The sequence below is a fragment of the Macaca fascicularis genome, chromosome 13, assembly GCF_037993035.2.
Source record: "Macaca fascicularis isolate 582-1 chromosome 13, T2T-MFA8v1.1".
Taxonomy (NCBI): domain Eukaryota; kingdom Metazoa; phylum Chordata; class Mammalia; order Primates; family Cercopithecidae; genus Macaca; species Macaca fascicularis.
In genome coordinates, this window is record NC_088387.1 from 109,737,602 (window position 1) to 109,809,690 (window position 72,089).

Genomic DNA, 72,089 nt, shown 5'->3' on the forward strand with positions numbered 1-72,089 from the left:
CAGACAAGCAAATAAGTAAGTGCATTAATATCATTAGAACCCAAGATTTTGCTGGTAAGAAAAATAAAATAAAAATATCAAATAAACTAAACTAAGGAAAGCCTGCCAGGTAAAATTTGAATTAGATACGTCAGAATGATCTCATGGCTTAAATATGCAAATATTTTCTTGCTTTTCTACTGAAAGGGCCTAGAGTTGATGATGACACAGAAGCAGTGAACACACATGGCTCTCAGATCTTGATTCCCAAATGCTAGGGAGTCGGGCTTCTCTAAGAAATGGCTGATTCCAGATATGAGACAGGGAAAGGCTCAATAAATCTGCAACATTAGGTGGCAAAAAGCAGAACAGTGTTGAAAGCCTAGGGGACCATGAATAAAGGATACAGCAGGGTGTCATGTGTATTTCAAAATATTATGAAGAATGCCTCCTCTTGTTTGCTTGTAATCATTGGTATGTCACCCCAAATGAAATAGATACTCCACTAAGCATATGGCCACCTCACCTAGGAAGACAAAAACATGGTGAGCATGAGAACATTAGAGAATAATAATGTGACTCTCAATAATTTAACCCAAATGATGTCACTCCGTGATGTAACTGAACTAATAGAAAATGAGATGTACCATAACTCCCGGGTCCCACACTAACATAAGACTCCTCAGAACTGCCATACGCCCTGCCAGCCGGCTACATCCCCCCAGCCAGTGTCATTGAACACCCTTGTACTCTCTTTCTTGTGACTCTCCTGGAAACGTTAGAATATTCACAGGCAGAGGACAACTCATGATGGGCAAGGCAGACAGAAAAGTACTGAACAATTAAGGGTTCAGGTCATAGTTCCCTTTCCCACCTTTTGATTTTGCTTAGCCCCTTAGCTTTTTAAGGAGATAATGCTTGAATTTGTAAATACTAAAAAAAGTGTCATTTGTATGATTTCTTGCTTGTGTTTTGGCACTCTATAGCTCAAAGAACTACATTTTCGCTGTGACTTGAGTAACTTGAAATTAAAACTAAAATCAGAAATTTGAGTGAAACACAGGAGCCACTTTACAAAGCTCTTATTGTCTAAATCTGCCATAATTTGACACAGACTAATTTTGGAAGTGGATTATAACATGTTGAATTTTAAAAAACTGTGTGTCCGTATTATTATGTAGAAAACAGGGATAAAAAGGAGAAAAATGGAAAAAGAAAGTCAGCTCATAAGTTATATTAGTCAGAGTTCACTAGAGAAACAGAACCAGCAGGAAATACATACATATACAATATTTATAAAAATATATATTATACATATATTATCAATTTATAAATATATTACATATGTTTATAAATATATCATATAATATATTTATATATCCTATATTCAGGTTTATAATATATATTTATAAATATATCATATAATATATTTATATATCCTATATTCAGGTTTATAATATATATTAAAAATATTTATATATTATATGTATATACATATATATGTATATATACATATATGTGTATATTATATATGTATATATTATATTATATATTATATACATATATTATATTATTATATTATATAATATACATATAATATATAATTATATATAATATATATTATATATTATATAGAATACATATATATTATATAATATACTATATTATATATTTGTAAATATATATTTTCTACTTCATATATACACACACGATATACGTGATATATGAAGAGGTTTTTATAAGTTATTTGCTCATGATATTGTGGAGGCTGATTAGGCACACAATGTGCCCTCTGGAAGCTGGAGACCCAGGAAAGCCAATGGTGTAGTTCACATGCCTGAGATTCAGAAAGCTGATGGTACAGATTCCAGTTCCAGTTTGGGTCTGGAAACCTGAGAACTAAGAGCACTGAGGGCAGGAGAGGGTTAATGTCCCAACTCATGTAGTCAGATGGAATGAATTTAACCTTCCTCTTTCTTTCCTTTTTGCTCTATTCAGGCCCTGAGTGGGTTGGGTAATGTCCACTCACATTGGGAGGAGGCCTGCTTCATTTGGTCCACTGGCTCATCTCCTCCTGAAACACCCTCACGGACACACCCAGATACAATGTTCAATCAGCTATCTGGGCATTCCATGGCCAAGTCAAGGTTGACACATAAAATTAGCCATCACATAAATGTAGAATAATAGGAAAAAAAATCACTATTTTGCAACCCCTAAAATAATAATTAATTCAGGCAAGTATCATTGGTAGATACTAAAGTCATTCATAAAAAGTTGCTGGGAAATACAATAATCACATGATCTTGAAGTTTCATCTCATATATTAATTAGTAATTATAAAAGGGAAAATGTACTTCTACAATGAAAGTGCCAGGCTATCACCACTTAAGTGATCAAATCTAGTATTACCAATAAATATTACCAATAATAGCAGACAACATCTACCTCTTATGTTGAAATAAAATTATGTAACACTATCTTTGTAGTATCATTTCCAAATTCTGCACATAGAAAATACCTTTTAAATATCCATAATGAGGAACATTCTGTAAAAAAATAAAAAAAATGACTGAGACTCTAACATTTTTAATGCCGTTTAAAATATTTCGATGATTCAAAAAGCTTAACAGTTAATGCAATGTACAGAATTTGTTTGGATCCTGAATCAAGGGGACAAAAGCAGTTACACAAGGAAGGTATTTTGGGGACAGTTGAAGATGTTTTAATATAGACTGTATTGTGACGTAAGGATTGAATTTTTGTTAGTTTTTATCATATGTGTTAGTGACGTTATGTCATTTATGAAACACCTGTTAAAGTACTTGGAGATAAAGTATCATCACTTTCTTCTTCTTTTTTCTTTTTTTTTTTTGTTAGTATCATCACTTTCAAATTCTTCCCCCAAAAAAGTAGATAAACAGATAAACAAATGACACAGAATTTTATCAACTGATAAAATAAGTAAAGAGCACATAGGTATTTATTATTGGATCCCAGCACCACATCTTTGTATGTTGTTTATGATGCTTGGGTTGAAACTCAGGGAACCTTATTTCTCCTTAGCCAGCAGTCCCCACATTAGGCTCCCACGCTAGGGTGGTAGGAGAGACTGAAGGCTGCGAGAGAGATAAGCAATGTGAAGCTTTCTGTCTACTTGCTGTTCCTGCGGCATCCCCCCAGCAATTCTTGAGCCTAATAGGCAGTTGTTTCCCAGTAGCACTTGGTTCCAGTTTCCTTTCTCAGACAGTCAAAGAACGGGACTCATTGCCATCTTCCAGCCTGCCTTTGCCCCATCTTCACAAGGAGCCTCCTCCAAGCCCCCAGCATGTTAGCTTCAGCTGGGCAGCACCTGCTCTGCCTTTTGAAGTTTGGCTATAAACTCTGTGGACCCCTTTTCCTTGCATCTAGGTTTTAGTCCTCCAGTGTCTGTTGAACAAATCTCCTATGCTGAATTCTTTCTGCTAAAATAATGAGTGTACCTCTGTTTTCCCGATCAGACTCTCATGGGCACAATTGAACCAAGCTTTCAATTTATCTGAAAATTTGAAGTTTCAACACATAAAAATGTTGAGAAGAATTGACCATGGTTTGGGATACTTAAAAAATAAAACAAATAAATTAAAATTCACCTATATAACAACCGTCCATTGTCAGCGATTTTGTGAACTCTAGAGAAAATGTGGAAGTTTCAAAAATTTTGGAAGCACAAAAGTATACATAATTTTTCAAAAAGAGAAAAGGTAGAATCAGCCAATTCTAGACAAGTGTTCAGAAGCCAACATTATTTAGGGCTCTTTCACTAAATTGCCACAGTAATGTTGATCATCAGCAATGTTAGCAGCAATAGGTGTGCATAAGATTGTTTTCCCTGAAAACTTCAATAGCTGCATGTTCCAGAGAGTAATATCCTAGACCATTTTCTCTCTAGTAAATTCTATCAGTTGCTGACATTCTTCCTTCCTTGGCTGTGGTCCATCATGAGCAAAGAATACTTCCCCATCCCATTCATGCGGGCTTGTCCAGATAACTAGTTTTGCAAATAGAATATGGGAGAAAATGGCACGATATCTGCGATGAGCTGTGGCTTTAACAGACACTGAACATTCCCTCTCACTTATTCTGAGCATCTCCTGTCCACTATAGAAAATGTGTGTCCTGGATACCCCGTGGACCTATAATGAGAGACATTTGGATCAGAAATAAACCCGAACCACAACTTGAAGCAGAGTCACCTAAGAAAACTTGACTCTTGAGCAAGAACAATATTATTGCAAGGATACTGGCTATAATAAAATCTTTAAAATGTGACATTATTTTGAAACTTTTTGGAAACCAACTAGGAAACCACAATAGGAGACTGAATTTTAAAAATGAAAACCTATGTAATATGCTGGGAAAATTTTGGTAAATCTGTCACCTGAAGCAACATAGATAGCAAGAAAAAATACATAAGAAACAGATTTGGGCAAGGAGGTTCTGAGGCAGAATGTAGATAGCGTGAATTGGTTCTTTCCAGCTGCATTTGACTGTGTGCTTTGAGAAAGAGATGAGCTCAGTAATGAACTAATTAGTTTGCAAGCAGAAATGCAAAAGAATGTGGGGTTATCCAAAATACTGGAGTTTAAAGAGGTTGAAAATGAAACTTCTTTTATCCTCTACAGTAAAGTTAAAAATTAAGAAAACCTTGAGTTAGAAAGGCCACTAAGCCTCAGTCTCAGGGCAAGCTCCAAACCAGAGTGTGGCTGTCATACCACTTATCCAGATCCCTAAGAGCAATATACTCATGTAACAAACCTGCACTTGGACCCTATGTATCTAAAATAAAAACCGAAGTTATTAAAACAAGGCTGTGAAAAGATAAGCTGTAAAAATATCCCTAAGAGGATTAAGGTAGTGCCAGGCAGATTCTTTCAGTGGGATAAGATGTTTCCTAGAAAGAAGACTAAGGGTGTGGCCTCAAATAACTTTAATTATACTCACAATAGAGATGAGTATATGGAGTAAAAGCTGTATCTCAAAAAGATTTGTGTATGTGGTTTTTGTTAGATGAAGTTGATTAAAATCAATAACATACAAGCATTCTGAAGAAAACCTAGCCACCACAGCACAATAACTTAACTGAGAAAAAACAAATAAACCAACAAAAACAAACAAACAAACAAAAAAAGCCCACTGAATCATCCAGAGAAATACAACACATTCATAAGGTACAATCAGGATTGTACCATTTTCAGTATCAAACTGAGTTAAAAAGGCTCTCCTTTGAGAAAACATATAAATAAAGTCTATTCTATATAATAATATGGTCCCTGAATCACAGAAAAGCTATTTTCCTACAGAAATTTTTCTTTCCAGATAATTAAAGAACCTCAAGGTTAATAACTTAAGTCAAAAAGGGGTCTATACCATATATTATACTCTAGTCCAGACTAGCTTGTCGTTTTGCTAAAGGATTCTATTCTCAGTGTTGTAGTCTCTAACACCAAGGCCAACAGAATCCAGGTGGTCTCAAAGATGCAATGCAATTGCCATTCATGACCATGATTTCCATTATCTTCTAGTAGTTACTCATGACTATAGGTCAAGAAAGTTTTTACAGCCATCTGAATGATATGCCCAGAACAATTCCTTGTTCATCAGTTCACTCCAAGACTGTTCTTGCCCTCTACTTGAACTCCTCTAAGAAGCACTGTGTTCGGACTCTTGTCACTAGACCAGCTCTCTAGCATGACTTGAATCCCATATCCATGGGCTTAAGCCCAAGCTGTAGCTTTTTCCTAAATCTGCATCAAAATTTTCTGTAACCTCAAGATGACATATAAGCTTCTACATGCATTGGGAGGTCAGGTCATCACTCTGTGATTCTCCCTGTGAGAATCTGCATCAAGACAAACTGTAAGGGATCAACTTTGAGAAAGTGCATAAGTAAAGACTAAGTTTTACTACTAATATAGACCCTCAATAAAAACGTAGCCATCAAAGAACAGCCCATGCCACCCAGATACAGCTAAGATGGCACATAGAGCCAAAGTTCCACACTAGTCCAGAAGAGATACGATTGTTTTGGCCACACTGGTTCAAATCCATCATAAAGAGGTTGATATCCGAACCCTCTGGTTGGCCGTTGCTACCTCACTGGGTATAGACAGGACTCTACCTGGAGGTCAACTCAGAAAGCAGATCCAACAATTTAACAAATTCAATAATTTAAAACAAAATGGTTATATAGACAACATTTTACGATAAAAAGAAGGTGTTCAGATATTACTTTAGATTAACATTTCCCAAGACGTGTACAATAGAATTCCATGAGACATTTAAAAAATCTTTTTAGGAGGAAGTTATCATCTCCAGCATTTGCAAACACATGAAGCCCTGCTCCCTCTACCTACTGTTTTCTATGAGCATCTTAAAGAGCTGTGTTCTAAATAACACTCCGTTAGGAAATACCTATGCTAAGTAAGCCACACCAGATAATTTGGGTCAAGACTTTTATACCCAGTGAGGACAGGACATGATAATGTTTTTCCCTGCCAGAGTCTGCCTTATTAAGGCTTAGGTGTGTAGTGGTGGAAATAAAGCTTCCCTTTCACCCATCGAAGTTTCACTGAAAAATCAACTCATAAGAGGCAGAATAGTCAGAGAAATGACATACAATTTATTAACGTGTACACAGGGAGAATCACAGAGTGATTACGTGACCCCCCAATGGATGGAGAAGCTTGTATGTCATCGTGAGGTTACAGAAAGAATAAAGGCCGAGAGTAGCCTAAAACAACTTATGGTGGTAAATCAGGTGATTGTCAAGAGAGGCTGTGGGAGAGAGAAGAGAAGGCTTGGCTAACAAAGGTGGTCTTCTTATATAAATGAAACGTCACAGGTAGCAGTTGTCAGAGAGAATAGATGGAATATGTTTCTTTCAGTCCTTGAGAGGTGTCAGACTCTCAACTAATCTTTCCTAGATCTGGACAAGGGAAGGCCTGACAGTGTCAATGCAGATTCTCTACAGATGCAAATCTCTCCCACGAAAGACAGCTTTGCAAGCCTACTTCTGCTTGCTGGCTGTCTGAACAGCCAACTCAAAATATGTCAAAAACATATATTTTGCAGTAAAATAATTCTATTTCCTTCAGTGCATTTTTCAGGGGTGGGAGAGGCTAACACCTTTGCCCTCCATGCCCCTACCACCCCACACGCAGTACACCCCAGTGATGCTCTCCATGGTCTTTTGTACAGCACTTGGCTCAGAGTAAAGGCTCCAAGAATTTCTGCTGAACTGGATTAAAAGGATTTTAAGCTTAAAATTACTCTTAGGTAAAGAAATAAAAAATCACTTCTTGGGAATTTATGATATACTTGGAAAAGTAAATATAGCATTTAATAATCAAGATAATTTTAATCTAAAGGAAAAAAATAAAAGGCAGGATGAATCTTTCTTGTTATGAATCTCTATGAGACTGAAAACAGTAAAGGTAGAAGGATTCAGAGACCGTGAAAATTGTATCATTTCCGTGCATCTCTCTGTGAATGCCACCTGAATATTGAGTGAACACAGCTTCTAGATTCCAAAACCTTATTCCAGCTCAGTCGTGTGAGTCCAGGCTAGATGGGAAGGTTGCACCATTTCTGAATACAAATGGGATTTGCTTTTTTTTTTCTGATATTTCTTTTTAGGCTGTATATATTTGGAAGAGAACTTGTGATATTTTGGTAGAGAAACATTTATTCCAATATCAGTTCTCGTCTTGTCACTTATCAAAGTCAAACCATGGTTGTGGATGAGAGGGGAAAATAATACAGTCACAAGATGATATTCTCCAAACGTTTATTGAGTACCTACTATGTGTCAGAAATGCTCCAGAGCTGTGATAAATGAATGCATAAGATAAAGCTCCTTATACCATTGAGCTCACACTCTAGTGGAGAAGACAAATATACACCCAGTTGACATCTTCATTCAAGAAATCAGATTGAATACCAATTGTGGATCGGGAAATATGCTAAACAACGAGGAATAAGAACATATCAATATCTAATAAAGCAATGTCTACCTCTGATAAACTTAGTGTATACTTGGAGGAAAACGCGTGAGTAATTCACTGCATTGCAATTGGTAAGTGCTTATAATATAGTTGCTAACTCTGTCTAGAGATTTAGAAACATTTTCACTCAAGGGTATTATTTTTTCTGGTTTTTGAAGAGGAAGGATGAATCCATTTGGCAAAGAAGAAAAAGACCCCCCAAAAAGCAACAAAAGCAGATAAGAGCAACCCTTAACATTGTATTTTTAGGGGGACTGTGGAGCCCCTCCGGGTGCACTCAGTCCATTCTAGAGAGAGGGGGTAACTGACTTCCATAGGAGACCAGAGTCCACTCATCAGACAGCTGCAGGGACTGATCCTTTTGTGCAACTGACTGATGTACTCGGCCATCTTCTAAGGTAAGCAGCCCATGCAGTCACCTATCCTGTGCCGTTCTTGTGTCCCCACGCTGGGCTTTCAGCCTCTAACATTCCTCACACTTCTCATTTTCAAGCCATTCCACTGTATCCCAGTGAGTCTCTGCTCTCTGCTACACAGGGTGCCTTCCCCTTCCGCCTCTCCAACATGCTCTCCATTTCATGTCTTCACTCACAAACTTCTCAAATGGGAGCGACTTATAAATACAACTGCATCCAAAGGTAGCTCAGGGTCAGGATCTGGGATCCATCTGGCCTCTGTTCTCCAATGGTCCTTTTGGTCCTCTGTGGAAACATCTCTTCTCTTTTAATCATCCCACATTTGGTTAATAATAATAATGATTAATAGTTACTGAGAGATTATGGCTCTGATTTTAAGTGCTTCAAATGTTATAAATGTGTCATCATTATAAGTATTTCCTTTTCTTCATGAAGTGCTAGACAAGGTCTTCCACTAAGACCAAGGTGGAGGTGGAAGGTCAGAAGCTTGAGCACAGAAGAGGTATGAAAAAGCATTGGACAGTGGGAAAGCAGCTTGTTAAAAATATAACAAGATTTCCAGATACAGGCATGTGAAGCTAAGCAACTGTTTTTATCTAAGGATGGAGCTTTGCCAAGCAAGCATTAAACAAAGGAAGGAGAGACTGTTCAGAGAGTTGGGGTATTTATAAGACAGTGTCTTTAATGCTGGTTCACAAAACACACTGTTTGAGATTGTCAGGCTAGAATCACTTTGTTAGATGTAGGAACTCTGAAAGGTGGGATATTTAAGCAAATGACCTGGAATTATTGAAGTTGTGGTCAGGGAGGGTATGAATCTGCAGTATTGGATGTTTTGCAGTCTGGTGTTCTCAAGATCTGGCACTTCTTCCCTGGGACTAGAAAGCAACAATGGGGATGTTCTAAACCAGGGCTTTATGACTTAAAATACAATATTTTATTGTCTATTTATATACATATATATATTAGAAATTACATTAAACAACTATTTTCTGTGGTCACCAATGGTATTCTTGCGGCTACCTCAAATTCAGCCTTTAACATTTTGAAGTCACTTGCCTATAGTACCTGCATAATTAGGCATAATTAACTTCCTCCTTCCTGAAATGCTTTCTTCATTTGGATTCTGGGACCCACACCTGCCTCTGTCTACTTCGTTTTGCATCCTGAGTGTGCCCACCTGTGCTTTTCCCTGTGTCATGGGACTACTTTTGTTAGTTTACTCATCCCTGCAGATACTTTCACCCACTTTCAGGATTTTAAATATCAGATGCATTTTTCCAAACTCTAATTACAGCCCTGAACTTCATCCTGAGTTCCAAATGTGAGTGAAATTCTCTACTTTTTGCCAACTAGATACTATGGAGACAGCTCAAAATTCAAATTTCCATACCTGACCTGGATCATTCTATCCACAAACTTGCTTCTATTCTCATGTTCCTCAATTCAGTAAAACATTCATACTAAGGTGTGGAGGTTTTGAAACATGTCTTCGAGGGTTTTTTGTTTTGGTTTGGTTTTTTTGACATTACTTCCGTAGAGAGAAGTACTGTTCATGTTCCTTCCTCATAAATTTTGGAGGGATTGTGATGGCTTCAGTCAATATTGTACTGCCGAACTTCCCCTATGAGATCTTTGAGACTGGATCATAAAAGCTAATACAACTTCCACCTGAAGTTGCACTTGCAACCCTGAGCCACCAAATAAAAGGCCACCTACAGTGAGGCCGCTATGTTGCAAGGAAGCAAAATCACATGGGGGATACAGGTAGACTCTGGAGTTTTCAGTTTTCATCTTTACTTTCTCCCCACCCGTCTGCCAGACACATAAATAAGATTAGTTAATTCCAGCTCACATCATTGAGTTACCCTCGGCTTTCAGTTCTTCCAAGCAGAAGCCTCATACAGACATCACAGACCAGAAACATGCCATCCTTGACACGCCCTTCTGAATCATTGGCCTTGAGAATTGCAGTGAATAATAGAATAGGCATAGTAGAATGGTTGTTATTTTAAAGTTTTAGGTGGTTTGTTGTGCATCAATACTTACTGGAACAGACTTTGGCACTTGGAAGTAATTGTGGTTACAGCTACAACAAAATCCCGAAAGATGCAGCAGTGGCTGTAGGACCAGGCAATGTGTGGGACTAAGGGTTCAAGAAAAGGCTGGGAGTCCAGGGAGGCAATTTTGTCAATACCTTCAACCACAGTGTCATGGAAATCAGAAAATATACTTAATGAATTGAGAGATTTACCTAAGATGATTTCAAAGCAGATTGTTAAAACTTCCAATGGCTTCTTTTAGCTGTGTATGATAAGACAAAAATAGAAAGAGATGAGCTAAAAATGAATCTTTCAGGTTTCAGAAAAAATAATTAAAGGAAATAGAAAAGATCCAGAATTTTCTGCGTTCAAAAATAAAGCTATTATTTTCCTAGTTTCTCCCAGAATGATATTCTCAAAGTAAGGAAGGGCCTAGACCAAAGGTCAAATTGAGGGTGACGCCAACAGGGTAAAGGCAAACCACGTATGTGATTATAAAACCTTTTTGACAAGATCTCAGCAAGATTTAAATTGGTGCTTATAGACTCTTAAGGAGTCTTAAGAAGATCTGAAGATGTCTTTCTATCTTTCTGCATGCCTTATAAGCCCTCTCAGTAAAGCACTTATGAATTATAAGACTGTTGCCTCAAGGCAGCCCAAGTCAAAGAAGAGCTTATTGAAATACCATTTGTGTGACTTTTGCCTAAATGGAGAGTATTATAAACTGATACATAGGAACTTTAAAATATTTGCAAAAGAATTGTATGAGCTTGAGCTGACGGAGACAGAAACAGTATGAAATGAAGAGACTTATTGATCCACAACCTTATATGGGGAGGAATCAGGTTGAGACAAAAAAGTCATCTCTTTTGTTCATAAGTTTTTAGCTCAAGAAGATTCATACTGGAGAGACTGTACTTTAAAGACCCATCTGCACCTATATTTAATTTAGATGATGAGACCCTAGATTTTTTATTTGATTCTATAATGGAGTGAGAAATTTAGAGGAGGAGCTAGGTGTATGTCACATGTGAGAGAGATGTAAATCAGATTTCAAACTTCAGTAGTTTTAAAACATGGCTTAAGAAACCTTCACACTCTGTATTGAGTGATCGGGTCCATGCACCTTTTCCTTTGCACCAGTAGAGCATGTCTATCATAATGTTGGATTATTTACAATTTTAGATCACAGAAGGTACAGCTTCTACCGTGCTCACTAGCTCATTTGTACTTGGAGCCCTGAGTCACCATGGAAGAAGTACAAACACCTCAAGTCTGCCATATTATAAGGGATTTAAACCATATGGGGAGACAATATTGATAGTCCAAATCATTAGTTCTTTCCATCCAGCTGCCAGAAATGTGAGTGAATGAGGTTTTAGTTAATTCCAGTCCCTCAGTCTTTAAGTTACCCCCATCTTTCAAGTTTTTGATGAATCCCCAGAGGTCATGGAGTTGAGAAAAACCATCTCTGTGGTGGTTGCCATTTCTGAATTCCTGACCAACAGAAATCATGAGTATAATTAAGTTTGGTGTGGTTTGCTATACAACAATGAAAATCAGAACACCAAATCAGATTCCTGGAGGTTATCCTTAACACATTCCTTCTTATGTGCACACCTGTATCTCAATTAATGTCAAGTATCAATTTTCTACTTCTAAAGTATCTGTTGATTTTATCCTTACCCGAATTAACCCTCCCATCAACCAGCTTTCTCTCTGACATAAGAAATGATCCGTCTATTCTACTTATTATTCTTCAACTAAAGTGATGTTTCTAAAGTAGAAATATAATTATCATTTTCTCCAGTCGTTTGGACTCTCCCACCACCTAGCCCTTTTCAATACAACATGGTTCACAGGGACCCTCATGAGATGAACCTCATTATTCTGTTTAGGTTTGGCCCTCAGCTCTCATATTATGCTCCATACTCTTCTTAGCTATAAAGAGCTCCTTTAATTTTCTCAAACACATCCTCCTTTTTCTCTCACTGCTAGGCCTCTTAATTGGCTATTCTCTTTGTTTTACATTCAGTGGTGCCCATTCTACTGCCGAACTCTTAGTTATTCATCAGTTCTCAGCACAGATATCACCTTGTCCATAGCCTCTAGCCTTATTCCCATCCTTTTAGTTGTCTATGCATTGTTTGACTTTCCTACTAGTCTGTAAACTCCTAGAAAGTAGGAACTTCCTTTTTCAAGTGAATAAAGAAATGAAACAGAAGTTGATAACATGTGTCCCCTAAACTCAGGGAGACATCTTTCCTCCAGAGGAAAGAGGGACAAGAATAAATTTTAAATGGATGTAATTTAGAGAAAGATAGAATAATTTCTGTCTGGAGAAACAAAAATAGCCTTTTACAAATAGTTGTTTTCAAAGTGGGCCTTGGTGAATAACAATTAACAAAACTAAAGCCAAAAAAATCTTCTATATTCCCAAGAAATCTGGTGATTTTATGTGAATGTCTATAGAAATAAAATCTATTTATACCTACCCCAAGCTACTCCATCAAATTATAACCCATTTTCCCTTCAGAAATAAAACCTCTCTGAAATATTTTGAAATATTGAAAACAATCTGTAGGTGCTTACAAATAGAGATGATTTGCACGTGCTTACAAATGGGTATCTATCTTTGATATCTAGGCCATCCTTTTTCTGAAATGCTTAATGATGGTAGAGTTGTACCCAACCAAGGTCACAAGGGCCTGGTCTCCTCCTATCCTAGTGGGTGCAGTTTTAAGGAAATGCTGAAGGGCATTCTCATCATGGCAACAGAAATCACAACCAGTAATCATCACAGAGTTTGAAGAGCCCTCAAAAAGATAAGCTACAGGTTTAATTTTTAATTGGAGCTTGTTAGAGCCAAGGCAAATATATCTAAAAGGGTTGGGAGCCCTTTTATAGGGGAATTCTGTGTTGATTATAGAATATGCCTCCTCCTAGGCAGACATTATGCATTTCATCATGGTTTGGGTTTTACAGGGTTTCCTGTCATCCACTTATTCAAATAATTTCAAATAAGGCTTTTTGCCAAGAGTATCTTGAATAATACTTTCTTGAGAACAATTGTGAATGAAGTATCTGTTTCAGAATTCTAAGTGCCCCTGATGGCATTGTCCATTCTGGATATTCTTATTGTTTGTTTTGGCTTGGGCAGTAATCGTAAGCATGTAATGTCACTGGTATAAAACCAAAAGAGTAATGAGAATTAGGAAAGTTCATATGATGAAGTATTTTTATGTTACATCCATCATTTATCTATCCATTTAGTCCCTCATTTATTCAAAGTATTTGTTAAGCTTCAAACATGTATTATCAGGCAAATAATAGTACTTATCTCAGGATTATTGTGAAGATTTTAAGTTAATATTTGTAAAGCATTTAGAGCAATTGCATTAGTCAGGGCTTTCCAGAGGGACAGAACTAATAGGATAGATGTATATATGAAAGGGAGTCTATTAAGGAGAAGTGACTCACATGATCACAAGGTAAAGTCTCATGATAGGCCATCTGCAAGCTGAGGAACAAGGAAACCAATAAAGGCTCAGTCTGAGTCCGAGTCCCAAAGCCTCAAAAATAGGGAAGCTGATTTTCCAGCCTTCAGTCTGTGGCTGAAGGCCTGAGAGGCCCTGGCAAACTACTGATGTAAGTCCAAAAGACAAAGGCCAAAGAACCAAGAGTTTAATGTTCAAGGGCAGGAAGCATCCAGCACAGGAGAAAGATGAAAGGGGGAAGACTCAACAAGCCAGCTTAACCCACCTTCTTCTGCCTGCTTTGTTAGAGCCACTCTAGCAGCAGATTGGATGGTGCCTACCCACGCTGAGGGTGGGTCTTTCTCTCCCAGTCCACTGACTCAAATGTTATCTCCTCTAACAACACCCTCACAGACACACTCAGAAACAAGACTTTGCATCGTTCAGTTCTGGAGGCCAGTAGTGCAAAATCAAGGCGTCTATAAGGTTGATTCCTTCTTGGGGCCTCGGAGGGAAAATCCACTCCATGATTCTCTCCTAGCTTCTGGTGACAGCTGGTAATCCTTGATGTTCCTTGGCTTGTGACAGCATCACTCCAATCTCTACCTTTGTTGTCACATGGTATTCGCTCTCTACATCCTTGTGTTTCTGCTTTCTCTTCCTATAAGGACACCAGTCACTGGAGCAGGGCCCACCTGATTCTAGCATGACTTCATCCCAACCAACATCTGCAGATTTCCAAGTAAGGTCATATCCCTAGGTTCCTGTTGGACATGAGTTCTGGGGAGACACTAGTCAACACAGCACACCATCTATGTCCCCAAAGTTTATTGCACAGAGGATTGTAAGAAAAGATACTACAGATCCTAAGTGTTTTTAAAATATGTACAATGAGCTCATTCTCTTGCATTATGATGATTTCTAGTTTGTGCCCTGTATTCTTGAGCATATTATCTGATGACACATTGTCTCCCATGAAGTGAGAAGAGCTTTGCCCTGAGAAGGAGTCTGAAAGCATCCACTAGGCAGGTGGAAGCTCAGGCTTATGTCTGAGTCTCAACCTAGCTCTCACCCTGAGTGGGTTAGAGATTTACACTGGCCTGTGCCAGCCCAGAACTGAGTGGACTGTGGATCCCACGTGACGAAGAGACCACACTTGATAAACTATATTGTCAGGTTTCACACAATTCCATCTGATTTTGTTGAATATGTTGTTTTTATCTCAGGCATGCTTTAGAAAATTTCAACTGCACACATGTTTAATACGTCAGCCAGGGCAGAGCAGCAAACATCTGAGACCAGATCAGTGGTAGCAGCAGTAAATTCTCATGGATTCCCAGGACAAAGGAAAATGTTTGGAAGAAGAGCCACAGTTTGAACATCTAGCTACTTCTGCTTCCAAACAGTTTCTTTCCCCCAGTGAAAACTTTGAAATTTATGAATTTTCAAGTTTTTATTAATTAAGGCTACAATTTTCATATGAAACATACACTCTTTAAGTTGATGTTTGTTTGATTTAATTGGGATAAAATCAGTCCTGTGAGCAATGTGTGTCATTGACGAAGCTGCTTACACCTCTAGATTTCAGCTTCTCCAAATACAAAACAAATACTATTATCTGACACTTGCCAGCAGGACTGAGTCAGAATGCATTAAACCAAGGCTTTAAAATAAACTCTGGATTTTTCAAAGGGAAGGTAAGGGCCAGGCCTCTTACTTACCTGGTAAATGTGAAAGAGCATGATCTCTTAAAAAGTCTACAGACCTGCAGTTGATATCGCCGTCCTTCTCATCTACAAAATAAAGTACAAATCATACTCTATCCACCACAAGGAGTCTCTTCTGAAAGTCTGGATACTAATTTTTAGTGAATATTAATGAGAAGATCTGGAGTTGGAACTATTGATATTCATATTTGGAAACGTGAAGACCTTTCCACTAACTTTCTGCTGACTCCATTGAAATTGTCCCATAAGTGACCAACCTGGGCAGGAACCACAACTTTCCCAAGGGCCTCAATGCAAGGGCATCCTTGGTTAAAACTCAATAAAGAGGAGGCTCTAACAGCACTTTTAGAGGTTTCTTCTTATAGAAAATGTGACTTTCCTTGAGTGTGCATTTAAATTAAATTAGAAGAAAATAGGCCTATTACTCTGAGACATTTTTATTTAAAGCATTTTCATCCAAAAAGTGATGGCGTGAAGCTATATTGGGACTATGTATTTCAGCATTACTCAGGAAAATATAAAGCAGTTTTACCTTATGGTATGAGGATACTGAAAATTGGTTTCATGCTATAATATGAAGGAAGAACATTGGGCTGAACAATAAAATTTGTTTTTGTTTTTGTTTTTGTTTTTTTGAGATGGAGTCTTACTCTGTCACCCAGGCTATAGTGCAGTAGCACGATCTCAGCTCACGGTAACCTCTGCCTCCCAGATTCAAGCGATTCTCCTGCCTCAGCCTCACGAGTAGCTGGGATTATAGACACATGCCACCACACCCAACTGATTTTTCTATTTTTAGTAGAGACAGGGTTTCACCAGATCTCGAACTCCTGACCTCAAGAATCCGCATTCCTCCGCCTCCCAAAGTGCTGGGATTACAGGCATGAGCTACCATGCCCAGTCTGAACAATATGAGACCAGGATTGTGCCTGTTTCATCCATCACTTCCTGGATGTAACTTTTGCCACTGGGGGGGGCATGCTTTTTCATCTGCAAATGAAGGGGTTGAACTACAGGCTCTAGAAGTTTGTTTCAAATTTAAAATTAAATTATATATTTCTAATTTATTTTAGCTTAGTCACTACTCTATAAATGATAACATGCGTACTTAATGTTTGACATTCTAACTAGAATTATTATTTTACCACTTCAAATGTAAGGTAGCATCCTTGCCACAGTATATAAGCCTGGGGTTTGCTTGGGGAGAGAGAGAAAAAATACAACAGAAGATTCCCCACACTCTCTTTCAGTTACGGCTCCCCTTCCCATTCCTCAAACCAGGAACAGTGTTTTTCCTAGGACTCTTTCTGGCTACACCATTGGACAGTTCTAATATTTGAGCCAACTTTAAATCTAAACTGTGAGTGTGCTCCCTCTACCTTAACCAGAATGAGAACCTTTCAGGAAGTCTTATTGCCCATTACTATGCAATACTCCTTCCTAAAAACAGTCACTTTCAAATAATTTGGCTGAGCTTCTCCTCAGTCCTTCTGTTAAGAGTTCCCGAATGGAAGGCGTGCAGGTGAACAAGATAATGTTCAGCTGCTCTCAGAGATTGCCTTCTGCCTTTTGCCGCTCCGATTGGCCAATACCCTCTAAAACACAAACAGTTAAAGGGAAGTCCCAGGATGCCAAGCTAGCTAATGGCAAGAGATCATGATCCTTTTAGCTTTTTTGAGCTTGCCCTTTACCTTCAGTGCTTTTCCACAAATACCCTGATGCACTTTTCATACTTTGGCAACATTCAACCAATATTTTACACTCAACTAACTAAAATGACATCGGGAATACCAAATATCGCATGCCATTTTCCATCTTTTAAATGATCTACACACCTGGACCTGATATAAGGAGATGCTAGATTTAATAGAGGCATTTACCAAGTTTACTGGAATATAGTAGAGAGGCATTTCCTTTTGCCTGAGAGGGTGGGAGAGAGAGAGCAGTGACTCTGCTCTGGAGATGCTTTCAGATGGATGCTGAGGGATTTTAAAAAAAAATGCAAACAGAAACATCTCTGTAAAATCAAGTGATTTTTATAACCTGAAACGGAGCTAGATTGATAAGATCTAAATGAGGCAGGGTGAGAAAATGCAATCCTTTCCACTCTGTGTTATAAAATAACTCTAAATTTAAAAAGCATTGCCATTGCCAAGTATTGCATTGCTCTAAAATTCATGCCCATAGAATATTCAAAAGCATTAAGTTCTACTTTTCAAAAAGCATTTGTTTATTGATCAGATAATTACATAAGTTTGAAGTGCCAAGCAGGTATAAATAAGCAGGAAGGACCTGATGTGTTATTCATCACTAAGTCTCAGGGACTTAATTATTAATGCTCACTGTAGTTGTGAAAAATAACTCGCAAGGAGATTTGCACATATCTGTATCTACCTGCTAGGTTTCTTTCTATTCCTTGAGAAGTCTTCAGTTGGCACAGAATCTTTGGGCATATAAAAATATTCAGTCTTGGCCTTGAAGATAAGTCCCAGCCCATTAAATGTTTACCTGCACATAGAATGGCGGCAGGTGAGACGACGACCAGGAGCCAGGAAATATTTCAGGCACAGTTGACCTGTACACAAATGTACCCTGGACTGCACAATTGATAGAAAATGACAACTACATTAAAATGGCCATTTTTGTGACTCAGAAAAATGACTTTTTTTGTTATAGCAATATATACACACACACACGTATATTACAAAAAATGACTTTTTTGTCACAGCAATATATACAGCTATATTTTTTTGAGTCACAAAAATGGCCACTTTAATATAGTTGTCACTTTCTATCACGGTACATGCCTGGGCATATACCTACATACATATATATACACACACGTATACATATATACACACACACACACACATATATATGTATACATCCATGCATGTACCTTGAGATGTAGTCAGTGTGGTGGAGTTGCAGAGTACAAGCTGGAGAACCACACGGTCAACTTCAGATGTCAGCTCCCCCAACAACCAACTCCTTAATCTCCCCATCCCTCCTTCTTTCACATTTGTAAAATATGGCTAATTAGAGTACCCGGTTCCCGAGGTCATTATGAGGATTAAGGAAGTGAATATATAAAAAGCATTTAGCACCTGACACATAGAAAGTGCTAAACATGTTCATTATTCCTATCATATACTTAATAATCATATGGAAAGTTTTTATTTTTAAGTTACCATTAATTGAGTGCCTCTTGGTTTTAGGAACAATACCATGCACTGGACTGTTTTTGCTCATGTGTGGTAGAAACATGAGTTTCAAAGAGGTAAAGTAACATGTTGAAAGTTATAAAGCTAATAAGTGACAAAACTAGGATCAAAACCATAAGGCATAAACCCAAGAAGTATGAATAAGACGCCCACTCTGTGCTAACTCTTCTGCTTGAAGTTCAAAATAAAAAGGTCAGACAGGGCCTCAATCTGAGAAACTCAGAGTCTGTTGGAAGAGACGCAGATGAAAGTAGTGCTGTTATAATGTGTGTTACTCTCACCCGTAACTATAATCATTACCTCAATACGATGATTCCCAAATTTTTATTTTTTTCTTCAGTCTTCATCTTTCACTCTAGACCCAAATTTTGATCTCTCCATAGGACCAAACTAGACATTTTATTAACTTTATTAATTTCAACATATCTTCAATATAATTAATCTGTTTTTTTCCTATGAATATAACTATTTCTATACTGCCTTCTTATCCAGATGCAAACTTTGGAGTCCTATTTTTTAATCCATCTTTCTTTTTTGCCCTGATCTGATTGGTAAAATTATCAGTTAAAGCAACGATAGCCTTTTCAATTGTATTAAAAATACACCATGCTTAAGGATTTATTTGACAAAATAGGTGGTAGATGTGTACACTGAAAACAAAACATTACTGACAAAAAATAAAGGATACATAAATAAGCTGAGATATATACTTATTCTAAAGTTACAAGACTAAATTTTATCAAAATTCAAATTCTCCACAAATGCAATCCCAATCATAATCCCAACAAGCTTGTTTGTAGAAATGAATACAGGCACGCCTCATTTGATTGTGCTTTGCTTTATTGCGCTTCACAGATATTGTATTTTTAGAAATTCAAGGTTTGTGGCAATGCCACATTGAGAAAGCTTCTGGGTGCCATTTTCCAACAGCATATGCTCACTTCATGTTTCAGTGTGAGATTTTGGTAATTCCCACAGTACTTCAAACTTTTTCATTATATTACCTCTGTTATGGTGATCTGTGATCAGTGATCTTCGATGCTGTGATTGTCATTGTTTCGAGGCATTCGCTTAAGAGGGAGAACTTAACAGGGGTTGTGCTTGATCTGACTGCCCTCCTGAGCCGCTCGCTCCCTCTCCTCAGGCCTCTGTATTCCCTGAGATACATCAACATTGACATTTGGACAATTAATAACCTATAATGGCCTCTAAATGTTCAAGTGAAGGGAAGAGTAGCAGTTCTCTCACTTTAAATCAAAAGCTAGAAATAATTAAGCTTAGTGAGGAAGGCACATTGAAAGCCGAGATAGCCCAAAAGCTTGGCCTCTTGCACCAAACAGTGAAAGGAAAAGTTCTTGAAAGCAATTAAAAGTGTATTCCAATGAACACACAAATGATAGGAAAGTGAAACAGCCTTATTGCTGATAGGCAGAAAGTTTTAATGATCTGTATAAAACAGCAAACCAACCACAACATTCCCTTAAGTGAAAATCCCTAACTCTCTTCAATTCTGTGAAGGCTAAGAGGGGCGAGGAAGCTGCAGAAGAAAAGTTTGAAGCTAGCAGAGATTGGTTCATGAGGTTTAAGAAAAGAAACCAACTCCATAACATAAAAGTCCAAGGTGCAGCTGAAGCGCTGATATAGAAGTTGCAATAAATAATGCTCACCATTATTTAACATTAGGCAAATACAAACTTTGTATTTCTTATAATTGTTAAGATTTAAAAAGGCTAATTATACCAAATGTTGATGAGAATGTAGAGCAACTAAAACACTTCTACATTGCTGGTAAGAAAGTAAAAAAAGAAAAGAAAAGAAAAGAAAAAAACATGTTTGGCAACTGTTTGTCAATTTCTTTAAAAGCTCAATGGATATTTCTGCCATATGATCATGCTATTCTTTCATATGAACTTACTCAAGAGAGTGGAAGTTTGTCTCTAAGGGACAAGAACACTCCCTCTCCTCTCACTTGGGTTACTCAGCCCCCCAGGCAGTCACTGACAGAACCAGAGCCTCCGTGGATCCAGGTGGATCAAATGTGGGTGTTTGAGCCTCTGCAACTTCTATCTCAACAAGCCTAACAGCCCTTTCCTCCAGGAAGGCTGAGACAGGCAGTATTGCTAGAAAATGAAAAGAGAGTAGCAAATGGGATCTAAAAACCACAGGAAAGCCATCACTAGGGCTGATGTACCCGTAAGAAAGGCAAGCAGTCAAGAACCAAGGGTAGGCAGGGTCGAGTGGATATGAGCTGACACATAAATTGCACGTAGTAAACTTTGTGATGCTGCCTATGATTGTATCCTCTATCAAGCCAAGCAAAGCACACAATTCTTAAGAGATCCAGCTTTGGAGACAGACATTCCTGAGTTCAGATCCCTGTTCTGATGTTTATTTCCTGTGTCGCCTCTGGCAAATAACTGATCTCTTAATTTCCTCATCTGTTAAAGGAGGATTATATCTTCTGTAGAGAGTTCTTCTGAGGATCAACAGAAAGTATGTTTGCAAAGCATTTTGCACAGTTCCTAATGCATGGAAAATATTTCATAAAGAGTTACTGCTGCTGTTGCTATCTATCCAAATTTTCTCCACTTCACTGCTATTTTCCCCGCATATGCCATCATCAACTTTCATTTGAATTATCATAACCACCTTTTAATGGATTTTTCTAATGGTAGGTTTTTCTCCCTAGTGCCTCCTTCTTAGTCTATCAAAATAACATTTTTAAAATAAAAATCTGATCTGCAACTTCTTAACTATTCGACACACTTCTTGAAGATGAGGAGTATGTCTTGTTCAGCATTGTATTTTATTTTCTATGCTTAGCGAAATGTCTAATGAATAATAGGTGAACAAGTTTTGGGATGAATATATGAGTTAACAAAGTAAGGAAGGTGACAGGTGGAGAAGAGTTGGAGGTTTTCCAGGTACAATGATGTCATTAAAGCTAGCACCTGTATCCTTTTTGAATCCTTTTATATCTTCTATTTAAAATGCTTCTTTATCTTGCATTCATGGGGAGATGCTCCTATCTGTGGGGAAATGTTTACTGAATAAGTAATTATAGAATCCTTGATAGCAAATATATTTTAAGGATGAAAATCCTTATGTCGGGGGGGTGGACAGCGAGGGGGCAGGGAGTGGTGGCAGGGGAAGGTGGGACATCCTAGCCAAGAGAGTGCCCTCTGCCAAGGCACGATGGCATGAAATAGGCTGGTGAGTTATGGGACCCAGAAAGGAGAACAGGAAGCCAAAAAACTAGCCCCGCATATTTGGGAACTGTTCGTCTACAGTGGGGGTAGGTATGGAGTAAATTTTGGGGATGGTAGTTGGTCTAGGGTCAGAATAACCTTACAACAAATATACTGCGAAATGGCCCTTGCTCTTGTCTACTGTTTTCTCGAATTCATGTTGAGTAGCTTGGCATGCGTCAGTGCATTTTCTGTTCACCATTGATTGAAACGTGAATGTGAGGCACACATTTATGGGTCCTCAGCTCACGTTTTCCCATTTGCAACACAATGAATCTCCCCAATCCTCTGGGTGTAAATATTGCCGTCATCATTTTACAGAGGTCGAAATGGAGGAGGAGAGGGTTAAAATATGTATGTTTAAGTCATACAGTAGATAATAGAGAGCTTGATTTTAAACTCAGTTTTTCTGCCGTTTTCGTTAAACTTTGTCTGATGTTACAGACATGGTCAAAAACTGAAAGTTATAATTAAGCAAAACGGAATCATTCAAGGGGTTTCACCAAACAGCATTACAGGATTCCACTTCGGAAAAAGAAACAAAATGTTATTTGGAAGGTGGATAAACACCTGTTTACTGAGGAACTTCTACATCATGTCCAGTAATTATCTGGACAAGAAAAACGGGACATAATCTATATACTTAGGTTAACTGCCTGAGTAACAGGTAAGTCTTTAACTAAATATGCGGGTGAAATGAAATTTGAAAAATATTTTAATTCTTATGGCACCAGGCAGAATCAATCTCTGGAATGTTTGCCAGTATTTCTCATGTCAATTTTCATGTCTAATAATATGCTACTTAGCATGAGACCATCCTCAAAGTTCCCTGCTGTAGACACTCTCACTGAATTTTACAGAAGATAAAATTAAGCTTCATGGAATTACAGGATTTTTTCCAAGGTCATGGCATGAACTGAAAAAATCAAGATGAAAACCTAGACATGTCAAACCCCAGCTCTGTCCTTTCTCTCCACTAGACCAGGCAGTTTCCCTGCCCAGTCAACTGTTGTTTTTTCTAGACATTGGTCACCCACAAAATCCCTTGTGAGACTCCACTGTCATGTCCAACTCACAAAAACCCTATACTGTAAAAGCAAACAAAACTATTTCAGGTATATTGAATCTACAGAAGATAAATTCAATCTATGAAACATCAGAGATTCCAAATGCGCTCCAATTCAGCCTAACATCCCCTTTCACCCCATAAAAAATTGTGGTGAGATACTAAAACTTCTGAATTTCCTACTTGACATTTTAAATATCCCAGCTGCTCTTCTAACAACCAATGTCTCAGGAGTACCCAATCATAACTTAGGAAAGTGGGACCAGATGCCCTGCCAAGTGCTTACAGTTTAATAGTAAATAAATGAGTCCCTGGTAGTTTTCTTACAACTAGCTGGGGAACCCATTCCCAGCTGCTAGGCCCACTAACAGCTGAGTAAATACATTGCTAGAAGCTGCAGCCAGAGAATTACCATCCAGTGCCCATAGCCCTGGATGTACCAGGACTGCTGTTGTTTACCCATTAGCAGGTGGAAAATTACCAAAGCCCTCACTACTAAATCCCCTACTAAGTTGTCTGTGAAAAAGATTTTTCTATTTATTGAACAGGAGAATTATAGCCAGGACCCTGTTGATTTAGATAAAAGTAAATTAAAATCTCGAGTTGTACCCAAAGTCTGTTTAAATGCTATAGCCTCATTACTAAGCCTACAGTCTTGGGCAGCTTGTCCATTCCTGCACACCTGTATGTATCAGCCACAAGCAGATGAGGGTTAAAGCAGCAAGCACTCAGTAATTTTTTATTCCTTTATCACGTTACGCATTAACCTACTGAAAAATGATGTTTTGGGCCCCAGGCAATTATGCTCAGTGAGAGTATTTGGGGATGGATAACGCTGTCCCCATCTTTATAATATAACATGATATAAAGAAATCGTTAGGGTCTGTGTGATACATAAAACAGTAGACATATATTCAGGCCAAAGAAGAGATCTCTCTAGAAGGTTAAGCAAGGCATCACCCAGCAGGGGATGTCTGAGTATGGTTTTAAGGATGTTTGAATGGGTTGTGTAAGTGTGTTGGAGAAGTGTGGATATACGTTGAAAAATGTTATTCCATGAAAGAAAGCAATACATAAGAAGGAACGGAGGAGTAAAACAGCACAGAATATTCCAGAAGTCACAGAAGTTGGAAATGATATAGAAACAAGACTATGAGTTGCACATAAGTGGATATGTGGCCTCTTAACTCTATCAATACAAATTACTTAGGTCAAGGCTGAATTCAGCCCCTAGACTGGCATCCAGAAGGTGCAGGTTCCAGCACAAGCCCAGTGTGTCCTGCTGCTAAGTAGGATGCAATCCTTTACAAATGCCACAGTATTCTTTCTCAGACACCTATTAGACACATTCTCTGCTCCTATGGTTTTCACCTAATGCTATTAACAGCATAATTTTTTCTTCAGAGTAAGAATTAATTCCCCCAGCACCCGCCCCCACCCACCCAGCCCATGATTCTCTAATGCATGTTTTGTCTCCATTGCAGTTGCTGTTGGAGTCTGGCCTGTTAACTAGAGCAGGAGATTCTGGAGTGTAGGAGCCATTTATTCTGTATTTAAAGAGCTTCTTTTCAGGCCGGAATCTCTGGTATATATTGATGATACGTAAAGAAATATAAATAGAACAGTATTTTCCTTCAAGGAGTATATAATCTATTAAATTCTAGGCAAAAAGCAGAAAAACAAGGACTATGCAATATGTTACAAGTTATTTGTCAGAGGTAAGTACCAGCAGCTGATGGGACAATGGAAACAACCATTCCAGCCTGGCCATTTCAGCAGTCAAAGGAGATATCAGTCTTAGTGGTTTCCTCTTCATCCCAGTGCCAATCCCAGGGACATGGGCAATATCCGTCACATTGCTGTGATAATATTGAGTCATGGAATAAGTATTCAACTGCAGTCTGTAATCCTGAGTTCATATCCATTTCTCTAATACTAATAGCTGGACAAATCTGGATCTTTTTTCTATTAATTTTTTTGAAATATCTTAATTTTGCAAAGAGCTTTCTAGTTCTCAAAGTGCTTTCATGTGTATTGACTCATGTTCGTTTATGATAGACTCATTTACAGGTGCAAAAACTGGGCTTTGGAGACAACAGAGCAGAGTGTGGGCTTGAAGTTGGGATTTTCTCTTAATTTCAAGGCCCAGGTTTTATTTCCGGCTTTCACGAATGATTTCTAAGGCACTGTACAGCTCTTAAAACTCCATATTCTGGATTTGAGATTTTCTGTTCTCAAGGGAGTATTACAAACTCATCCTTATCACTTCTTCATCCCAGCCACATTTGAAAGAATAATGGCCTTGACAGATGTCATTTTTGTTTTGTCCTGAACAGAAATAGCAATGGTTCTTCCTGCTGACAGGAGCTCCTCTCCCTGACCTCAACACACGTTTCCACCTCCAGACGACAAAGGCCCTGAGGATATCTGTTCCCAGGCAATGCCGGCATACTTCCATGGTTTTTGAGATGTAATAATATTCTGCACTGTTTGGTGGTGACTGTACAGACCTTTCCTTTACAGTTTTCAGAAAGGTTCAAATCTTGTTCACTAAGTTTTCCTTAATGATCATATGTCTCTTTTAGTTTGACGTGTATGCTGTGCTGTGTTGGGTATTGTCAAAGACAGTGGACTTGGAGCAAGAGGGCCTTGTTCTGGGTCCTGAGCTGATGCCTTGGGACTTGGGGCCATTGATTTGGCTTCCTCAAGTCTTGACCATCAATAAAACAAGAATAATAATAGTAAATCTGTCCTATCTGCTGCTTAGTGTTGCTGTGATGATCCACGGCTATAAAAATGCTCCACACTGTTATTCCTGTAGTTTTATTAGTAGCTGAATTATTGTAGAATTGGGCTAACATACCTAGAAGAAAATTAATTTGCAGTGTGATTCATTCAAGTACATTTTGCAATGACTCTTTTTGTCTTTCTGTAGTCCAAGGTGACTATGCTAAGAGAAGGGCAGACTCACTTCTGCAGATTTCAGAAAGGAAGGAACAAAATAAACATTTATGAGTCTCAACATTTTCCAGGTGTGTGCTAGGCATATGACATTTAATTTATTCTGAGCAACACATGCTACAAAGCAGTTTAATTATGGCCATTTTATAATTGAGGGAGCTTAATGGTAGCGAGGTTAAGAATCAGATTTAAAGTCAGCAATTTGCTAATATCTAATATTTTATATATTACATACACAGAGAGAGAGAGAGATACATGGTCTTCTCATATAAGTATCAAGACTGAGATCAAATCCAGCCCTTCAGACTCAAAGCCCAGTGAGGTGAGTCAACAGTAATCATTTTGAGAGCTGATATTTGTGTTTGAATTTTACCTGTCTCACTTGGTTGGTTTAAAGATAATAATAAAGAATTAGACAAAATCTCTGGGTTTCCATTTCTTGCATCTGGAAAAATGATTCTTACTTGCCTCCCACCATGACAAGGATCCATGGCATACTGTCTGGCATGGAATCATGTTCAGTGAATGAGAGTTTCCTTTTCTCCTTGACCATCTGCATCCGTTCTGGAGTCACACATGAGCTGAGGTCTTCAGATTGTCCATTCCTCAGTTGTCAGGCCCCTGCTTATTCATCCTGGCATCTCCATGAGATCCACAGTGCTGGGGAAATAATATGGAACTGGGGTAAGTTGACCTGAACATTGGACTTGGAACTTGAAAACTTGGGTTTAAGTCTAGGTTCTACCTGAGTGACATTAAACAGAGCTCTTCTCCCTCCTGGGATTTGATTTCTTTTTCCATGAAATAATTCCTCTGTCACAGGTTTATTGTAAGTAAGTGAGATGAAGCCCATTGTCAAAGTACTTTAATAACTCCAAATTTGAGATAATATCATGAATGATTGAATAAACTTTGTTACCACCTGAAATAAGGCACCTGATTTAAATTTGGTCTAATGCTAATTCCCTCATTTTAACTTTCCTACCTATCTTTAAAAAAATTAAATTGACACATAATAATTGTACCAATTTATGGAGTACAATGTGATATTTTGATACTCATATTCAATGTATAATGATAAAATAGGGCAATTAGCACATCTATCACCTCAAACATTTCTTATTTCTTTGTGTTGAAAACATTCAAAATCTTTTCATCTAGCTATTTGAAAATATAGAATAAATTATTATTAGCTATAGTCACCCTACTGTGCTTTAAGAGCATTAGAACTTATTCCTCCTCGTTGTAATTTTGTATCCATTAACCAACTTCTCCCTACCCCATATCCCTCTCTTCCCCTCTACACTTCTCAGCCTTTAGTTACCCTACCCTCTACTTTTATGAGATCAACTTACTTAGCTTCTACATATGAGTGAGAAGATGCAGTATTTATCTTTCTGTGTCCAACTTATTTCATGTAATGTAATGTCCTCCAGTCTCATTTGTGTTGCTGCAAATGACAGGATTTTATCCTTTCTTTTATTCTTATTCTTCTTGGGTTTTGGAGGTATGACATTAGTCTACATCTGGAAAACACTCAGGGCTGTGTAAAACCAGTGAACGAAACAGCTGATCACATTAATTACAGGAAACTTGTTGAGTTTGAGGGTCATGCTTTCCAGTGCTGATGATTTAGTGAGTGGGTTCCACTGCTTGCTGCTTTCTGGTGTTCTTACATATTTGCTTTCTGTCATTGTTGCTTTCAACAAAGCCTACTGTCCTCAGTAAATTGGGAAATAAATCAGGTGATGAAGATAAATGTTAAGTATATATTTGTGTCTAATTGAAGCCATCCAACATAATGAAGGGAAGTAGAAAATGTGAAGTTACCTTTTCATTTTAAAATGTCAAGACCAAATACTAATGAATCAGATGAATTTCAAAGGACCTTGAGAACCCATCCGCATCTTAAAAGAGAGATCATGTGTATTTGTACTGAACTCACATACAGTCTCCCAGAATCTTACTGCAAAAGTCATCATAACTGAGAGGTTTATGAAATTGCATTGAGCTTTTGTCATTTAACAAGTTTGGACTTGTCAGCTATTGTAGTCATCAATTTTAAGTGATATATGGGAGAGGATAAAAAGCAATGCTGATTGCTTTTCCTTGCAATGATAGTCAAGAATTGTTATAATATGCGATGATATCAGTATGATAATCAAAGATTTTGTATAATAGAAAACCCAATTTTAGCATGGTGTGTAGATAAACGGATTAAAGTCAACTTTCTTCCAAACTTATCAACATTTATAAAATAAGAACTTTACCCCAGAACTTAAAAAATAAATAAATTTACCAAAAAATACAAGGGATGTGACAATCTCTTGAATGTCAGTTTACGGAATCAGAGAGAATCGCTAGATAGCCTTTTTGTTTCCCTTGAACTTTTTCCAGAATATTGGTGGAAACTTTATAATTAGGTATAATATACGGAATCTGCTCAAATTTTATAGGAGAGGAAACAACTGGGTGACTTCCAAAGAATAACTCATTATTTCTTCAGCAACTGTTATGTGTTAGACACTTGAGAATACATGGAGCTATCTTAAGTATTTGTAAATATAGTACCTCACTTATTCCTCAAAAACCCCAATACGAATATTTGCCTCCACTTTACATATGAAGAAATTTGGGGCTGTAGGAGGTACCCGGCTTCCTAGGGCTATGTACTCAGTGTCAAAGCTGGGATCAGAACTCAGGTGTCAAACATCAGATACATTATTCTTTCCTGTAGAGCAAGCACAACATGTGTTTGAACAAAGGAATGAAAAAATGAAAAGATTTCCTTAGGAAAAGCATAAAACATATAACTGTAAGACTATAACTTCTTTTGACGTATCAAGAACAATATAGTGTTTTTCCTACAATGTATGTAAATTGAGTAGTAGCTGAATCCAACAAATGCAGCGCATACATTTCCACCAGTTCTATCAAATATCATGTACATAACTGTGCCTAATAATAATGTGACACCCTCTGTTTGATTTTAAAATGCATGTCCTCATTATTTCATTTGGTCTGTTTATACAGCCTGCATGGGTTCATGAGCAAGTTAAAACAAGCATTTGCCCGAGTTCTTTCTTGTGCACACACTTTTTCTCTCCACAATCTGAGACACGGAGCACTGACTTCTCCATAAAATCCCATGCTTCAGAGTCCAACGGCTCACCTGCTGCAGTTTAAGTATGAGGCAAATAAGGTCAAGATGGGATTTATGAATCATCTCTTCCACCACCCTTTACGGGTAAATTCGAGCTAAAAACCAAACCCATCTGGCATTGACTCAGGGTGTTCCTGAAGCAGTGAAAGGAAAAGGAAAACTATTTAAAGTCATGTCTTTTAAAATAGAGTTTGGCCTCAGTGACCCTAAGACATGATAAGTAAGAAACTCAGCATCCAGGGCCACAGAACTTTTTGGTGGAAAACCAAGATGCATCCTTCTGTCTTACTGGTTTTAGTTTCTTTCTATCCACATTCATATTAGGTGATCAGAGAAATCCTGCTCCGTGAAATATCAGTTTGTGTCTCTTTCTTACAGGTCTCCTTTTGGAGAAGGAAATCCATTCATTGATTAATCAGTCAACAGGTATTGATAGGGAAGGTTGGAAGTCACCATCATTTTTAATATTTACTACGTATATGATACAACTATGTGGTTCTATATATTTAATTTTACTTAATTTTAAAAAGAAAAAGAAAATGGAGCCATATGAAAATATATGAGAAAAGATCTCTGGTAAAGGTAAATGCATGAACAAATATGAAAAGCAGTATTATTATAATTTAGTCCCATCACTCCACTTTTCATGCTTTTATAAGATTTAAAAGATAAAAACATGAAATAATTTTAAAATTGGCCAGGCATGGTGGTGTGTGCCTGTAGTCCTAACTATTTGATGGCTAATGTGGGACAATCACTTGAGCCCAGGAGTTCGAGGCTGCAACAAGCTACAATCGCACCACTGCATTCCAGCCTGGGTGACCAAGTGAGACCCTGTCTCTAAAATAATAGTAATGATAGTAATTATGATTATAATTATCTGTTAATGGCTACACAATACATGAAGTTGTAATTTGTGGCATCAGTAACATATAGGATGGCGAGTGCCAGGAACTGGGGAAAGAGTGAATAAGGAGTTATTGTTTAGTGGGTACAGTGTATGTCTTTGAAGATGAAACAAGTTCTGGGGACAGACGGTGGTGATGGCTGCACAACAACGTAAACAAACTTAAAGCCATTGAACTGTACACTAAGAAAGGGTTAAGAGAGTAAATTTTGTTACGTGTATTTTACTACAATTTTATAAAAACATTAAAAAGAAATACACTTGAAGTAAGTATTGTGGTTTTCATTTTACAGATGCCTAAACTGAGATCTAGAGCTGTTCAGTGACGTGTGGTAGTCCCCCAGCAAGCCATGGCCAGAGCTTGGACACTTCATTGAGACCTCCATAAAAACAACCCTAACCAACAAAAAGTGGAACCATACAGACACACCATCTGCATAATAAAGTCAATTATTCTTTCTCACAGTATTCTGTAGGTGAGACTCTTTTTTAAAGGAAATAAGAGTTGTAGGACTTGGGAGGTATATAAACATCTCAATTTGAGAGACGAAAGGAAATTCCATCTCCTTTTCAATACATTCTGTTGTGTTCTCACCGAGTGAAATGTAGAGATCGAAAGCATCATTGATTTCGTTCACAGTTGTCTCTTAGGCACAGGAAATAAAGGCATCATCAAATGTAATGTCCTTCTCAGAAGCCCCATCAGCACCATGTACATAACTGTGACTTTGGACAGATAGTCAGGTCATTGTGAGCCAGTGTTCTCTTCTGAAAAGTTACAATAAAATCACACTAGCCTTGCCCTTCCTGTTATCAGAATGATGATATTTATTATAACGGTAGTTTATAATTCCCCAAAGTGTCTGTGTATAGGATTTTTTTGTAGGATTATTATTCTTGTTAAGCACTGACATTATCCACAGCCAGTAGACCCAGTGAACCCTGTCTTTGTCTGTGCCATCACCTTTAAATCAAACTACCACCAGGTTCACTATTTGTTAATGCCCAAAGCAGCCATCTAGTACTGCAAAGTGGCTATGTGCAGAAAAAGCTATTTCATCACAAACCATGTGGTAAGTCATCTGAGAAAGCTATCCCCCCACCCCAAGCATCCTGTGATGAAGGATAACATTTATTTCATTATTATTCACTCGTGGGACAGCAACTGGGCAGGAAGTGGAGCCCAATCTTACAGACAGTTGATTCAGTCTCCAACCATCTGCCGATGAGGACTAAGGCCCTGCCTCTTTAGCTAGCAGGAACTCTTGAACAGCAGCTGGAGAGATGAGAAGCAGCCCGGTTCAGTGAAAAGTTCATCAAGCTGGGAATGAAGACCCGTGGTCTCGTATCCCAGTCCCACCACAGATGGATTCCCTGACTAAATATGGACAAGGCATTTTTCTTTTCTAGGCTTCAGGTTTCTCCTCTGCAAAATGAGGTATCTGAGTTAGGTTCTTCCTTAGGGAAAGGAGCTCCTCCTTAATGATCATCTAACATTTCCTAGTGGTCTACATACATAACCAAATTTTAATATACAATTAGCAAGGTAAAGGTCATCACCCTGTTTTATAGACTGAGATGCTAACACTCAGCTCTAACTTATCTCTCTTCTTCATCTCTGCTACATTTTTCCACTGCCCCACGCAGGACCAGCTCCATGAGTGTCCAACTTTAGACAGGCCCCATGTTTGGTTGAATGCTCTCCTCCCAGGTTATGAAACTCTTAGCAGTTTTAGAAAAAGGGCCTCACTTTTTCATTTTGCTCTGGGCCCCACACATGATGTCGCTGATCCTGCCTTGATTCTATGAACCCTGGCAATTGAGCCTCACAGTAGTAGGTGCTCAAAGGAACAGACAGAGGTGTCTGCCACAGTGCACAGTTCTCATCCCTTGGAACCACAGTGATGTGGGTTAAACGAAGGGGACAGAATGTGAGCTAATTAAAGTGAGTTGAGTACTTCCAAGGAAGGACACAGGGTCAATAGTCACGGACGAAAACTCTCATGATCTACAGAGAACTGAGAACTGGCTCCTTGCCTTCATTTTTTCTGACGTGCTGGAAAAAAAAATCTCTTTGTTATTGATTGGAGAAGTCAGGAGCTGTGAACGTGTTCAATGTGAAGTGAACACACTGAAAGGCGAACTTCCTTCAAAGCTTTGATTTCTCTGAAACCTCTGGTTAGTGATCACCACAAGATTTGAGTAGTGGATGGGAAAGGAAGACAAAGACTTCATTCAAATCATTACAATAAACCCTGGGGTTCTAAATCCCACCAGAGTTCTTCCAGGGTGAATGTCTGATGTGGAGTCTGACACTTCCATGCAGCACCCCACCCCTCACACCTGCTCTCTGTCCAAGCCAATAAGTGGCAGTGGAGCCTAGGGCTGTTGTTGCTCAGAGAAGGCAGAGCCAGCTGTCTACAGGTGTCCAGGGTCTCCAGCAAGCTTCCTGCCTCCCAGGCCAAATGCGGAGGACCTGGAAGAGCAGCTCAGGAAATGCACCCAAGAGAATATGGGGGTGCCCCGAAAGACAGGGAAATGGGAGGCCAGAGCCTTGGTTGAAAGATCTGCTGTGTGTCTCAGCAAATCAGTTTCTCCCTCTGCTCCTTTTACTCTCATCTAAAAGTGAAGCAGTTGGACAGCAGGGGCAATACAGTTTAACAGATAGAATGTGGCAGATAGAGTTAGTAGTTCTGGGTTCAGATCCTGGTTCCACCGCATCTGTAGCTGTGAGATCATGAGCAAGTTGCTTCACTTCTCAAAGCCCTGCTTTCCTACTTGTCATTTTAAAACAGAGTTAATAATGTCTCTTCCACAGGGTTGCTGTGTGAAGCCAACAGAACAATGAGAGAATAGTATGAGTGTCCAGGTCCTAAACATGTAGGCATTTAATCTTTGAAAACTATTACTATTCACTGGGGCATCAAGGCTTTTCCAAGGATCTGTGCCTGTGAAGATCAAATGGAGTTTGTCCTAGGGCCTGGGAAATGATCAGCAAGAGCAGGGGAAGCAGGGCTTTTCTGACCGTGCCTGGACCCGGTGCAAATTTCGGGATGTGGCAATACAGTGAGCAGAGATGTCCATGATTTGGGAGGAGCGCCTGAGTGCTAGTCGGAAAAGGAGAACCCCGATGTCTCCAGCTCAGATACTATCCTTGGATGCTCACTCTCCGGCTGGCCAAGAGTGAGTGGGCCTGGATCACAGTGTTCAGTACCTCACGGGACCAATCTGTGCTCTGTCTAGACAGACAGCTGGAGATCGGCAGCATGGGGTGCCAAACACTCCGGGGAGGAGGGGACCCCACAGCAAAACATGTTCTTTTCTTGCCTCCACTGACTGCTGGCTTCCAGAAGACATTCAGGAGTAGCTGAGTCTTAGGGCTACTCTAGGACTGTGGTCCAAGACTATCAACCAAGGGAACGCTCTGGCTACTGGTGATTCCTGTGTCATGCTCACCAGCCTGTGAGATGGCAGGGAGTTCTGCCTCAGTTGCATCAGGTCATGTGACCATGGTGGTTCGGCACCCTGGGGACTCCTAGGCAAGGCCCTGCTCTTCCCAACTGGCTCTCTTCTATCCACTAATCCATCTGTAGATCAGGAAGCAGGATCATCCTGTGCCTCAGCTCTTGTTGGATTCTGGCCTGTCCGTAGCTTCAAAAGGTACAAAGGATATTTTTTACCACATGGCCCCTTCCTGCTCTCTCGTCGGATTTTCTTCTGCTTCCCATCTTCATGCTTGCTCTTCAGCAACACCAACTTTTATTAGGCTTATACCTCCTCCTGGGAATCCATGTGTGTTCCCCCTTCTTCACAGTACCCTCCACTGTCACCAGTTGGACCGAACCCTTCATTTCTCCACCAAGCTGGGCTACGGCTACTTCTCCATGCTACCATAACTACCTGCATATACCTCTGTTATGGTTCTTGTCAAAATTCATAATAATTTTCTGTCTCTCTCTAGATTTAAAGACAGGATATGAGCCTTCCTCCTTGTAATCCCATTATTGAGTACATTGCTAAAGCCCAATGTATATATTTAAAAGAACAAACTAAACTATACATTCTCAAGTTGAATTCAATCTATAGGGATTAATTCTAAATCCCTGCTCCCACAATTTATACTCCACAGAATAGCCAAGTTCATTTTTCTATAACACAAACCTAATTGTGCCACTTCCATGCTCAAAGCATTTCAGCAATTTCACATAACCCTTGGGACAAAGCACCAAATTCACATCATGCCTACAAAGTCCGACTCAAGCTGACCCTCTCTGCCTATCTCACTAATTGTTGTTTCTTGTAACAGATTTTTTTTTTTTTGCATAAATAACTACTCAGTGACTTAATACAGAATCAGTTATTGTTCCGATGATTATTGTTTAAGCCATTGGTCTCCTCTGGATTTACTGATGCATCTGCTCCTAGGGTAAGCAGGTCTGCTGATCTGGGCTGGCCTTGCTTGTATGTTCAGGGACTGGCTTGCTATAGGTTGATCTAGGATAGTCTCAGAGGAATAAGTAGGCTGTCCTCCATGTGGTCTCTCATTCCACACCAGGGTGGTCTGCTCTTGTTCGGTGGGGGCAGGCTCTGAGAGAGGGGGTCAGAAGCACACACTACTTCTTGAGTCTTGGGCTCCTAGTTGCCATAAGAATACTTCTGTTTTATTCTGTTGGCCAAAGTGGTTCATGAGCCAGCACAGATTCTAAAGAAAGAGACCCCACCTCTAAGAGCTGAGAAGTTACATCACACATGTTATGGGCTTAGGAGAGAGTAAAAAACACAACAATTTTTGCACCCAATCTACCAGAGTTTCATCTCAAGAGACTCCTATTCAACAACTGGGGATGAGAATCAGACATTTGTGGCCGGGCGTGGTGGCTCAAGCCTGTAATCCCAGCACTTTGGGAGGCCGAGACGGGTGGATCACGAGGTCAGGAGATCGAGACCATCCTGGCTAACACGGTGAAACCCCGTCTCTACTAAAAAATACAAAAAACTAGCCGGGCGAGGTGGCGGGCGCCTGTAGTCCCAGCTACTCGGGAGGATGAGGCAGGAGAATGGCGTAAACCCCGGAGGCGGAGCTTGCAGTGAGCTGAGATCCGGCCACTGCACTCCAGCCCGGGTGACACAGCGAGACTCCGTCTCAAAAAAAAAAAAAAAAAGAGAATCAGACATTTGTATTTTGAGTGCGTGTTCCAGATGATTATACAAAGTCCCTCAAGAATCATTGCTTGAAAGCATCACTTGTCCTCAAGCCATTCCACCTTCCTTCCGGGTCCTGAGCACATCTGCTGTTTCCAGAAATATAGTCTTGACCTGTAGGGTTCCTGCCACCTGCCACTATTGTCGCTGGACCTGGCCTAATGAATCCCTCCTCACACTCTAGGTCTCAATCTTCTCTGATTTTTCAGACTAGGTTTGCCACACCCATTCCCCCTTTTGCATTTGTATAACACCCTTCACCTTTCTTGAAAATAATCTTCACAGTGTTAGTTGTTTGATGTCTTCCACGACACATGGTTAGTATCACGAGGGCACTGGACACATCTAATTTGTCATCACTGTATCCACAGACTCTATTAGAGTCTCACAACTAAGATGGATTCAATAAATATTTACAAAGAGCAGAAAGACACTGCTTTGAATCTTGTATTAGAATCACTCTCAACCAGACACTGATTCTATCCTCAGGAGACACTTTAGGGATAGCTGGTTTGGACCAGTAGAAAGTCACCGATGTTTTCTAGGCCAAAAGAGACAATATCAGAGCAACTGTAGCATTTGTAAGGTAGACTGCAGGGTGAATGTGTAGGTTTTCTAAAGGGGTCTGGCAACCCTGATTGAGATGGAGGTGGGAAGGGAGGAGTACTTCTTATGGAGGATGCCAGAGTCAAGAGTCTCAGGGCAGTAGCGTTTGAGGGATGTTTGCCCTGGGTGGCTTAACCAGGCAGAAAATCCAAATGATGAACAAGAAGTGTTTCCATGCACTGAGCATCAGAAAAGGAGGAAAGTGAAGAGAGGGGGCTTAGATGGGAGAACAGAGACCTTGTAAGGACTTCATATATATGTGGGACTGAATGAACACTGGTGATGTCAGAAATCAGGAGAGTTAGGAAGACACAGAATCAGAGATCTAGGAAAAACAATGAAAGGTAAAATGAAGGTGTTGGAGACCCCTTTTCTACTTGGGATATAAGGCTGGACATGGATGTCTGGAAGATAAACAAGGCTGCTGTGAGAACCCAGGAGAGAATAGAGTAGCTGGGATTCAGATTTTAGCAGGCCTCAGATTTCCACTTCTTAAACTTGTCTCATTCTTCTGTCCTTTGGGACTTTACTGAAGTTGAAAGAACATGTGTCAGCCCACATCTGGCACATCTGCATCAAAGGCAGAAGACTCTCCCCTGTGTCCCATCATCTTTGTAGCTGATCACATTTAACTGAGAGTCTCCTGCAAGTGATTAGAAAAAGGATTTCTGCTCTCCCTGCACTATGAGGTAATAGCAGACATCTAACAGCAGTGCCTCTTTTCACAGGGGATGCTTTTCTTTGGCACATTCAGGGACTGGCGTGGGGAGTCTCCATTCCCAAGCCCAAGAGATTGCATTTGAGACCTGGTTTCTCTTAGCAACAATAAAAAAATAAAAAAGCAATCCCTTCCAAAATCCTTCAATCTCAAAACCACAATCTGTTTATCCAGGGAGTAAAGAACTGCCAACATCTGCACCCAACACCTCACTCTTCCAATCCTGAGACTTGAAAGATGGGGACACATTTGATTTTTACTGTTCAATTATGAAGGGAAATCTTAGTTTGCTATCATACTCACTCAGCTTGAATGCTTTTCACATGTTCCTCTGTTTCAAGCTCCCTTTCATCTCCCAAAATAGCCACATCAATGATGAATTATTCCTGCGTGTTTTCTTAAATAAGCTCATGTCTCATTGAAATTTTATTACCTGCACAGAGGGCTGAGTCATGTGAGATTCACATATTATTCCTCTGGGCTGCATCTCCAGGCAGGGTGCTCCTACCTCCTCCCCATTTCACCATTCAAGCTCCCCTCCTTCCATCAGCTCTGACCCCACAGGCTTTCTTACCCTTGCTGATAAGCTGAGTTGTCAGACGCACTGCAGAGCCACAGCTAGAGACACTGCTAAGTGATTGCCACAGATGAGGATGATTCTCTTTTAGCCTGGAGTCAGTTACCTTCATTTCTTGGATTTGGAAACAGGAAACATCCACATGTCAGGTCCCACCACCCTCATTTGGAAGAAATGATTTTAACGGCTGGCTGGCGCTTGAGTTATCCACAGGATGTGGAACTGGGAAGAGATGTAACTCGATGCATAATGCTGGCAGACAGCACGTCACAGCCACATCTATAGCCAGAAAAACGGAATACAACGATAATTTCACCTGATTTTCACCATCAAGTAGAACTTCTCCCATCAAACCTAAGTAACAAGGTAGCCTTAGGAGCCAGAAAAGCCCAGTGAGCCAGGAGGAAAGATGCCTTTGTTCACACTGTGGACCACCTATTTCTTCACTGACACTTGGTCCCAGTTCTCCACCCTCCTGAGCCTCAGTTTTCTCCCTTGAAAAGTGGGGATAATAATGTTTACCCTGAATTATTGTCAGAATGAAATGACCTCACACATAGGAAGCATCTGACATGGAATCTGCTTGATAATTTTTAGTTGAGTGTGGCTCTAAGTTGAGACGCAAAAGGAATGCTGAAGGGTGAGAGGAAAGGAATGATGGGAAAGGAATGATGCAACCCAGATGCTGCCAGAAGTGAAGGAAATGCCCATGCCCTGAAAACTTCTGAAATTAGGCCACACGCGGTGGCTCACACCTAGAAGTTTAGCACTTTGGGAGGCCAAGGCAGGTGGATCACGTGAGATCAGGAGTTTTAGACCAGCCTGGCCAACATAGCAAAACCCCATCTCTACTAAAAAAAATACACAGAAAAAAAATATAGCCTGGCGTAATGGAGGGTGCCTGTAGTCCCAGCTACTTGGGAGGCTGAGGTAGGAGAATCACTTGAACCTGGGAGGCGGAGGTTGCAGTGAGCTGAGATTGTGCCACTGCACTCCAGCCTAGGCGGCAGAGTAAGACTCCATCTCAAGAGAAAAAAAAAAAAAAAGAAACTTCTGAAATTAAACCTTTAGTATCTGGAATGATAAAACAATTCAACGCTTGAGTTGATTTGTGCCCTAGGAGAAGAGAATAATAACACTTGAGAAGATGAGAGTATGAATGGTAAGTCCTGAAAGAACAAGATGAACAGGCTCATTGCAAAGTGCACAGTGAATTCAGGGAACAGAGATTCGGTTTACTACAATGCTGAAAGTGTAAGAATTATAAATGAGCATGTGGTTAAAAAAAAGAACACTTAGCAAGGAGGTTTATACACAGAGTGCCCTTGATATTAAACTCAGGTGTAAGAAGCACATGTGGTATATTCAAAAGGCATTGGATGGCAATCAGGAGGCCTGGGTTCCAGTTCTAAATTGCTGATTATCCTAAAATAGGGTCTTATTTGCTTATTTGATCAATGAAGGGGTTGAAATGAGTGTTTTCTTTTTGAGACGGAGTCTTGCTGTGTCTCCCAGACTGGAGTGCAGTGGCGCGATCTCGGCTCAGTGCAAGCTCAGCCTCCTGGGTTCACGCCATTCTCCTGCCTCAGCCTCCCGAGTAGCTGGGACTACAGGCGCCCGCCACCACGCCCAGCCAATTTTTTGTATTTTTAGTAGAGACAGGGTTTCACCGTGTTAGCCAGGATGGTCTTGATCTCCTGACCTCGTGATCCACCCACCTCGGCCTCCCAAAGTGCTGGGATTACAGGCGTGAGCCAGCACATCCGGCCTGAAATGAGTGTTTTCAAAGATCTTTTCCAGTGCGACTTTCTATGGTCCTTGGTGAATCATTCCAGTGAGCAGAAAGCTGGGATTTCGGGAGCTAGGATCGCCAGAGACAGGATAACAGGTGTCAGGAGCCTCATGTTGGGAAGAACCTTGAGAACGCAGGCACCGGCCCCTTCAGCAAGTGGGACTGGACTGATAAGGGAAGAATGCCGAGGACCCCACAACCTCAGCAAGAAAGGCTGGAGGTCCCTCAGCTCCGTCACCCAGAGTATGGTTCTCCAGGTTTTTTTTACACAAAAAGAAGAGATCTCCCAGGGTGGGGGTTAACAATGGGCAGAGGCTTTGAAAGATGCTTTGCCAGTGTTTCTGGATGTTGAAGATTGTGAATTCTGGTGCACACTCAGCTTCCTGAATCTAAGACATCAAAGGGCTTTTAGGTGTCACATTCATTGACAAAACCTTTGGAAAAGCTTAAGGAGTAAATAATTTTATTTTTAATGTATTCTTTTTTTTAATTTTGGTGGGTACATCATAGGTGTATTTATGGCACCCATGAGATGTTTTGATACATGCATGCAATGTGAAATGAGCACATCATGGAGAATGAGGTATCTATCCCCTCAAGCATCCATCCTTTGAGTTATAAACAATCCAATTACACTTTAATTTAAAATGTACAATTAAGCTGTTATTGAATAGTCACTGTGTTGTGCTATCAAATAGTAGGTCTTATTCATTCTTTTTACTTTTTTGTACCCATTAACCATCCCCGCCTCTCCTCCAGCCCTGACCACTCTTCCCAGCCTCTGTAACCATCCTTCTACTCTCTATGTCCATGAGTTCAATTGTTTTGATTTTTAGATCCCACAAATAAGTGAGAACATGTGATGTTTGTCTTTCTGTTCCCGGCTTATTTTACTTAACATAGTGATCTCCAGTTCCATCCATGTTGTTGCAAATGACAGGATCTCATTTTTTTTTTTATGGCTGAATAGTACTCCATTGTGTATCTGTACCACATTTTCTTTACCCATTCATTGGTGGATGAACACTTACATTGCTTCTAAATCTTAGTTACTATAAGCAGTGTTGCAACAAACATAGAAGTGCAGATATCTCTTTGATATACTGATTTCCTTTCTTTTGGGTGTATGCCCCACAGTGGAATTGCTGGATCATATGGTAGCTCAATTTTTAGTTTTTTTGAGGAACCTACAAACTGATCTCCATAGTGGTTGTACTAATTTACATTTCCACCAACAGTGTACATGCATTCCCTTTTTTTCACATCCTCGCCAGCATTTGCTATTGCGTGTCTTTTAGATACCGGCCATTTTAACCAGAATGAGATAATATCTCATTGCAGTTTATATTTGCATTTCTCTGGTGATACACGATGTTGAGAATGTTTTCATATGCCACTTGTATGTCTTCTTTTAAGAAATGTCTATCCAAAACTTTTGCCCATTTTTGATCAGATTATTAGACTTTCTCCCTAGAGAGTTGTTTGAGCTCCTTATACATTCTGGTTACGAATCCCTTGTCAGATGGGAGAAATAAGTAATTTTAAAACAAGAATTGAATTTCCCTGCAAATACACTTGTCCATTTAACCATCACTCAGCATCTGTAAGCTGCTAAGGCCAAAGATTTCAAGATAAAGTTTTTCACCAACAAAGGTGTTCCTGGTTCTCCTGGGTTCAAGTAACCATCGTGCTAAAGAGGTCATTTCTTCTGCCTCATCTCTCACAGGCATTTTTCATCACGTGCTATGCAGTAGTCGTTTTGAATGAATCGCTTAAAAAGAATCACTTTTCTCCATGAGCAATGTGGTCATCTATTTGCCTTCCCCGGTCTTTTCCCCTTTATCCGGCAGTCAAAATCATATTCTTTTTAAATTAAGGTGCAACTCAGATGTCACCTTTAATATGAAATCTGCAGCTCAGATGTCACCTGGACCTTGGCCTGAATTAGTCGCCCTCTCAGCAGCACGTTGATTTCGTCATGATAATAACACTTATTCCCACCTCTTTTTATATGCCAAGACTGGGTATGAGCTTCTTGTTTGTGAACCTCCATGTCTGTAAACTTCTTGTAGATAACAATTTTGGTTGTCCGCCTAAAACTCACTGTCCTCCCATTTTCCAGGCAGACATGCACTTCAGAGGAAGCAAGCCTAACCCATCCCTGGAGACTGACAGCACTTACGTGTTCACTCGCCTACTGCCACTTGAGGGCATTGACTTAGGCATGGTCAGGTGAGTCTTGCTGGGAGCATAGAAGTGTTTTCTTTGCTGATTAAAAGAAAGACAGGTAATTATCCCCTATATATAATTGTGCTTCGATGTGCTTCTTGGAACTGTTGTAGCTGCCATATGACTTAAGAGTGGTTCTTAGCCTACATGCTTGAGTTGGTAGAAGAAATGTGGAAAGAACCTGGGTCTTGATGATGCCATTAAGCAGCTAAACTGACCCTAGAGGCCAGAAAATCCTTTCCAATTTTCCTTTTCATTTAGTTCAGTTGGGTCAACATTTCCAGTTACTTGACATTGAAAAATTAATAACTAAAGGGCAGGGGTTATGTTATATTTGTCTTCAGCAATAATTACCGTGGCTAAAACATAAAAAGATAATCAATAAATATTTGTTGAATTAATGAATGAATGGAATTTGCAGAAAGCCTCCTACACATCAGCCCGTGTGTGAGGATTAAGTAGAAAGAGATGCATTAAAACAAAGTGTTTTCTCCTAAAAGTTGTCAAGGTCAGGTGAGGAAGACATAAAAGTGAACAGAGAATTGTATAAAGTGCCATATGTGTTGTGTGCCTCACAGGTGCTAGTGGATTAGAGCTCTCTCCTGCATAGAGCGAGTAACAAAGGATCTGGGATAGAAAAGTGAGCAGGGTTTTGCCTGGAGAAAAGAAGGGAGAGGATACACAAAGCCAACGGGCTGTCATGGATAAAGCATGGGAGGCCTGAGAGAGCAGTACCTGGCCTGAGTGGGGTTGGTCTGGCGCAGGGCATGGAGGCATTGCAGGAGAGGAGACTGGAAGGGTGACCTAGGCAAAGTCATGGTGACTTTACTGATTTATGCTGCACCTACAAGGGAACCATGAGCCATTTTTTTAGAACCCTGCCTCTCTGAAGAGTGAAGAGAAAGAAAGCACAAGTATAGGACATTTGAAACAAAATAGCTAGGTATTCTTTGGATGCTGCTGCGGACAGCCTGTGTTCTAGAAACATCCAATTTAAGCATTTAAATATTGCCTTCATTATTTAGTAGCTGTGCGAATTGGGATGAATTACAGTTTTTGTAGTGTAGCTGTGTGAATGGGGATGATAAACTTAGCTTAGCTAATTATTATTATTATTTTTTTTTTTGTAGAGATGTGGCCTCACTATGTTGTCCAGGCTGGTCTTGGCTCCTGGCCTCAAGCAATCCTCTTGCCTCAGACTTCCAAAGTGTTGGGATTACAGGTATGAGCCACAGTGACCTGCCTTAGTTTAGTTTGAATAATCATGTTTGATGACAAGCAGATGTCAAACATTCAGCTTGGGAAGCAATTATCCCTGCTTCAAGAATCCCAGCTTCAAGAATCCCAGCTTCTTGAAAACAGCAGAGAAACGATTATGGCCTGGGAAACATTCAGTAAAATTAACTGTGGTCAATATCCAACGTGCCATCTGTATCCCCCAAGAGTGCATTAACATGGACAGTGCCCATTTACCTAGAAACCTGCCTCAACTGCAGCCCCAGTACCAGAAGAGTGGAAAATTAAATTATGCACACCTTTGCCCTGTACTAGATAACCTCAAGTTGCATGGATTTATCAAACAAGTAGTTATTGTGCTATGTTAGGAATGTTTTGAAATGAACACCTTAAGTTTTAAAAGGGAGCTGCCACTTCTATGATTTAGTTATAAGATTCAAATTTATTTATTCATTGAAATTGTTCTGGTCCTGTGTCAGTCTGTGTTTCTGTAAAGCAATACCTGAGGCTGGGTAACTTACAAATAAAAGAGGTTTATTTGGTTCTGCAGACTGTACAAAAAGCATGGTGCCCGCATTTGCTTCTGATGAGGTTTCAGACTGCTTCCAATCATGGCAGTAGTTGAGGAGGAGCCAGCCTATGCAGAAGTCAGACCGCAGGAGAGGAAGCAAGAGGGAGAGGAGGAGGCGCCAGGCTCTTTTTAGCAACCAGTTTTCAGGGAAACCAAAAGTAAGAACTCACACTCCCGTGAGAATGGCACCATGACGTTCATGAGGGACCCGACCTCCCTCCCAGGATCCAAATACCTCCCACCCTATGCAACCTTACCTCCAACAATGGAGGTCAAATTTTACTATGAGATTTGGCAGGGCCAAACAAACCATATTCCAACCACAGCATCCTGGACTCTGGACTGGCCGGTGATGAAGAGCCGGAGCTTTGGACTCATGGCTCAGTTTTACCACTTATTTCTTTGCATTTAGTTTTACTACAAAAAAAGACTGTATCATTGTGTATTACAATGAATGAGAAAAATATTGCACGTGGGTAAACAGAGTGCCTATCCTTATCGATTGTGGTAGCTTCAGCCCCTAAAAGTTTAGAAATGGATACAACATGGGTTTCCAGGTGACAGGGCACCCAGACCTCTAGGCGGGTGTTCAGAATCCAACATGGCACATAGTCAAATAGGAATATACCATTTTAACTTAAAGAAGGGGTTATCTGACTTTGTCTTACGCGGAGTCTAAGACTGTTTCTTAGAGAAGTCAGCACTTGAGTTGAGACTAGAAGAGCAAGTGGGGGTTTACCAGGTAGGCAAGATGGGAATGTGAATGGAAGAAGAGGGAAATAATTTGGCACAACCTCATAAGCACAAGTGGTTCAGTAGACCTGCAGCAGAGGAAGGTGACCAATGAGGCCAGACACAGACCTGACATTGTTGCTGTCATAATCCTTCCCATTTTAAGGAGCTTGGATTTTTTTTTTTTTTTTTTTGATACAGTCTTGCTGTGTTGCCCAGGCTGGAGTGCAATCGTGCAATCTCAGCTCACTGAAGCCTCTGCCTCCCGGGTTCAAGCAATTCTCCTGCCTCAGCCTCCCAAGTCGCTGGGATTACAGGCACCCACCACCACACCCAGCTAATTTTTGTATTTTTAGTAGAGACAGAGTTTTACCATGTTGGCCAGGCTGGTCTCAAACTCCTGACCTCAGCTGATCCACCGGCCTTGACCTCCCAAAGTGCTGGGATTACAGGCGTGAGCCACTGCGCCTGGCCGGATATTTTTCTTTAAGATTTTGAATGTCTATTGAGAATTTGTACCCTCACTTTAAATCTGCCATGGATTTACACACCTAATCCCATATTCATATTTCGCCAGGTTGAAGTGACCCACTTTTTTCCTACAGTGTTTTCGTACAGAAGAACACCTCCTCCTTTATCACTGAAATATTCTTTGAACAGTTCACTCCTTTGTCTGAACAGACCATGTGCTCTATTCTAGGCATAGCTGTGAGCAGCCTGCTGGGGAGAAGAGGGGTGCATGCCTTTGCCATTGTTCAGAGCTCCCCAGAGAGTCAGCTCCAGGAGGGGGATAGGCACTGCCGAATTTGCCCTGCTCACCTCTCCAGGTTCCTTTCCCACCACCATCTTTGCTACCGCTTGGTGATGCCATACCAAGCTCATTCAGTGGAGTTAGATGCACTCATGTGCACTCTCGCTCTGTCACTTCTGGGCTTCCCACCTGCCATTCCCTCTGCCTGGAGCCCAACCTCCCTTCCCTGTCTGCCCCTTTAGCCTTTTACTCCCACTGACTTTTCCGATACCCTCTTAGATTTTTTTTCATTCAAGAAGCTTTATCCCAAAAGCTTTATCCCCTCTCAGTCTGGTCCACCTGCCTTTCTCCTTTGTTTATTTCAGTAATGTTCTCTGGCTTTCTATCTATCAGTTTCCCCCTCTCAAATGTGAGCACCATGAGGCCAGCAACCACACCTATCTCTATGTCCCCAGGATGTGGCCCGTGAGTGGCACATATTCTGTCCTTGGTGTGTGTGTGTGTCTGTGTCTGTGTCTGTGTCTCTGCATGCATGTATGCATGTGTCTGTGTGAGCAGGTGTTCGTGTGTCTATGTGTGCGTGTGTCTGTGTGTGTGTCTGCATGTTTCTGTTTGGGTGCACATGCACATACGTATGTTAAATGAGAGCCAAGACCCTGATTCAAGTGCTGGCTCTGCCACTTACTTAGGCTCCTCTATTGCCTGCTTTCCATCTTTTCCATCCTGTTAATTTCCATTGTCAATTCCCTAGTTCAGGTCTTTCTAATTGTGTCCCTGGATGTTTCTAGAACTTTCCTTTGAGTCTGCCCTCCCTCTTCCCAATGCTACCCTTTGCTTGCTTTCATATAATTGTTGTTAAAACATTGGTAAATTCTGTCTCTCATAAAAACCTTAGAGCTTATTTTAAAAACTTGCAACTCCTTAGTTTAGCTTACAAGGCTCTCTACAATCTAATCTCAAACCAGCTTTCTAGCCACTCCTCCCATGAACTCAGTGACTCACCAGCACCAGAGGCTGCCATTTCCTGAGGGCCTCACCAACCGTCACACAACTGGGCCTTAGTGCAGCTCTTGTCTCTGCTCGCATGCCTTTCCCCACTCCTTTTTCCACCTTGAGAAATATTCTGGGCTCACACAGCTCTTGTTCCCCCCCACCCGCCTCCAGCAATCACCATGTTTGTATAACAGTGACATTACTATCTGCTTTCTCTATTCGATAGTAACTTCCTTAAGCAGAGACACAGTGTCTTCTCACCCTTGTCTCTCCTGTGGGACTGCATGGGTTGCTCACGTGGCATGGGATGGAAGCCAGTCAATACACATTTTTGGCCGGAATAAATATCCAAGCATAAGGGTCTAAGTGGTTCACTTTATTAAGGAAGACTTTGTGGCACACATTTATTTCCCTATCAACGAAATACAAGTATGTTGGCAATACCATATTCCCCCATGAGGCAAGATTTACAAATAAACTGCAGCTTAGAAGGTAAGTTTCTCATGAACCTAACGTAAGTTGAAGGCTTGAATAAGTACATGGGACTCCTTGAATGGTTGTTTAGAATCTCCTGGGGAAGAAATCCTTGATGCCCAGGCTGTACTCTGCATTTGCAATTTTGATTACCTCCTACCAAGCAAACCAAAATCTTTTGCATTGGAACCTGGGCATTAGTATTATTTAAGCTCCCCCACCAACATCAGCAGAAGAGCAGTCAAGGAGAACCAGTACCTGAGCAGAAGAGACTAAGGAACCAGTGAAGAAACTGACTCATCTGACTGAGTCAGGGTGGAAAGAGCCTGGTATGTGAGGCAGAATCACATTTCTTGGCTCTGAAAGCCCTGGTCCTAGGTCGATAGCCCTCAACCCTGATGGCATGTTGGAATCACCAGAAGAGCTGTTAAAGACTAACAGCTGGGACCAGGCATGGTGGCTCATGTCTGTAATCACAGCACTTAGGGAGGCCGATGTGGGCAGATCACCTGAGGTCATGAGTTTGAGACCACCCTGGCCAACATGCTGAAACCCCGTTTCTACCAAAAATACAAAACTTAGCCAGGCGACATGGTGCATGCCTGTAATCCCAGATACTCTGGAGGCTGAGGCAAGAGAATCACTGGAACCTAGGAGGCAGAGGTTGCAGTGAGTTGAGATAGCACCACTGCACTCCAGCCTGGGTGACAGAGTGAGACTCCATCTAAAAAAAAAAAAACTACCAGCTGGATGGTTAATTTTATGTGTCAACTTGGCTATGACAGGGTACCCAGATATTGGTATATTGGCCAAACCTCAGTGTGGATTTATTTGTGAAAGTATTTTTTAGATGAGATTAACATTTAAAGAAGTAGACTTTGGATAAAGCAGATTAACTTCCATAATGTGGGTAGGCCTTGTTCAATCAGTTGAAGAAAAGGCAGCTCTATCCCAGGGAAGAGGAAATTCTACCTCCAGAATGAAGCTACAGCATCAGCTGTTCCCTAGGTCTTCAGCCTGCTGGCCAACTCTTCAGACTGTGTACTTGCCAGCCTCTATAATCACATGAGCCAATATCTTAAAATCTCTCTGTGTCTCTTTCTCTCTCTCTCTCTACACACACACACACACACACACACACACACACACACACACATACACACACATCATTGGTTTTGTTTCTCTGGAGAACCCTGACTAATACACCAATCCCTGGGGTCCTTATGTTTGAGATTAGAACCCAGACATTGGCAGTTTTAGAAAGTTCCCCACGTGATTTCACGTGCAGCCAGAGTTGAGAACTACTGTTCTAAATGTTTCTAAATGGCATCCCATTGCTAACTGCCCTCATGGTTTTTCCATTTGAATATAATTGCAATGAAAATTTCACTAGAACACCTTCCTTCCAGTTACAAACTGACCTGTGCACTCTCAAAATGTGTATGTTGGCGTCTTCACTCCCCAGTGTGACTGTATTTGGAGATAAGGCCTTGGAGGAGAAGACTAAGGTTAAATGAAGTCACAGGATGGGCCCTAGTCCATGTAATTGGTGCCCTTAGAAGAAGACAGGGAGATACCAGGAGTGTGTGTGCACAGAGAAAAGGCCACATGAGAAGAAGGTGGCGATCTGCAAGCCAAGGGCAGAGGCCTCAAGACAACCTCAACCTACTGATGCCTTGATCTTAGATGTGTAGCTTCCACATGTGAGAAGTAACTTTTTCATATTTGTGAGAAATCAGTTTCTGTTGTTTAAACCACAAGGTCTGTGGTTATTTGGTTACAGGAGGCCTAGCAGACCAATGCACTCCCTGTCTAAGTGACATCTGCAGGTTGCTCAGATCAGCCAGCAATCCAGTGTTTTCATGACCTTGCTCAGAATGAATCTGAATTGGTCAATGGGCTTCGTTTCACATGGCTTTTCTCCAAATTGGGGTTACATTGGAAAAGGTTTCTGGGGTGAGGTTTTATTGGCCATGTTGAAGTGAAGCTAGCCCTGCCTGACCTGGATAAAAGAGGTGGGGGACGGGGAGAGGCAGCTGTTTCCAGTGAGTGGGATCCAGTGTGCCTGGTTACCCCTGTATTGGTAAAACTGTTTGCCCCAGTGGCTGGACTCCACAAGCTACTTTGTGCAGAGCAGCCTCTGTATGATGCCACACTTCTATGCCAAGAAACTCCATTAGGAAACACTTAGCCTTGGCATTTTCCATTTGTTCCCTGTTCCATTAACAGCATCTTCTTGACTTTGGAGGGCAGACCACTCTGTTCCTCAGTCCACTCCAAAGCACTCAATAAACTTTGTTTCAGGATGATGGACAGTGTAATGGAATAAAAAAGGAGCAGGGGCTTTGCACCCACACTGACTTGCTAACAACCCTGCCTCTGTCATTTAGGAGTTGAGAGAACTTGGGAAAACTTTTCTGAGCCTTCATTCACTCATATGCAAAATAGGAATGAAAGAAACTTTTACACAGTTGACATATGGGTGAATTAAGAACGTAACATGGTGTCTAGCACATTGTCGCTGTCTAATATTCCCTTTTACAGTGATCTTTTGAAGGTATACATTTTAACGTAATTTGTTTTAATTTTTAACTTAATGTTGGGCACTTGCTGACAATGGAGAGATTATAGTATATTGGAGCTGAAATGTTCTTTGAGTTTCATGGTCTAATCCATTTCACTTTATAGGGAAAACCGTCTACCCGTGATTTGCATAGCAAGTTGTGTTCAGCTGGAACAAGACTCCAGTCTCCCTGACTCCTGCTCTTTCTAGAGGACCTTGTGCCTGATAGGGCACAGAGCTGCCAAATTTTGCTTAGTTCAGGATTACCACATGGGTTTCATTCCTTCTCAGACAATTTCCAGCTCATCTGTTGGAATCTCAACCCCAATCTGCCTCGTTCCTCAACATTCCCATTATAACATAGGCCATTGAGTTACCTCAACTTTTCCCTGCTTAAATACATCTCTCAAGTTTGTTTGCACAGTCCCAGGCACCTAGGTACCTCCTGGGTGAGTGCTCCCGAACAGCAGAGCCATGCTTCACTTTCTTCAGAGGCCTTCATTTTATAGAAAATTGGGCTTGATGGCTTTGAATGAATGCAGTAGAAGAGAGCACATCACACAATGCATGAAGAAGGTACACTGTGTTAAACACCAGGTACTTGAGCTAGGAGAAAGCTGTCTTTCTATATTTTAATATTTACCTACAGCTGAAAACAGTGGTATGGCATCTAACAAGCTCAAGATCTGGTTCTAGCCTTTCTCGGCATTCCCTCTGCTGTTCTCCCACCCACTTTCCTACAAGTGGGAGAGAGCTTCACTCAGACAAACAACATGTCCTTGCACATGACTTTCTCTTTGCCCGGAAGGGTCATCCCTGTGTTTTGTATCTGAAAAACTTCCATTCTTCTATCAAAACCTACTTAGAATCCCATCTCTTCAATAGAGTCTTCTGATTCTCTACCACTGTCCTCTGTGCTAACTCCATACTTGGTGGTTGTCTTTAAATATTGTCTTTGTCTCCCAAAAGATAAGTTTGGCTCTTTGTACTGGGCTGTTATTTCTTAAAGTTGCCATGTCAGAAAAATATGTGTGTGTGTGTGTGTGTGTGTGTTTAGGGGAAGGTATTATTCATTAAAAATTTGAGAAAGCTGTTAAAGTTAAGCTAGTTGCTTTTCTGACAGACAGAGCTTTTCAGTGTGGTGACTATCCATTGTGCATCTCCACGAAGAATGAGAGAAAATTCAACATTTTCTAAAACTTTCACACATGGCATAGTTTTGATGGTTCATCTCCAAGTATGAATGTTCTGTAACACATTCAAGAGAATTTTGCACTGTTTCATAAGTCCTCTGAGGGAAAATAGTGAGTCCAATATATTTCTGTCTTCCCAGGACCTAGCATTGGGCCTGGTGCTGAGTAAATAACTCAGTCAATGTATATGTATTGAGTGGAATAAACTGAATCACATTAGATTACTCACTCTCCAACCCAAGGCTGAGCAGAGAATCTGGAATTGGGTAGCAGAGCAAGGCAAGCTCTTCCCTCTTTCCAAGAATTGACTAATTCTCATCAGGATCAGGCAAGATGCTCAAGCGGCTACTCTCTGCTGCAGCCCCCACACTTCTGACTCACAGCAAGCTCCCAGTGCCTCCCTCAGGAGAAAAAAATGTGAAATGTTTTGGCTGGAACTCAATGGCCAAGAATCTCACCACCTGCCATACTTTTTTAGGAAGTGCTATTAATTTGACAATAGTCCTTGTTTTTTTGTTCTCGCACAGACTGTCTGGGTTGCGGAGAAGCTGGCCTGGCAGAAGGAAGTGGGGCTTTTGCAAATAGTTTCCAGCATGGATCCTGTTCTCAGCCTGGCAGCTCCCACACACTGTCTCTCAAAGTAACCCGAAGCAGATATGCTAAGAGACTCCAGCGTTTTCAAATTGTTCTCTTGGCTCAGAGGACGAGCTGGAAGCCCTTGAACATATCACCAGGGTTGAGATTGGCAGACATCCCCCTCAGAAGATGCTGAGTTCTCTGTTTCACTTGGCCAGGTCACTAGGGGTACTGGCTGAAGTGGAAGCTGCTAGGCAAAGAACAGTCCAGTGGCCCTGGGTTTTGGCAAAGTCTCTAGAAGGATTTCTTAAATGTTCTGGTTTTAGCAGAGGCCAAATTATCTTTCTGAAGTATGTGCTCCCTTAATATCAAAAGTTGCACATTTCATGGGAAATTCAAACCATATGTTTCCACGCTTTTTACCTTTAATGTACTCAAATGCCATCTTGTAAGAGAAGTTTGATTTCAGGAAAAAAATTGAGTCATCAATTTTCCTTGAGTCAAGAATCAGTACTTTTTTTCTTTCCTTCCTTCCTTCCCTCCCTCCTTCCTTCCTTCCTTCCTTCCTTCCTTCTTTCTTTCTTTGTTTCTTTCGTTCGTTCGTTCGTTCGTTTGTTCATTTTGCAAATTCCCCCAAATCTCCTAAGCAAAGAACTCAGGTTGGATCCTAAGTCCTTGGTCCAGACCTTTTCAGAAGGAACATTTTAAATTCAATTATATTCTAAACTCTTCATGCTTTCTGTCATCTATATTTGCAACCATAAATTGTAGCCACACAGTCACTAGAAGCAAAGAAACCAAATAGATGTAGAAATGATGACGCTGGTGACGCTGGTGAGTGATGTGATTGTAGTCAATGTTTTGTTTTGTTTATTCTTGACTGATAAAGATCATTTCACAGTTTATTTTTAGTCTGGTTCATAGAAATGGCATTGTTCCTTGAGTACAAATGAATTAAATTTGTATTTAGAATTGTCATTTCATTTAAGTGGTACAGAGACTTATGATTTCACGCATTCAGGTAATAAACCAGCTTTACCATGGCCCTGCCAGGTGCCAGTCACTGGGGAAGTCACATTCATGAGATGTGACCACTGGTGGGAAAACACAAGGTCAAATGGGGAACTGAGTTTCTAAAACACAGTCAGAAATGCATGACCAGTGATTGGGAAAAAGATCAGATGCAGATGCAGATTGGTTTACGGAGAGCATGAATGTTTACTGATTGTATAACAATCCAGTGGCTTCTTAAAAGTAAAACCCAGCAGAGATAAGCAGGTCTATCACAGGCTCAGAAAAGACATGTGCAGTGTAGTCATAGCCTTTTAATCAGATATATAAGGAAATAACCAAGGTTATGAGCTCTAGAATCAACGCACCTGAATTTGAATCCTAAGTCAGCTACTGGTTGTGTGAGCATAGGTGCATCATAGGACTCCTCTGAGTTTCAGTTTCTGATCTATAACAAGAGATGAAATGACTGCATAGAATTGTAGTGAGATGCAAATGAAAAATGTACAATGTTTTGCTATTTTTGAAAACAAAAAGATAATCCTGAGAATAATACCTGAACAAAATAGGTATGTATTTAAAAAAATAAAAAATAGCAAGTCTAATTTTGGAGACAAATAACTGCCACACAAAAAACAATGACTTCCATTTTATATTCCCCATAAGAAAAGGAATAAACTTTCCTTAATCAGAGAAGCCCTAGGGCAGTGTGCAGGTAACTGGAATTTTGGACCTTGAAGAGATGCAAGAAGTTATCCAGCTTTGTCCCCAGCCATTCCTCCTATATATGGAGAAACAAGCCAAAGCAGAGAAGAGGCTTGTGCAAAACTACAGAACAAGTCAAGAGAAAGGTAGGCCTAGACCCTGGGTTTCCTGACTCTGAGGCCAGTGTTCTTTGGCAGTAACAAGCGACATTCACCACAATTCCCTCCACCTTCTTAATCTCCAGATCTGGACAGTGGCCATTGTACTACATAGTGCTGACTTACTAAGTAAAGTCACCAGTGAAGTTCCTTAGAAACGACAAAGCTTTGAGACCTATATATTTTTCTAGACATTACCCATTAAACTACACCAATTAGGTAGTCCATTCCATGGTAACATTACCTACAAAAATTAGTTTTTACTCGATTATCTAGAAAATAAACAACAATAAATCTCCAAGGAGCCTTGGTAGGGAAGCATCCCTGCCTTCTCTTCAGTCTGACTGTGCTTCTCAAATTAGGGTGAGGTCAGTCTTGGAATTTGTGGCAGTGAACCAGGGTTTATGCAAATCCAGGCACAAATATGGTACCTCTCCTGGGAGAGTCAATTCTACTGGAAATTTGGAGGGAAACATTATTTTGCATTAGAAACACAGAGAGAGCACAATGCAACATTGCCTGAATTAAAACAAGGCATAGAGCTTACAGTTTTGTTTTAAAACAATAGCTTATATTCATTGAGCCCTTAAATATAGGAACTTAACATATATTAAGGATTAAGATCTATTAACTCACTTAACCTTCGGAGTAACTCAATAAGGAAATAAAATCGTTGAAACTGACAAGAATCCAAACTGAGAGAGGCAACGGAAGTTATCCAAGACACACGGCTAGCAAACGTATAGGGATTCAAATACAAGACACCATACCCAAGAACCCATAAATATAACCACTATGTTACATTGCCTCTCACTCTGGTATTTACTGGAAAGGCAGTTTTAGCTATGTCGCCATAAAGCAAGGGAGTATTCATTCACTCTGTCCCCCTGTTGGCTTTGAGTACACAGTGGAAAATTTTGAGACGCCTTGGATTCTAGCTTCCCCCATGGCTGGTGGCAGTTATATAACATGCACATCAGTAAAAGAGCTGAATTGCAAATAGTCTACTAACCTGGAAGGAATGTCTGAATGCCTCCCACACCACAATGGTGCTAATTCAGTTGGGAGAGTTTTGTGGGTTTGCTGTGATTTTATTGAAATAAAGGGTTTGGCTATCATAGTTGGTAACTTGAGTGTGTCTTTTGATCCACGTAGAAATAGCTCATCTAAATGACATTTACATGTTATTCTTAACTGCCTGCGGAATCAGATAATCCTTTCCCCAGAAGGATGTCGGCAGCCTCCATAATTTGTGAAGGAAAAGCATCCGGGAAGGAACCCGCTGTCAGGCGTGCCTTGAGGCATGATTTCTGGGTTGATGATTCACATACTTTTATAGCTTTGGTTTTTCACGGTCTTTGTTTTTAAAAAGCAATTTGAATGTATGTGAGCTTTATAACTGTGTGTATTCTTAGGGAGGCATTTGAGAGTATTTTTCCCCACATATTTAGGAACTCAGAATGTAATCTGGGAGACGGTAGAATTTGCTTTGAGGTTAGAGAGTGCCCATGTGAATGAGAAGGCTGGAACCTCCTGTTCCAATAGGCCAGCTCTGAACTGTGCCAGGGATAAACAGACCAGGAAAAAATATTGTGTCATAAACCCAGACCTTGACTTTTCACCAAAGGTCTCACCAAATGGCGTAGGGCTGTCTCAGGACCCGAGTGTTCTGTGCAGGATGTGAAAGTTCACCATGGAAGAATTCCAAAATGTATGACTAGTCTGAAGTCAGAGGAAAAGTACCATGCAGGCTCTGATTCACTTAGTACTCAGGGATCAGTTTGCAAAGGCAGTGGAAGAGACGCAGATGTTCATGTAAGTAACTCTGCCTCGGGTGTACAAAGGGAGGAGTAAAGGTCACCACCAGGAGCCCATCAATCTGGCCAGAGCCTTGGTCAGCAGCTTTAGCATCGCATGTATGTTGATCTGAGACTCATTTGCCTGGCAGCACTTCTCCCGTGCCCAGTGTCTCACGTCCAGGTGGTAACTGTCAGTCCTGCCCTCTTGACATTCCTCAAGGCCAGCCTCATTCTACTCCCATACTCTCCAGGGAGCCTCCCCATTTCTCTCCTGGATACCTGGATAAGCATCCCACCTGAGTCCCTGGCTCCCTGCTGAGTCTCACTCTGCAAACTTTCTTATCCCTAGTTTCCGGGGACATCTTTCTGATACACAGTTCCGATTGTGTCTCTCCCCTGTCAATAAAATCGTCTGCGGCATTGCATGACAATAAGGTGTTGTCCTTATTGTCATGGCATGGATCACCCCGATCCATGATTCTGGCCTTTGCCTCCCTTCGTGCGCCTCTTTCCACACACCACACTCTGCTCCATTGGCATGCCAGACTCTCAGATTCTGTGCCTTTGCTAACAGCGTGTGTTCCCTCTGCCTGTGACGTATCTGACTTCACACCCACACTGCTTCTGGCCTGTTGGGTTAACACATTTGTCTTCTCCAAGCCTCAGATATTATGGCTGCCCCCAGGCCACCTCTGTTGGTTTCCCCAGGGTCTTTACACACCCTCCCCTGTCAACGCAGGCTATCCTGTTGAAATCACCTTTGCAAAAATTATAGTAGTAACAAAATTATGGCAGTAAAAGATCTGATCAAACCCATCCTTATCTTGCCTTCCCCTTAATTATTCCTGGGCTTTCGGGTTAAGCTAACTTTGAGAGACATTTAGTTTATAGTTTAAACGATAATAGGCCTTCCCCCAAACTCAACTACCTTTGTAAAGTGAATGAAAGGGCATCAGGCTGGAGGAGAAGGGGAATCTGAATTTTGGTGAGGTATAGACACAGATGATTGGCAGCCATTCCTGAAAATAACACCACTATTGTAGAACCTAAGATTGGCCATTTCAGCTATCTTTTCAGGTTTTTTGCATGTCTGACACCCATGGCTCTACTTGGACCCACTGACTCTTGCTCATATGACCCCCATCCATAAGCAACTCAGCTCAAGTGGACAGCTTTGACTCCCTATGATTTCATCTGTGCCCAAATTTAGCAGCAAACACCCGTTACCTGGCCACCCCCACTCTCTCCCACAGACTACCTTTGAAAAACCCCTAACCTACAAGCCTTGGATGAGATTGATTTGAGTAGTAACTCTATCTCCCACGTGGTATGGCCAGCCATCCGTCCATTAAACTCTTCCTTTATTGCAATGTCATGGTCTTTATTTGTGCAGTGGGCAAGAAGAACCCATTGGGTAGTTATACTGTCACTGCCACGGCAGAGTGACTCATCTCTGTACCTTGTCATTTTTTACCTGACTGTCTCTCCCTCTGCACTATGAGTTCCTCAAGGGCCGAAACAGTGTCTTATTTGTCACTGTGTCCACAACACCTCACATTGGGCACAACCCTGAGTACATTTTGAGTAAACCTATGCAAACTGAATGGAATTGAATTTACTTTGTGCAAAATTGAGGGACAGGAGGGATTTAAATGAATTATTTCTCTTCCAAGCCACATGTCTGGATTATGCAAAAGGTAAAAGGATCTGCTTTTGTGGCTGGTGACAATTCAGCCTCCAAAGGCGACGTGGGGGCACCGCTGCTCAGCTCTTCCAGGACTTCCTTCCGGAGGCAAGCTTTGCAAGCAGGCCCTCAGCACAGTCGTCCACCAACTGACTGTAGGGCTAAAAAGGTCTGCACACTGTTTTGGAGTAGAACACCACTTGGGACACTTTGTATGGCTACATAAATCCAGTGCTGCTTTCTTTCAAAAAGATAGATTTTTGTTAGTCTTCCTTGACCTTCTGCTCTTCAAAATTAGTTCATTTGTACACAAATTATAAGGTTTAGGGATTGAAAAGAGGGAGAAGCAGACTGGTCTCCTTTTATCCCTCTGCTGTGTGGATGAACAGGTATTTGGAGAAGCTAGTGCATCCAAATTCTCTGAGCAGCAGACTTCAACTTCAGGGTACTGTCATTGGGCAAGGAAAAGGTCATATCTACAAATCAAATTCACCTCTGTAAATATGGCTTACCCAATATAGGTTCAAATTCTTATTTGCACAAAGACCTGCACAACATCCTTGGAGAAAGTGGGGAGAGAGATTTGAGGTGGACGGTTGGGAGCAAAGAAACAAAGTATTTCCAGAGTTAATGCCCTAGACAGGCAAGTAGAGAACCCAGAAGTCAGTGATAACCTTCAGCTTTGAATCCAACTATCACGATGAAGAACCACACAGGTGACATACTTGGTGACCCCCAGGAACATCCTTTTCTTAGTCCATTTATGCTGCTACATGAAAACCACCACAGACTGGGTACTTTAGAAATACTAGAAATTTGTTTCTCACAGTTCGGAGGCTGGAAGTCCAAGATCTCGGTGCCAGCAGAATCTGTGCCTGGTAAAGGATCTCTGCTTCCAAGATGGTGCTTTCTTGCTGCATCCTCACAGGGAAACCATGTCTTCACATAGTGGAAGGGCAAAAGAGAAAAAGGGGAGGACACTGCATGAATCCCCCTGATAAGAGGACTAATCCCATTGTTCCATCCTCATGACCTAATCACACCTAAGAGCCCCACCCCTTAAAAATACTGTCACATTAAGGATCAAGTCTCAACATATGAATTTGAGGGGGACCCATTCAGATCCTAGTAATCTTCTAATGCCCCGGAAGAACATGTGTCAAGTTCCTTATTTTGTTTCCAGAGGATGGTAAAAATAAAACTGGCTGGTGTTATGGGCTGAATGTATCCTCCTAAAATTCCCGTGTTGAAATCCTAACCCTTAATGTGCTAGTATTTGAAGGTGGGACCTATGGAAGGTAATTAAATTTAGGTTGGTTATCACAAGGGGGTTCTTTTGATGGAATCAGTACCTTTATAAGCAGAAAAGAGAGAGGGAGATCTCTGTGCAAACACACACAGGGGAAATGCCCCATAGTGATGGGCTGCCTCTACAAGCCAGGAAGAGGGCCCTCATCAGAACCAAATCTGCCAGCACCTTGACCTTGGACTTCCCAGCCTCCAGAATGTGAGAAATAAATGTCTGCTGTTTAAGCCACCCAATCTATGGTATTTTGTTACAGCAGCCCAAGCTGACTAAGACAGCTGGGCTAACGTTTTGATACAGAATAAACTGTAAACTTTAAAGTGTATCATGAGTTGGTGGAAGGAGCATGGAGAATATTTGTAAGCCGACCAGAGACGGATCCTTGTTTCACCAGCTTTCCAAGCTTGAGTGATTCATTCATTGTCTCTGCACTTCAGACTCCTCTCTGCAAAGCCCACCCCCATTGGGACGTTGTGCTTATTCAGTGTGGTAGCATATGTGATGTGATGAATGAGTACCTGCTAGGGGTGAAGGCAGAGATGCAGCAGCAGGAGGAGGGAAGGGAAAGCACAGGGAGCTGTTGCTGCAATAAGGCTGCAGGCAGAGAGGCGAAGGACCCAGGGGGCAGCAGCCCCAACAGGGAAAACCCAAAAGCTACCTAGGTCAAAAACAAACCACCTGAGACCGAATAGGAAGGTAAGGAGACCTACAGAGATTAGAATCCCTGTTACTGCCCTACCTGGAGGCTTGAGTCCAAAGTGCAAAGACAATTTCACAGGTACTTCCTCTTTCCACTCTTCCCCAGGCCAGATGAAATAAGAGTGTATGGATTTCCTTGCAGGAAGGAAGGTAAGCAGTATCCCCACTGACATCAGGCAGAAGGCGGGGTCAGTCCCACAGCAAGAACTCAATGGCTGCTTGTTCTGCCTTCTATAAAGCTGAATGCAAGATTTAGGCTGGGTGTTTTATGTAAGGGAAAAGGACCTTGACGACTATAGAAAGCAAATGGGTATTCCATACATACCCACTTCCTCTCTCCAGGAAGCTGAGAAAGCTTAGCTCCTGAAGCACAGAAGAGCTAAACAAAGTACTCTAGCATCCTGTCGTTCTGACTTGTGTGATTCCAATTTGAATCACGCCGCAAATGTAAAATGACTTCATTTTCCTGTGCCAGATCCCCTGGGGATCTCAGACTTTTTATGCCTCTCTGAAATGAAGTTCAGCCTAGCCACAGTGAAGGAAAACACTTCTATAGGCAGGAGGCTGCTGGAGCCAAAACATGAGCATAGTCTATTCATCCTCCTTTGACAAAGCTCATCCTCTTGGAACAAGGGAACTTCAGTCCCTAATGTCTCAGGCTTGGCAGCACAGTGAGAGCTGGTTTCATGTGGAGGTTTAGAAAACAGTGCTCAAATATAAAACTTAGTGCCGGGAGCCCAGAAAGATCATCTGACTCTTACCCAGAGCACGGCTCCTAAGGTAACTCTAACCCTAGCCCTGCCTCTTGACATCCTTTATAAACAATGAGGTCAGAAGGGAGCTCTGCACACACAAGTCTGTTCAGTCTCAGATGCAGTAAGTGGCCTTGGGTTGGGGTTTACTGGCTATGGATCCCCACCCCACTTGAAGAGCAATAGTAACCTGTGTCTTTTTACCAATACAGATGCTCATCATTAGTTAGAGGTTTACTGACCACCTACCATAAGATAATAGGCCCCCAGGATACAGAGAAGAAAACAATGTGGCTCCTGACCTCCCATTCCAAGTTTGAGAGACCTCGTGGTACAGGTTTAGATCCAAATTCTGCCTCTCCTGTATGCCCTGCTTCCTCATCTACAAAATGATATGCACAATTTATACCTTGCAGCGGCACACAGAAGAATACATAAACCAGCAACTGTGGAGGGCCCACACAAATGGGCTCTTCCTCCCGGTCCCATCCTTGTTTGCGTAGATTTGTGATGGGGGCGGGGAGTTCTATATTCCCTGCCTTCCACTTCATCATCCTTAAGGAATTAACTGAAGCCAGTGAATGTGAGCTGCAGTGTGAGAGAATTAAGTGGTTTGCAACCCCTCAATGCTAATTAAGCAAAGTCAGCATGCTAAGCAGGTTGATACAATGAATATTCTAAACCAGAAACGAAGAGGCTGTGCCTGAGGAAGGCATACCATACAAAGAAAGAATTGTTCCGATAGGTTAACCAAGCAATTGTAATGCCCCACCCCAAGAATCTTCTGCATGTAAATAGACCCATGTTAATTTTGTACACAAAAGACTTCCCGGAAAAGCACAGAAGAAAAAAAAAACAGTAGGCGAATTTAGAGATATCAGAAAGGCTGCACAGGAGATCATCTCAGAAAAGAAAAGATCTCATGTCCCCAGGCAGAGACAGAATTAGATGAGGCTTTAGAGCTGGCCAAGGGGATTTATTTAAACAGACTCATAATAAAAAGTCAAGACCCTTCCATGTTCAAATTCTAGCACATCAATTCACACTCATCATCCGGAGATTTTGGGGTTAGGAAACTGTATTTGCCTCTTATTATGAAGTTGGTTGAACGATATTTCTTTAATCTCTGTGCAAGAAATTAAAGTGAAAACAAAATATGTTTGCAAATGACGGTGCCTCCTCATCTAGGTGTTCCCAGGCCCCATTGACTGCACTTCCCACCAAGGGAGACAAAGCAGGGAGGATGCTCTGGCGGTTGCTATTCTGGACCAGTGCCAAGCATCTGCAGGCCTGTGTGGGAGTGAGGAGGGAAAGGACCACAGGCAGAGGAACAGGGGCAGGCTTGGGAACCAGGGTCCTAACCTATCAGAACAATTCCTTCTTTGTATGGCATACCTTCCTCATGCACAGCCTTTCATCATAGCCCCAGCTCTGCCATTTCCCCTTTGAGGAACCTGACCCCGGGGCACAGAGGGACGTTGGTTCCTGCTGTATGCCAGTCTTAGAATATTTCTGTGACTAGGAACTAGTACCTCTATTGTGTAGATTAAAAGAACACAGGATCAGTGAGATTAGGGAGAGTCAGTAACTTTCCCAAGGTTGCCTGACTCCAGATTTCATCTCCTACTACACACTCCTCTGGAGGGAGCATCTCTCAAGCCCTGGCTTTCCCAAATGAATGGTGAGAGGAGAGAACCAAGCTGTCTCTCCAACTCCTCCAGCTTTAAAAGAAGCTAAATATGAGGATTGTCAATAATTGACATGGATATTTCTCTAGGAAGGTACAAAAGAGGCCAGGCATGGTGACTCACGTTTATAATTCCAGTATTTTGGGAGACTGACGGGAGTGGATCACCTGAGCTCAGGAGTTCGAGACCAGCCTGGGCAGCATGGAGAAACTCTATCACTACCAAAAATACAAAAAATTAGCCAGATATGGTGATACATACCTGTAGTCTCAGCTACTCAAGAGGCTGAGGTGGGAGGAGGGCTGGAGCCCAGGAGGTAGAGGTTGCAATGAGCCGAGATTATGCTACTGCACCCTAGCCTGGGTGACAGAGTGAGAGCCTGTCTCAAAAAAAAAAAAAAAAAAAAAAAGGTACAAAAGAAACATAAAATGCTGATTAAACATTATTAAAATGCAAAGAACTTGAGTGTCAAGCACACACACACAAAATTAGTGATTAAATTAGTGATTAGTGGACTGTTTCCACTTACCACAAATATGAACAACGTAGTGCATATTCTTTATCTGTCTGAGTAGACTAAACTGGGGGTAGAAGGGTAGAGGAAGCAGAAACTAAAAAGAAGTGAAGTTATAGAACCTGCTCTCAAGTCTGTTTTCTGAAAGTATTCCATTGCTCTGAAATAGAGGGAAACATACATATGTTAGGTTCTAAGCTGCTATTGAATCTAAACAATGATTATTGAGAGAAGGAAAACATCTAGAAGGATTGTCATTGCCTTTAGTTAATCTGATACTTGTGCTTTACCAATAAAGTTCACATCCAAAATCTCACAGAATATCCATTATAACCTCTTTAGATACAAGAGGAAATTTCATCTTCAAAGGTAAAAAAGGGATGCTCACCAAATTCAAGGGACTTTTCCAGGTTCAAATGGCTGCTAAATCCAATCTTCAGGTATTTTTTATTCTGCTCTGGTATCTGTCTCCCCATTGCCTAGTCTTGTGTATGACAAATAGTTGGCACTTAGCAAACAGTTTAACAAATGAATAAATTTCAAATTAGAAATTCTACCTTCATAAAGATGCTAAAATCTTTCTTCTCTTTCTACACAGGTGGAATGAACATGTCTCTGTCCGCTGCACTGAAATTGAAGGTTGAAGTTTCCTGCGAAAGATGCCTTTACCTGAAATCATATCATTAGAAATACTTAAGAAATCCTCTATTTTCAATGCCCATAGAAAAGAGAATATAGTTGCCAACAGGTATGTTCAATAGTGTTGTGATAAATGAATTAATCACCCTAATTCACAAAAACATTTAATGAATAATGACTATGTTTTAAACCCTTGACAAAACACAAGGAACACTATGGCAAATTAAACACAGTTGCTGCCATCAGGTAATTCACAGTCTAGGGGTACAAAACAGGCAATTAAACAGGAAATTATAAAAAGGTATGGGACAGGATATTGCTAGACTGGTGATATGATCTCACAGAGTTGAATGAGAAATCAGATAAGGGGATCCTAAGACTGCACAGAAGAGCAAAGCAGGTGCCAAGGGGTGGTCTTGGGGCCAGTATCAGAATAATTTGTAGAGCTTTGCATTTTTTAAAGCTGAAAGTGACTTGGAGATGAATTTTGATTGAATGTAATCTCCCTAAAGGATCAATCAAACTCAGAGAGGGAAACTGACATGCACAAGATCACATGGGTGTTAATGTCAGTGGTAGAACAAAGGGATCCTAAGGCTAAGATCAATGTTAGTTCTCAGGCCACATGTGTGCATCACTAAGGAAGACTGTGAATAAATGCTGTCTTTATTTTGCCTTAGGTGGACAGTCCCCCAGTCCTCACAAAGGCCGAGTGAAGAATGTATTGGCCCTGGTATATAGGATAAAGGAACCACACTCAGCCATCTAGGGATGGACCCAGGATTTGAACCCAGCCCTGCCTGTCTCCAAGCTGACTCTCTCAGAGGCATATGAACGAGACCATTCCTGTATGGAATGAAAGCTGGAGGCCACCGAAGAATTCCAGCTCCTCACTCCTTTTTATACATGGATGTCCCATTGTGGATGCATTACTGTGCGTTCAGAGCCAGTCTTCTAGGAGTACTAAGGTCATCCACAACCACTCTCAGAACTGATCAGACACTTGGATGTGATTTCGTCCAGATTATAGGCCACAGGATTTGCAGGAGGTGGCAATTCACAAGCCATTCTATAGAGAATAATGGAAATGATTGCTGTGCTCTGGTCACCCAGAGCCATTAACAGCCTTGGTCAACGATGATTTCATTACAGTCCTGTCTAAAGGAAGAGGATGTATGAGCTAACCTCTTCTGGCTTCTTCATTCATGGGCCCTTGGGAATGTCTTTATTGGGTTGAGGTGGTGGGAACTGAAATATACATCTCATCTGGAGTGATTTGTTTTGTATATCTTTCAAGATTCATGAAACAGATTGTTAGAACAGATTTTTTTATTTTCCTTTTTGTTATGTTTTAATACTATAGTATATGTAATGGCATAGAAAAAAACTGTTTGAAATCTGCTACATTCTTCCTTATTTTAAACTCCCTCTCATCTACACATATCTACATATGGTGTTTGAGACATTGGCATAAGTAAGCACATAGCATAAAACCTCAAGAAAGGGGAAGATTTCCCTTTCCAATGTGGACAAATATCTTCACCAACTCTCCCCTAATTCTTAGGGAAATGGATGAATATGTTCCAATCCTTGGGCTTGTAATTTACAGCAAAATCAGGTTCCCTTTCATAGCAGATTGGAAGGTTCATTAAATCATGTTCTCCTGTTGCAGCCAATGTCTGTATATTGTAGTTTAATGTCATGAAAACCAGCAAGGATATGGTATGTGGTTATTGACTAATGTTTGGACTTGTGACCTTGAGTCTCTCAGTCAATTAAACTGGAATAGTTTTTTAAAAACATTTTTTTCTGAACACCTGTCATGTAGCAAAGTACTGTGCAAGAACCGTGGATAAACCGTGGATAATGATCTTCTCTGTCCTCTAGAAGATCATTGATTGAGAGTAAAGAGAAGTTCAGAAAGGTGGAATATTAAACATACATAGATGCCAGAAACCAAAAGCTATGAACCACAAGGTCATTACATTACAGTGGCTGGATTAGCCACCCAAAATGGGAGCATAGAGTAAAGGCAGATTATGCCTTAAATTTCCCAGTGGTGATCAGTTCCCATTCTGAAAGGATTTTAGTAAAACTATAGATGAAGGAAAAGGAGCCTAGGCCACCTGCTGATATCTGATGTCCTAGCTCCCTTCCCTCCACAAGGATTGAAGCCATCATGTCTAGCCCTTCAGCCTATGTTCAACTCAACCACACTGTTTTTCACCATTCGCCATCCTAATTGCAACAGCCTCTGTTCAGAGAGTTAAGAAGGAAAGTAATGACCATATGACCATATGAGACCAATGCAAAAATTATGTCAAAAAGATAAAATAAAAAGAAGGACAAAAAAAGAGACTATGAGTACTCTTTGGAAAAAAGAATGTTTTCTAGGGAAGGGGAGCAAATTTTAGATGACTACTGCTTTTCATTTTCAAGACAATTAAATAAAATGTAAATATTAAGGATATCATATCAGAGAGAAAATGACGAATGATAAATGGTGTTAGCAGTGATTATGAAAATAATGAGAACAAACGTATAATACTAGTGTAGTTTTTTTAACGGCTGTGGAATAATCAATAAACAGAACTAATATGACACTATGGAAATTTAAGGCAGTGACATAGAGGATGGAATGAGAAAAATTCCAAAGAATGAGGAGAGAAAGGATAAAGAATTTTTAAAAGAGCACATCTGAGTAATAGACAATGCAGCCATCACTTTTGAATAATTAGTAAGATAACTGTAGTGAATAGAATATACTAAACAGAAAACATATTCAAATATGTAAGTGAAAAAATATCTGGAAATAAAAATCTTGATCTGCAATCCTAAGGGGCTCAGTGTGTTCTAGGAGGAATTCGCAAAGAATGACTAACATTATGCCATGTTTTTTCTTTTTTTTTTTTATTATACTTTAAGTTCTATGGTACATGTACACAACGTGCAGGTTTGTTACATATGTATACATGTGCCATGTTGGTGTGCTGCACCCATTAACTCATCATTTACATTAGGTATATCTCCTAATGTTATCTCTCCCCACTCCCCACTCCCCACAATAGGCCCCAGTGTGTGATGTTCCCCTTCCTGTGTCCAAGTGATCTCATTGCTCAATTCCCACCTATGAGTGAGAGCATGCAGTGTTCGGTTTTCTGTTCTTGTGATAGTTTGCTAAGAATGATGGTTTCCAGCTGCATCCATGTCCCTACAAAGGACACAAACTCATCCTTTTTTATGGCGGCGTAGTATTCCATGGTGTATATGTGCCACATTTTCTTAATCCAGTCTGTCACTGATGGACATTTGGGTTGATTCCAAGTCTTTGCTATTGTGAATAGTGCCACAATAAACATTCGTGTGCATGTGTCTTTATACCAGCATGACTTATAATCCTTTGGGTATATACCCAGTAACGGCATGGCTGGGCCAAATGGTATTTCTAGTTTTAGATCCTTGAGGAATCACTACACTGTTTTCCACAATGGCTGAACTAGTTTACAGTCCCACCAACAGTGTAAAAGTGTTCCTATTTCTCCACATCCTCTCCAGCACCTGTTTTTTCCTGATTTTTTAATGATTGCCATTCTAACTGGTGTGAGATGGTACCTCATTGTGGTTTTGATTTGCATTTCTCTGACGGCGAGTGATGATGAGCATTTTTTCATGTGTCTGTTGGCCGTATGAATGTCTTCTTTTGAGAAGTGTCTGTTCATATCCTTTGCCCACTTTTTGATGGGGTTGTTTTTTTCTTGTAAATTTGATTGAGTTCTTTGTAGGTTCTGGATATTAGCTCTTTGTCAGATGAGTAGATTGCAAAATTTTTTTCCCATTCTGTAGGTTGCCTGTTCACTCTGACAGTAGTTTCTTTTGATGTGCAGAAGCTCTTTAGTTTAATTAGATCCCATTTGTCAATTTTGTCTTTTGTTGCCATTGCTTTTGGTGTTTTAGACATGAACTCCTTGCCCATGCCTATGTCCTGAATGGTATTACCTAGGTTTTCTTCTAGGGTTTTTATGGTTTTAGATCTAACATTTAAGTCTCTAGTCCATCTTGAATTAATTTTTATATAAGGAGTAAGGAAAGGATCCAGTCTCAGCTTTCTACTTATGGCTAGCCAATTTTCCCAGCACCATTTATTAAATAGGGAATCCTTTCCACATTTCTTGTTTTTGTCAGGTTTGTCAAAGATCAGATGGCTGTATATGTGTGGTATTATTTCTGAGGGCTCTGTTCTATTCCATTGATCTATATCTCTGTTTTGGTACCAGTACCATGCTGTTTTGGTTACTGTAGCCTTGTAGTATACTTTGAAGTCAGGTAGCGTGATGCCTCCAGCTTTGTTCTTTTGGCTTAGGATTGTCTTGGCAATGCAGGATCTTTCTTGGTTCCATATGAACTTTAAAGCAGTTTTTTTCCAATTCTGTGAAGAAAGACCTTGGCAACTTAATGGGGATGGCATTGAATCTATAAATTACCTTGGGCAGTATGGCCATTTTCACAATATTGATTCTTCCTATCCATGAGCATGGTATGTTTTTCCATTTATTTGTGTCTTCTTTTATTTCTCTGAGCAGTGATTTCTAGTTCTCTTTGAAGAGGTCCTTCACATCCCTTGTAAATTGGATTCCTAGGTATTTTATTCTCTTTGAAGCTATTGTGAATGGGAGTTCATTCATGATTTGGCTCTCTGTTTGTCTGTTACTGATGTATAAGAAAGCTTGTGATTTTTGCACATTGATTTTGTATCCTGAGACTTTGCTGAAGTTGCTTATCAGCTTGAGGAGATTTTGGGCTGATAAATGGGGTTTTCTAAATATATAATCATGTCATCTGCAAAGAGGGACAATTAGACTTCTTCTTTTCCTAACTGAATACCCTTTATTTCTTTCTCTTGCCTGATTTCCCTGGCCAGAACTTCCACCACTGTGTTGAATAGGAGTGGTGAGAGAGGGCATCCCTGTCTTGTGCCAGTTTTCAAAGGGAATGCTTCCAGTTTTTGCCCATTCAGTATGATATTGGCTGTCAGTTTGTCATAAATAGCTCTTATTATTTTGAGATACATTCCATCAATACCGAATTTATTGAGAGATTTTAGCATGAAGGGCTGTTGAATTTTGTCAAAGGCCTTTTCTGCATCTATTGAGATAATCATGTGGTTTTTGTCTTTGGTTCTGTTTATATGCTGGATTACGTTTATTGATTTGTGTATGTTGAACCAGTCTTGCATCCCAGGGATGAAGCCCACTTGATCATGGTGGATAAGCTTTTTGATGTGCTGCTGGATTCGGTTTGCCAGTATTTTATTGAGGATTTTTGCATCGATGTTCATCAGGGATATTGATCTAAAATTCTCTTTTTTTTGTTGTATCTCTGCCAGGCTTTGGTATCAGGATGATACTGGCCTCATGAAATGAGTTTTCTTTTTCTTTTTCTATTTATTGGAATCGTTTCAGAAGGAATGGTACCAGCTCCTCCTTGTACCTCTGGTAGAATTCGGCTGTGAATCCATCTGGTCCTGGACTTTTTTTGGTTGGTAGGCTATTAACTATTGCCTCAATTTCAGAGCCTGTTATTGGTCTATTCAGGGATTCAATTTCTTCCTGGTTTAGTCTTGGGAGACTGTAAGTATCCAGAAAATTTTCCATTTCTTCTAGGTTTTCTAGTTTATTTGCACAGAGGTGTTTATAGTATTCTCTGATGGTAGTTTGTATTTCTGTGGAGTCAGTGGTGATATCCCTTTATCATTTTTTATTGCATCTATTTGATTCTTCTCTCTTTTCTTCTTTATTAGTCTTGCTAGTGGTCTATCAATTTTGTTGATATTTTCAAAAAAACAGCTCCTGGATTCATTGATTTTTTGGAGGGTTTTTTGTGTCTCTATCTCCTTCAGTTCTGCTCTGATCTTAGTTATTTCTTGCCTTCTGCTAGCTTTTGAATGTGTTTGCTCTTGCTTCTCTAGTTCTTTTAATTGTGATGTTAGGGTGTCAATTTTAGATCTTTCCTGCTTTCTCTTGTGGGCATTTAGTGCTATACATTTCCCTCTACACATTGCTTTAAATGTGTCCCAGAGATTCTGGTATGTTGTATCTTTGTTCCCCTGGTTTCAAAGAACATCTTTATTTCTGCCTTCATTTCGTTATGTACCCAGTAGTCATTCAGGAGCAGGTTGTTCAGTTTCCATGTAGTTGAGCGGTTTTGATTGAGTTTCTTAGTCCTGAGTTCTAGTTTGATTGCACTGTGGTCTGAGAGACCGTTTATTATAATTTCTGTTCTTTTACATTTGCTGAGTAGTGCTTTACTTCCAACTATGTGGTTAATTTTGGAATAAGTGTGATGTGGTGCTGAGAAGAATGTATATTCTGTTGATTTGGGGTGGAGAGTTCTGTACATGTCTCTTAGGTCTGCTTGGTTCAGAGTTGCGTTCAATTCCTGGATGTCCTTGTCAACTTTCTGTCTCGTTGATCTGTCTAATGTTGACAATGGGGTGTTAAAGTCTCCCATTATTATTGTATGGGAGTCTAAGTTTCTTTGTAAGTCTCTAAGGACTTGCTTTATGAATCTGGGTGCTCCTGTATTGGGTACATATATATTTAGGATAGTTAGCTCTTCCTGATGAATTGATCCCTTTACCATTATGTAATGGCCTTCTTTGTCTCTTTTGATCTTTGATGGTTACAAGTCTGTTTTATCAGAGACTAGGATTGCAACCCCTGCTTTTTTTTATTTTCCATTTGCTTGGTAGATCTTCCTCCATCCCTTTATTTTGAGCCTATGTGTGTCTCTACATGTGAGATGGGTCTCCTGAATACAGCAAACTGATGGGTCTTGACTCTTTATCCAATTTGCCAGTCTATATCTTTTAATTGGACCATTTAGTCCATTTACATTTAAGGTTAACATTGTTATGTGTGAACTTGATCCTGTCATTATGATATTAACTGGTTATTTTGCTCGTTAGTTGATGCAGTTTCTTCCTAGCATTGATGGACTTTACATTTTGGCATGTTTTTGCAATGACTGGTTCCTGTTGTTCCTTTCCATGTTTAGTGCTTCCTTCAGGATCTCTTGTAGGGCAGGCCTGGTGCTGACAAAATATCTAAGCATTTGCTTGTCTGTAAAGGATTTTATCTCTCCTTCACTTATGCAACTTAGTTTGGCTGGATATGAAATTCTGGGTTTAAAATTCTTTTCTTTAAGAATGTTGAATATTGGCCCCCACTCTCTTCTGGCTTGGAGAGTTTCTGCCGAGAGATCTGCTATTAGTCTGATGGGCTTCCCTTTGTGGGTAACCCGACCTCTCTCTCTGGCTGCCCTTAATATTTTTTCCTGCATTTCAACTTTGGTGAATCTGACAATTATGTGTCTTGGAGTTGCTCTTCTCAAGGAGCGTCTTTGTGGTGTTCTCTGTATTTCCTGAATTTATATGTGGCCTACCTTACCAGGTTGGGGAAGTTCTCCTGGATGATATCCTGCAGAATGTTTTCCAACTTGATTCCATTTTCCCCGTCACTTTCAGGCACACCAATCAGACATAGATTTGGTCTTTTCACATAATCCCATATTTCTTGGAGGATTTGTTCATTTCTTTTTACTCTTTTTTCTCTACACTTCTCTTCTTGCTTCATTTCATTCATTTGATCTTCAATCACTGATACTCTTTCTTCCAGTTGATCAAGTCAGTTACTGAAGCTTGTGCATTTGTCACGTAGTTCTCGTGTTATGGTTTTCATCTCTACCAGTTCTTTTAAGGACTTCTCTACATTGGTTATTCTAGTTAGCCATTCGTCACATCTTTTTTCAAAGTTTTTAGTTTCTTTGCACTGGTTACATAGTTCCTCCTTTAGCTCTGAGAAGTTTGATCGACTGAAGCCATCTTCTCTCAACTCATCAAAGTCATTCTCCATCTAGATTTGTTCCATTGCTGGTGATGAGCTGCGTTCCTTTGAAGGGGGAGATGTGCTCTGACCTTTTGAATTTCCAGCTTTTATGTACTGCTTTTTACCCATATTTGTGGTTTTTTTCTGCCTTTGGTCTTTGATGATGGTGACGTACTAATGGGGTTTTGATGTGGGTGTCCTTTCTGTTTGTTAGTTTTCCTTCTAACAGTCAGGACCCTCAGCTGCAGGTCTGTTGGAGTTTGCTTGAGGTCCACCCCAGACCCTGTTTGCCTGGGTATCAGCAGCGGAGGCTGCAGAAGATAGAATATTGCTGAACAGCGAGTGTTGCTGTCTGATTCTTGCTCTGGAAGCTTCGTCTCAGGGGTGTACCCAGCCGTGTGAGGTGTGAAGTGTCGGTCTGCACCTAGTGGAGGATGTCTCCCAGTTAGGCTACTCAGGGGTCAGGGACCCACTTGAGCAGGCAGTCTGTCCATTCTCAGATCTCAACCTCTGTGCTGGGAGTTCCACTGCTCTCTTCAAAGCTGTCAGACAGGGACATTTACCTCTGCCGAGGTTTCTGCTGCATTTTATTTAGCTATGCCCTGTCCCCAGAGGTGGAGTCTACAGAGGCAGGCAGGCCTCCTTGAGCTGTGGTGGGCTCCACCCAATTCGAGCTTCCTGGAGGCTTTGTTTACCTACTTAAGCCTCAGCAATGGTGGGCGCCCCTCCCCCAGCCTCACTGCCACCTTGCAGTTAGATCTCAGACTGCTGTGCTAGCAATGAGGGAAGCTCTGTGGGCATGGGACCCTCCAGGCCAGGTGTGGGATACAATCTCCTGGTGTGCTTTTGCTAAGACCCTTGGTAAAGCGTAGTATTAGAGTGGGAGTTACCCGATTTTCCAGGTGTTGTGTATCTCAATTTCCTTTGGCTAGGAAAAGGAATTCCCTTCCCCCTTGTGCTTCCCAGGTGAGGTGATGCCTCACCCTGCTTCAGCTCTCGCTGGTTGGGCTGCACCTGTGGACCAGCACCAACTGTCTGACATGCCCCAGTGAGATAAACCTGGTACCTCAGTTGAAAATGCAGAAATCATCCGTCTTCTGTGTCACTCATGCTGGGAGCTGGAGGCTGGAGTTGTTCCTATTTGGCCATCTTGGGCACGCCCCACTCCTATGCCATATTTAATAAAAACTGCTGAACCCTGGGGAAGAAGAAATATACCAACATGTGTCTAGAAAAATGTTCCCCTACAAAACCGAAAGAAAATGAATGGACTCAGAATCTACCACAATAGCATTAGGTAATAGAAAATAATAAAACAATTGCTGGTGGACTTTGGAATAAAATGATTTGTGACCCTAGAATTCTATATTAAGTCATATTCTCAGGTACATAAGGATAAAAGAAAAATTTTAACAATTCATTCTTTTTGAAAAATCTATTTTAAGCTGTATCTCACCCAGTGGCGCAATCTTACTTTTCAAGAAAACAAACATAGTGATTCACATGTAAATAACACATCCAGCGAAAGAAGTGGCTGTGAACTTTGAATCCATTAAAGTTTAATTATGTCTAACATTTCGGATGCTCTTGATTCATACTTTCTAAAGGCAGATTTATTAACTCATTAAAGACATAATAATAAACCCACTGTGTGATAACGTATTTTTTATAAAGAATAACTATATTTTTCAACACCAAAAGCCTCATTGAGGAAAGTAGCATTTTACATTTTTGCGAGTCTCTTAAATTCCTCGTTTAATACAAGACAATTATTTTTGTATCCACTTTTGCATAAAATAAGTTGCATTATTATTTTATTTGGGTTATACAAAGAAGAAAATTTAGCTACATACATATGTAATTGGAAAGGGAAGAGTATTTTAGTAGCCTTTTTCAAATAATTGGGGTCATTCTTTTTTGATACTGCACCAAAACAAGTGGCACTTTCTTAAAGGCGAATTGAACTATGGAATCTGAAACTGTACCAATGAATATTCTGTATTCTGTTACACTAACATCCATTGGTGTGTCTTGCCTTTTCCTGATGCATGATTTTCTTTTTTTTTTAAATTAATTTTATGTTAGATATAGGGGGTGTATATGCAGGTTTGTTACATGGAACAATTGTGTGATATTGAGGTTTGGGGTACAGATCCTGTCACCCAGCTAGTGAGCATAGTACCTAATAGGCAGCTTTTCAAACCATGCTCCATCTCTCCTGTCCCCCTCCAGTAATCCACAGTGTCTGTGGTTCCCGTGTTAATGTCCATGTGTGTTCAATGTTTAGCTCCCACTTAGAAGTGAGAACATGCAGTATTTGGTTTTCTGCTTCTGTGTTAATTTGTGTAGGATTATGACCTCCAACTCCACCTATGTTGCTGCAAAGGACATGAGCTCATTCTTTTTTATAGCTGTGTCATATTATGTACCACATTTTCTTTATCCAATCCACCATTGATGGGCACCTGGGTGCATTCCATGTTTTTGCTATTGCAAATTGTGCTGTGATGAACATATGTGTGTGTGATTCTTTTTGGTAAAATGATCTATTTTCCTTTTGGGCATATACCCAGTAATGGGATTGCTGGGTCAAATGGTAGCTCTGTCTGAAGTTCTTGGAGAAATCTCCAAACTGCTTTCCATGTTGGCTGGACTAAGTTACACTCCCACCAACAATGTGTAAGTGTTCCCTTTTCTCTGCAGCCTTGCCATCATCTGTTGTTTTTTGACTTTCTAATATTAACTATTCTGACTGGTGTGAGATGGTATCTCACTGTGGTTTTG

General features: G+C 40.6%; 1 long non-coding RNA gene across 1 annotated transcript; it reads right to left on the reverse strand.

Moving 5' to 3' along the window:
• Positions 1-26,499: 26,499 nt before the first annotated feature.
• On the reverse strand, positions 26,500-57,955 carry LOC135966880 (uncharacterized). Its single transcript, XR_010580568.1, has 3 exons — positions 57,870-57,955; positions 56,652-56,763; positions 26,500-26,844 (listed from the first exon to the last, which is right to left on the reverse strand). It is a non-coding gene; the product is annotated as an uncharacterized lncRNA (long non-coding RNA).
• Between the last annotated feature and the right edge of the window lie 14,134 nt (positions 57,956-72,089).